This window comes from Piliocolobus tephrosceles, chromosome X (genome assembly GCF_002776525.5).
Source record: "Piliocolobus tephrosceles isolate RC106 chromosome X, ASM277652v3, whole genome shotgun sequence".
Classification (NCBI taxonomy): Eukaryota; Metazoa; Chordata; class Mammalia; order Primates; family Cercopithecidae; genus Piliocolobus; species Piliocolobus tephrosceles.
In genome coordinates this window covers 64776865-64838317 of record NC_045455.1, presented here as the reverse complement: position 1 = coordinate 64838317, position 61453 = coordinate 64776865, and the positions used below count along the sequence as shown (strand labels likewise).

The 61453-nt window shown below is 41.3% G+C and overlaps 2 protein-coding genes across 6 annotated transcripts in view; both read right to left on the bottom strand.

Moving 5' to 3' along the window:
• Positions 1 to 6952: 6952 nt before the first annotated feature.
• On the bottom strand, positions 6953 to 36590 carry THSD1 (thrombospondin type 1 domain containing 1). Of its 3 annotated transcripts, XM_023194026.2 has the most exons (5): positions 35947 to 36088; positions 32446 to 32584; positions 27088 to 28053; positions 16073 to 16231; positions 6953 to 8569 (listed from the first exon to the last, which is right to left on the bottom strand). In XM_023194026.2, exons 2-5 carry the CDS (start codon positions 32501 to 32503, stop codon positions 7191 to 7193), a joined length of 2562 nt encoding a protein of 853 aa, XP_023049794.1. In that variant the 5' UTR covers positions 32504 to 32584; positions 35947 to 36088; the 3' UTR covers positions 6953 to 7190. The 3 variants fall into 3 exon arrangements, with proteins under 3 accessions (XP_023049794.1, XP_023049796.1, XP_023049795.1); XM_023194028.2 differs by lacking the exon at positions 16073 to 16231 and having other exon boundaries at positions 35947 to 36590; XM_023194027.1 differs by lacking the exon at positions 35947 to 36088 and having other exon boundaries at positions 32446 to 33404.
• A 4275-nt stretch (positions 36591 to 40865) lies between these two features.
• Positions 40866 to 61453, bottom strand: part of VPS36 (vacuolar protein sorting 36 homolog) — a 41740-nt gene continuing 21152 nt past the window's right edge. For 2 of the 3 annotated variants that reach the window (XM_023194025.1, XM_023194022.3), the window contains exons 7-14: positions 55393 to 55425; positions 55194 to 55271; positions 54126 to 54260; positions 51889 to 51954; positions 46260 to 46324; positions 45325 to 45409; positions 44302 to 44378; positions 40866 to 44202 (exon numbers count right to left, since the gene is read on the bottom strand). In XM_023194025.1, coding sequence (XP_023049793.1) covers positions 44109 to 44202; positions 44302 to 44378; positions 45325 to 45409; positions 46260 to 46324; positions 51889 to 51954; positions 54126 to 54260; positions 55194 to 55271; positions 55393 to 55425 — 633 coding nt within the window. In that variant the 3' untranslated portion in view covers positions 40866 to 44108. The remainder of the gene's footprint in view (positions 44203 to 44301; positions 44379 to 45324; positions 45410 to 46259; positions 46325 to 51888; positions 51955 to 54125; positions 54261 to 55193; positions 55272 to 55392; positions 55426 to 61453) is intronic. The other variant, XM_023194024.3, reaches the window with a different exon arrangement.

Here is a 61453-nt window from a genome sequence, read left to right as displayed (position 1 = left end):
GCAATAATATTTTCAACAGGACTTGTGATTGGTTCAATATGTACAAGACATATCCAATACTTAACAAGCTTTTTGGCATCTGGAATATTTTTAATCAGGTCACTCAGTGTGACCAGTATATCTTCTTTTGGACATCCCTAAAAGAGCAAGAAATAATGTGTGTAATATTTTTTAGCTTACAAACTATGAACAATAATTGAGCCTACTATAGTCAAGGTCAACGATAAAGACAGCCATAAGTATAAAGCAAAAAAATGAAATATTAGGTGAGACATTTATTAGTAAAAAATGAACACTTATTTGGTCTTTATTTTATCCTCATATATATTGTGGGATTCCATTTGTTAATACTTTCTACCAAATGTTTATGAGTCAGAATAGCCTGCAGAGTTTTTTTCCTCTTAATTGTCTTTGTCAGGTTTTGATATTAAGATTAAAATGAATCTGTAATAGTTTATGTCAGAGTTATATATAATTAAATAGTAGGGCAGAAAAAATTCATAGTATCAAAAGGAAAAACTTCAACTGAGCAGAAATAAACTCTGATTCTATTCTATTAGAGAATCAGCTTTCCTGATTGTAACTTTTACTGGTGTTCAGAACCACAAGTGTTCAGAACCACAAGAAGTTAAAAGATGCTCATGAAGAGCAGAGGAAGGTTTGAAATCATACCTTGAATTCAGTTTTGCTATGGATCTTACATACTAGTGGGTGACCAAAACAAGATTAAAGAGCAGTCAGAAAACAAAGATATTATCTATTATTCAACAGAATGTTGTTCTGGAGCTGATTATTATACTCCAAAGGGTTTTGGTCTAAATGGCAAAATTCTCCAATAAATTCAAAAATATGATGATGATGTTGGCTTAGATGAATGGGATTTTGTTTCTTTTTTTTTTTTTTTTTTTTTTTGAGATGGAGTTTTGCTCTTGTTGCCCAGGCTGGAGTGCAATGGCGCGATCTCAGCTCACTGCAACCTCTGCCTCCCAGGTCAGACTGCAGCTCAGACTGCAGGCATGCACCACCACACCTGGCCAATTTTTTGTTTTGTTTTGTTTTGTTTTGAGACAGAGTCTTGCTCTGTCGCCCAGGCTGGAGTGCAGTGGTGCGATCTTGGCTCACTACAAGCTCAGCCTCCCCATACCCGGCTAATTGTATTTTTAGTAGAGACAGGATTTCACCATGTTGGCCATGCTGCTCTTGAACTCCTGACCTCAGGTGATGCACCCGCCTTGGCCTCCCAACGTGCTGGGATTATAGGCATCAACCACTGTGCCCAGCCTATATAGCCATCTAATTTAATATTGACCAAATGAAATTTCCTTTTGTACACAAACCTGATGAACAGGAATGGAGAAATTTTGTTTTTCAAATGTTCTATAATGAGCATATATTAATTTATTTTTAAGGAAAAATTATTTTTAAAGGGGTTCTGTGGTATAGAACTCAGAAAAAGCAAAATTTTAATTACAAGTAATTATACAATTATGAGCTAAATAGTAAACTTTTAAGTTCAAACATTTGAACTTTTATCAATCAATTTATAATAATAAAAAGACATGTGATGTATTTTGGCAACAGTTGAGGGAGAAACTGGCAACAGCAGTAGCAGCAGGATCGGGGGGCACCACACCCACCCACACTGGCAGCAGAGGTGGCATCCTGAGAAGAGGCAGGCAGTGAGAGACTGCCACAGCTGGAATGACCAGAGAACCATCAGCAGGGCAGGGCAGCTGTGGGCATGAACCATCTAAATCCCCAAGAAAGGGAAACAATGGTGTGGGGGAGGTTGGAGATCCAACAACACTAGGAGCAAATCCTCCCCCTAATAGCCACAATGTGACTCACCGAATATATTTCCAGGCATTAAAATAGATGATCTCTGACCCTCACCAGGATTGCTATGTTTGGTTTTTGTTTTGTCAACGTAAAAAAAAAAAAAAGAGAAAAAAAGGTTAAGAGTAGAGGAAGCCCTACAACAAAAAGCAATTGTTCCTTGCTTTTTATCTCCACAGCCTCAGTCCCACTTCCAAAGGGCAACCACTTTGACCTTTGTGGTTTTAAATTCTCCTGATGATCTTCAACTGTATGAATAGGATTAAGCTGCTATTTTGTGACATTATTGACTCTTGCAAGGACTGATTAAAAAGTCAGCTTAATTCACCTCCCTAAAACACAAGGTGCATATGATAGTTACAATTTTTAGTCCTATTGTTCACTTTAGTAACTTCAATATCCTTAAACTTTTGTTTTGAGTTCTGTTAAATACAGATGGTGCCTCTTGGCTCTCCATTTCGTGATAGGAGGAGATGTGAACTCCTATTTCTCTTGAACTCCCCACCTCTGCTTCTACCTCCAAACTTCTTATTTTTCAGAAATGAGGCCTCCCTCTGTTGCCCAGGCTGGATTACCTCTGGTGCAATCATAGCTCACTGCAGCCTTAAACCCCTCTACCTCCAAACTTTTCGAAGTTGTACTCTCCTAGATATCCATGACTGATAACATTTATATTCCCTTCAGTAACTATAATTCGTTTTCTTTTTCTTTCTTTTCTTTTCTTTTTTTTTTTTTTTTTTTTTGAGACAGAGTCTCACTCTTGGCACGCTGGAGTGCAGTGGCATGATCTCAGCTCATTGCAACCTCCGCCTCCCAGATTCAAGTGATTCTTCTGCCTCAAGCCTCCCAAGTAGCTGGGTCTACAGGCACGTGCCACCACACCCAGCTAATTTTTGTATTTTTAATAAAGACAGAGTTTCACCATGTTGGCCAGGATGGTCGCAATCTCTTGACCTTGTGATCCTCCCTCATTGGCCTCCCAATGTGCTGAGATTACAGGCGTGAGCCACTGCGCCTGGCCTAAGTCTTCTATAAGTTGGTTCTAATAGACAATAACCAGTAAGCAGCATTATGAAAATGTTGGTCCACAGCAGAGCCAAGTAGTATGCTGTGATTGATTTGCCTCTGTGTAATCACAATGTCTCAACTCTGTGCTGCTCAGTTTCTCAAAATCATGGTTACTTTGTTGTTGCTGTTGCTTTGCCTAGTACTTTGTTGTTGTTGAAAGAAATCTGTGCCATCTTACTGATTCTATTTTCTTGGAATATTTTTCTTTTCAAAGCCCATCAATGACTCAGTTAAACTTAATTCATATTTGTATTACGATTTTCTTGTAGAGTCTTTCAGAAAATAAAATTTCTAGGTGCTTTTCTTATTTTCATTTTCTTTGCCCAAAGTATATCTTCAAGTTCTTTCAACTGTATGTTCCATGAAATACCTTTGTTTCCTGGATCCCCCATTCTTGCTCAGATATGAACTGGTGGCTTAGTCACCCACAAAACTGACATTCTAGGTCACATCTGCTGCTGCCTGAATCCCATGGCTTTCTCGTGGTACTTTGCTGTTTTACTGATGGAGTATATGCTCTAATAACTCCTCAAGAAAAGTTGTCTGGCAGGTAAGCTTTCTGAGTCTTTGCATGTGTAACAATGTCTCTATTTTGCCCTCGCACATAATTTGACTGGGTGGAAGTTTCTCAAGATGAAAATCATTTTCTCCCTCAACTTCCAAGCTATTATTCCACCATTTTTAGTGCAGCTGATAATCAATCTAATGCCAGCAAGCCTTTTGTTTCTTGTAGAAGTTTGTGTTCCTCTATTTCTGGAAATCTTTTGAATAGCTGGTCACTTATTTAACAAATTTTATTGAGTTCCTACTCTATGGCAGCCACTAGGGACAGGACCTAGGGACACAATATTAAATTATTATTATTATATATATTTTTGAAACAGAGTCTCACTCTGTCGCCCAGGCTGGAATGCAGTGGCACGATCTCGGCTCACTGCAAGTTCTGCCTCCTGGGTTCACGCCATTCTTCTGCCTCAGCCTCCCAAGTAGCTGGGACTACAGGTGCCCACCAGCATGCCCAGCTGATTTTTTGTATTTTTTCAGTAGAGACGGAGTTTCACTGTGTTAGCCAGGATGGTCTTGATCTCCTGACCTCGTGATCTGCCCGCCTTGGCCTCCCAAAGTGCTGGCTAAGATTAGATTATTTCTAATGAAGTTTCCCACATGTCCACCAAAGACAATGCTTGAGGCATCTTCCTTTTTCTCAGAGGCAGAGATCAAATTAGCTTAACTTTGATATATAAAGATTTTATTCTTAGAGCTCCAGCAAACTGGGCTAGGTAGATAGAGAAAATGTTAGATGCTGGTGTCAGCTCACTGCGGTATTAATTTAGATGTGTGATTATAATGGAGAAGAACATAATTTAACAGAAAAGCTTTCTGTTCATAGTGTTTTCCTTGACTTTCCACCTTTCCCATATGTTATGGTCTGACTTTGTAGGGCACATCACTGTGAAATCAAAAACAAGCAAGCATGTACCCTTTGTCCTCAAAGCTTGGCATGCAGGCCTGTGAACTTGGAAAGAAAACAAAACTTTCTAGTATGATAAACAAAGAAAATGAAGATTAAAAAGTCTGATTTCCTCTTCCTGGCATTAGCAAATACCAGCTGTCAGAGAGCTGAGTAATCTACCCCTCCTATTCCTAAAAGGTAATTAATATTAAAACATTGTCAAAAGGAGCTATATTTTGATTTTCAATTAAAACAACACAAATGAAGTGGCAATGCAACAAATATGAGAAAAAAATTTTAAATTGCAGTATTTGCTTTTGTGATGTTTTTCCCATCTAATTTCACTCTCTCCAATGGTCCCTGAAACATCACTGGCAGGCTGACATCCTGATAAACTCTAAAAGGAAGAAAAAACAATCTAAAAGGCAGGATGGGTGTGGCAGTTAGAGAGGTCACCATGAAAAAGAAGGAAAGTGCAGCTACTCAAGGGATACAGATAAGTCATTAGGGTCAAGAGTTGAAAGGAGTACATGAGATTGCAGACTGCCCATGTGGTAACTAAAACTAATGACAGACTTCTAATAAAGGAACAAAACCTTCAGATTCTTTTGTTAGGCTCTTACTGCCAAACAAAGCAAGTTGCCAGACCAGTCCTAACATTTCATCAAACAGTAGAAAGCTTCTTTCCATTGGGAAAAACTAAGAGAGGTGTCTCTTCATACCCTCTTACAAACAAAAAGGGCCAGCTTTCTCCTGATGTTTCTGCTATTACAGAAGACTTGTAGACTGGGCGTTGCGGCTAATGCCTGTAACCCCAGCACTTTGGGAGGCCAAGGCAGGCAAATCACTTGAGGTCACGAGCTCAAGACCAGCCTGGCCAACATGGTGAAACACTGTCTCTACCAAAAATACAAAAATCAGTCGGCTGTGGTGGCAGATGCCTGTAATTTCAGCTACTCAGGGGGCTGAGGCACGAGAATTGCTTGAACCCAGAAGGCGGAGGTTGCATTGAGCCAAGATTGCGCCACTGTACTCCAGCCTGAGTGACAGAGTGAGACCCTGTCTCAAAAAAAAAAAAAAGCTTGTAAAGTTTGTGGTGGTAGAGTGGAAAGAGCATGATATTTAGAATAATGTATCCATGCATGTCCTAGCCAATCCTGTTATTCTCCCTGAACCTCAAATGTCTTGTCTAAGGCCAGATGCAGTGGTTCATGCTTGTAATCCCAGCACTCTGGGAGGCTGAGGCAGGCGGATCCCTAGGTCAGGAGTTCGAGACCAGCCTGGCCAACACAGTGAAACCCTATCTCTACTAAAAATGCAAAAATTACCTGGGCCTGGCGGCAGGCACATGTAATCCCAGCTACTTGGGAGGCTGAGGCAGGAGAATCACTTGAACCCAGGAAGTGGAGGTTGCAGTGAGCTATCATGCCACCACACTCCAGCCTGGGCAACAGAGCTAGACTATGTCTCAAAAAAAAAAAGTATTGTTTGTAAAGTGTAGAAGATTGAAAACACAAGCAAAAGGGATTCTAAATGTCTAAAAAGGCTTATTTCCTTCTTTAACTCATTATACTAATTTTAAAAGCTTGACTGGGCGTGATGGCTTACACCTGTAATCCCAGCACTTTGGGAGGCCGAGGCGGGCAGATCACGAGGTCTGGAGTTCCAGACCAGCCTGACCAATATGGTGAAACCCCATATCTACTAAAAATACAAAAATTAGCCAGGCCTGTTGGTACACACCTGTAGTCCCAGCTACTCGGAAGGCTGAGGCAGAAGAATCACTTGAACCCAGGAGGCAGAGGTTGCAGTGGGCTGAGATCGTGCCACTGTATTCCAGCCTGGGCAACAGAGCAAGACTCCATCTCAAAAAAAAAAAAAAAAAACTTAAACTGTAAAAAATTGTAAACTGTAAAAAATTGTACACTGTTCTACCTGCTTTATATATACCTAAAGTTAATTAACACATTTTCTGAACAACATGATAAAGTTATGTTTAAGAACAACATAGATGCACCAGTTCCCCTGCTGAGGTCTCTGCTGCCAGTTTGGTCCAGGAACACGTAATCACCATCCTGTTCCCAGGTAGTGGCATGGTCAGTACCTACTGCCCATTTCCTCAGAAGACAATACTTTCCTTTCCAAAATGTTTACTATTTATTTGCTCAGAACAGATAGGTCTTCATTTGACTCACTACCTGAACCACCAGCTTCTTACGTTATCTCTTTAAAGCAGAATTAATTCATATAATTTTGTGAAGTCACCTGGACTCTGAGAGTTCTTCTTGAATATCTGCGGTATCACCATTTCTAAGTAGCTCAGCAGTCTAATGGTCGTAACTAACTTAATCAGACAAATATGAAACCTGTTTGATGCTACCATTGTAGGAGTCAAATTCTTAATGTATTTATAACTTAATAAATTGCAATTCAGAGTTATGACACCAAGTTAACTTTGCTCCATCCCTTTTTAGCTGAGGTTCCAGATTTCTGCTTCAGGATGGAAACTGCCAATGCAATGTTCAGACCATGTTCTACTCAAAAGTCACATCTTATTTTTCATAGCCACATGACAGACCAACCCCCCCAATAAAATTGTTTATATTTTATTATGATTATTAGTAATAAATCCATAGAAATTGAATAATAAAGGAAAAAGCTCAAGATAAATAATTTCTTCCTTGTGAATTCAAACACATGCATACACACACATTCTCCTCTGTGTGTGTTATTTCCTCCTCACATTCTGTCCCATGGTACAAATAGTTACACAAAAGTCTACAAAACACGAGTAGCAGACCCCAGCTGTGTAAAGCTCAGGCTGATTCTCAGTCTAGATCACCAGCTTCTCCACGCTAAGTGTACTTGTGGTTTCATCCTCTTCATTTGACCCAAAATATCCTGGGAGGTCCAGCATCCTCTGCTCAGCCTCAGTGAGGCCAAATGATGTATTGTCATAGAAGGCAAATTCAGGGTGAGTGGGGAAGCTTTGACACTTGTCTTTTCTACACTGAGAAGGGCTCAGAGGACTGACCCTCTGGTAGCTATCTTTGGGGGATGTGGGAGAAGACTGCTTCCTTGAGACACTCTTGTGACTGGGGGACGGTCCCCTACGAGCTCTGTGGGGCTCTGTTCTCTCAATTCCTGCCACTAATCCTGCCTGGCGATCCCCAGGGTCTGGTTTCCTCAAGGGCTGCCCCAAAGTGTAGGATTTAGGGAGAGGATTTAATGGACCACAGGTTCCACTTGCGCCCTGGAAATGCTCCAGTTTTTCAGGAAACAGGTGGGCACCTCGACTCTGAGGCCTAAATTTGTCCTCTACCTGCTCCCCTGTCCGTGTCCTAGAGCTGTAGGCAGGGGCCTGCCGTGGAGTCAGAGTGGACATGCTCCTCTCTCGGAACGGCCGGGCCTGCCTGGCTTCATGGAAACTCGCTGTCCTCCTGAAATGGGCATTCCTGGCATGGCTCCTCTCAGATGGGCCCCCTCTGCTGCCCACGTACCTTGCCTGTGACTTGCGAATCAGAGTCTGGCTGGGGCTTATGGCACAACCGGCCTGAGTTACACTTAAATCCAGTCTGGAGGGAGGCCTTTCCCCGGCGCTGACGGCAGGCTGCTCCGGAAATGGGGATTTGATCCGGAACTTGTTTGCTGCAGCTTCTTCCGGGCTTTCCAAATCTAAGGGAGAGCTGGCAGCCGCATCAATGGCAGTGTCTGTCAGGGGACTCTGAGACACGTGATACACTTTGGTGGTTTCCGTCAGACCTTTCTTTTTCATCTCCTTTAATTGCTGCTGGGCAAGGCGGTAGCTGAACAGAGGTGGGATTATCTTCTGGGCGTTGGACTGGAAGCTCTCGCTGCCAGAGACATCGTCCTCGGGAGGCACTGGCCCGCTCCGTCTGTAGGTCAGAGGGATGCCCATGTCCCCTGGACTCCCCGTGGGCCCGTCTCCCCCATCTGAGAAGCTCCCACGCTGCTCGCTCAGCTCACAGATATTCTCCTCGTCCGAGTTCTTCCGGAAGCCGGGGGAGTGGATGGAGTTGTGTCGAGCAGGGGTGCTGCACTTGGGGGGGCGGCCGAACCTCCTCCACAGAGTGATGAGCACGGTGGCAATGATGATGAACAAGCACAAGGATATACCAGTGATAGTCACGATGTTGTTGGACTTCACTGGACCCTGGGGCTGAAGAGGAGATGGGCTGGATGGCTGGAAAGCTGCAAAACAGACAAACAAACAACAACAATAACAAACAAACAAAAAAAACCCACAAAGGAACAGATGTATTTTTACTTTTTCTTTTTCTTTTCTTTTTTTTTTTTTTTTTTTTTTTTGAGACAGAGTCTTGTTCTGTTGCCCAGGCTGGAGTGCAGTGGTGTGATCTCAGCTCATTGCAACCTCCGCTTCCCAGGCTCAAACAATTCTGCCTCAGCCTCCCAAGTAGCTGGGATTACAGGCACACGCCACCAAGCCTGGCTAATTTTTTGTATTTTTAGTAGAGCTGGGGTTTCACCATATTGGTCAGGCTGGTGTCAAACTCCTGACTTGTGATCCACCTGTCTCAGCCTCCCAAAGTGCTGGGATTACAGGTGTGAGCCACTGCGCTCGGCCCAAATACATATTTTCTAGTATTGTTTGCTCTGCACGGTTTTAAGGTCTCTGAGTCACTCACTCTAATTATCTAGCAGTTAAGGAGTGACGGAAAATAAACAAGGGCTGGGATTGCTGGTCTTACATATGGATTTCTGCTGGCAACTGAAGCCAAACAAGATCACCAAAGGGGAAACACTGCAAAAACAGAGAGCGAACGAAGCGAGGTGACTCCCATGCTCACCAGCTCCTGCTGGAATTGGCCTCTTTTTTTTTTTTTTTTTTTTTTTTTGTGAGACAGAGTCTCACTCTGTCGCCCAGGATGGAGCACAGTGGCATGATCTTGGCTCACTGAAACAACCTCCATCTCTGCGGTTCAAGCCTCCCTCAGCCTGCCTCTCCTGCCTCAAACCTCCCGAGTAGCTGGAACTACAGGTGCGTGCCACCACTCCCGGCTCATGTTTTTGTTTTCAGTAGAGACAGGGTTTCACCATGTTGGCCAGGATGGTCTCCAACTCCAGACCTCATGATCCACCCACTTCGGCCTCCCAAAGTGCTGGGATTACAGGTGTGAGCCACCACGCCCGACCAGAAATTTTCAAGGTAAAAATCAGTGTTCACTTAGGATAATGTAAATGTGGTACCTATTGTTAAATGTACCTCTGAGAGGCACATCGGAAAATACCAAGTATAAAATGTGAAATGCAAAATGATTTAGGTAGGCCACATTTAGGTACCTACATATGCATATCTTAAGGGAAATTAACTGATTAAAGTAAGACTTGGCAATATATAATACAACTCATTTCCTCCTTCTATTATCCAGAAACTGTCTTTCCAAAGTGTTAAATCCTCTGCATTCTCACTCTTCTATTTTCAACTATCCACTCCCCTTCCTACCTTCCATTGTGAGGGGTACTTTTCTTCTTTTTCTCTGGTCAAACTGGTTTGTCACACAGTCATCAAAATGTTTCATCAAAATGCAGGCACCACCTGGAGCCTCCACCTGTGCTGCCACTGAAACACCTGGAAACCTGAGACCAGCTAATGCCATCTGACCTCCCCACTCTTTCCCCTTTGGTCACCGGTCCTATGGCCTTTTTCCCATGGTTGTATCACCACCACCAGCTCTGTGCTTCATCTTCTCCACCCGTCCTCCCACTGCCCACTCTTTGTACTGTCCCCTAAGGGATTACAAATTCCTCAACATCCCTAACTGCTCCACAAAACCGCCTTCACCTCCTTGTCCCAACTGAAACCAGGCTACCCTGCAGGGCATGGTTTCCCCCAACCCTCTCAGTGGAAACTGTCACACATACTTTCTTTCTTTCTTTTTTTTTTTTTTTTTTTGAGATGGAGTCTCACTCTGCCACCCAGGCTGGAGTGCAGTGGTGCGATCTCGGCTCACTGCAAGCTCCGCCTCCCGGGTTCACGCCATTCTCCTGCCTCAGCCTCCCAAGTAGCTGGGAATATAGGCGCCTGCCACCACGGCCGGCTAATTTTTTTGTGTTTTTTGTAGAGATGGGGTTTCACCATGTTAGCCAGGATGGTCTTGATCTCCTGACCTCATGATCCGCCCACCTCAGCCTCCCAAAGTGCTGGGATTACACATACTTTCTTTATAAGTAAACAGGGCCAGAAGCAGAGTGTGCTCCCCAAGCTCATTCCTATTGCTGTTTCCAACCTGCGCTCTTTTACCTCCATAGAAAACTTCCATTCCTTTGATGCCCGTGCCATCCTTGCCAACCACCATTCTACTCCTCTCTCAACACCACCATCTTCCAACCTCCTGCTAGCCATCAGTCACTCTAGCACCTGGGTCCCAGTCTCCCTCACTATGCCAGAGCTAGGACCATCCAGGTGCCTTCAGGTCCATCCAACATATAGTAACTTCCCACCGTCGGCTCCTCTTCTAAAATCTTAAACTGCTCAACCCGCTCTCTAGCTGTGTTCACTACTTTCACTCACTCACTATTACTACATTAAAACTTCAGATTCTCCAGCCCTCCATTTTCTCCCATCTGCCAGACACTTCCTAACCTCACTTCTCCCCCTAACCAAATTACAACCATGATCCATTACTGAAACCATTTTCCTTCCAACAGCCTCAACTCTCTTGACCTCTAATACTGAGCTATACCCCTTCCCCTGCTCTGCAGCGGAAGTCTGACCCTAGACATGTGAATCTCAGACACATGAATTCCTAGCTGCTGCACTGGTAGAGAAAATAACACAACCATGTAGGTCAGTGCCCCCACACAGTCACAGCACCCAACCTCAGCTGCCCACAAATCCTTCCATGGGTCCCCTACAACACCTGCTTCCAATGTCACCACTTGCTTAAGCCCCCTATCCAATCCACTTCCTTAACACTCTTAATAGGTCACACACACACAAAATAGAAGCCATCAGGCAAGTACATGCCCAGCTTCTTCTGTGATCCTCCTCTGCCCCATAAACTTACTAGCAGCCACACCTCTATTTACCTTTTTTCTACATAATCAGTGGGAGAACTATCCTCCTATAAAAGGTGAGGCCACAAGCAAATGCTCTTTAGGCCTCCTTCATCCAGGGGCATCATCCCTCTGCAGCAATTATCTCCAGCTGCTCTTCTATGTAGCTCCTCTTCCTCAGCACACAAACATACTCAAGCTCTTCACCCCTTAGAAAGACCCTTCTCCAACCTTCTCACACTCTCAGACATACCTTGTTCCTTGTCTTCTCAGCCATGCTTACTGAAAAGAGGGGTCCGCATTTGCTTACTGCTCCTACATCACCTCTGCCTCCTGCAACCTATCCCCAAGATCCCAATTAAACAGCTCCCACCAAGGTTATGAATGACCTCCCAATAGTCAAATTCAAAGGAGTTCGTTCTGCAGCATTGGCTACCGTTATATAGCTCTTGCAACTCTCTCTCTCTCCCTTTTGGTTTCAATGAGAACATTCACTTATGTAATTTAGAGAGAAGAGCATGAATTTTAGATCCAAGGAGGGCTACAGTCCATTCCTGACTCCACTAGCTCTACTGTCTCCATTGGCTGTCCTACCACCTCCATCTCAGAACGCCCAAGACTCACCATCTTCCCCTACAACTTGTGCTTCCTCTGATATATCTGATCTTAAAGGAATGGAATCACAGTTCACACAGTTACCAGTACTAAAATCCTGGGTTTTATCCTTCATGCTCCCTCTCCATCATTTGCCACATACAGAGTCTGAATTCTCCTCTCCCTCCATCACCATTGCTGGCACTTCATTTTGCAAATAGGTTCCTGAAAAATTTTTCTTAACAGGTACATCGGCTGCCATGCCTAACCTTCTGATTTATACTCCTTGCTATAGCCAGATAGAGATACCACGAAAACACAGGTCCCAACCTTCAAGGCCCCTCAGGATACGAATCCGGTTTGCTTGGCTGGCCTCATGTCTCCCACCCCTTCCTGGCACACTATCATTCAGCCACACTAAACTACTTTCAGTTTTCCAGGTCTCTTAATGTGCCATCTTCCATGCCTTCATTCATTGCTCCCTTTGCTAAAACTCCCATTTTCACCTCCTTCACCTGGGGGACACCTCAGCTTCCAAACTTCAGCTCAAATATCACCTCCTTGGCTGGGTGTGGTGGCTTATGCCTGTAATCCCAGCACTTAGGGAGGCCAGAGTGGGTGGATCACTTGAGCCCAGGAGTTCGAGACCAGCCTGGCTAACATGGTGAAGCCTCATCTCTACTAAAAATACAAAAAATTAGCCAGGTGTGGTGGTGCGCACCTGTAGTCCCAGCTATTTGGGAGGCAGAGGCAGTAGAATCGCTTGAACCCAGGAGGCAGAGGTTGCAGTGAGTTGAGATCGTGCCACTGCACTCCAGCCTGGGCAACAGAGCGAGACTCTGCTTCAAAAAAAAAAAAAAGGATCACCTCCTCCAAGACTGGAGATGTTTTGGGCTTGGATTATCACTACTGAAAGCTTCTATAGCAAGCTATGGGTACATTTTTCATTGCAGGCCCTTAATATTGTACTGAGTATTAAGCCTGTTTATGTGCCTTTTGAGCTACTATAAGCCCCTTCAAGACAGTCATATCTTATCAATATATTCCCAACCACAGTCACAGTAACTTGCATAGTGCTCAATAAACACTAGTTTAACTGATTGATTCATTCCTTCATTATTGAAGGTCATTCAGACCTTGGCATAAGAACATTCTTTTAAAGCCAAACCAACTTCTGAACTCCTAAATAAGTGAAAACAGTTGAATGATGAAAGACTTGTTCCCTGATGTATCACTTTCTTCACCTGCAGTGGCTGCTCATGACAGTGGGTAGCAGCACTGCTATTACACACCATGAACCTCTTCACTCAACTCTTATCTTTTTACTCTGGCTGGCTTCCTTTAAAATCACAGCTAGAGAAAAGCCCAAAAGCTGCTGGCCTCGCCCATCTCTATCCCTAGCTTTTCCTCTTTCACCTGAAGTAAAGGTGATTTGTTGATGCTATGCAGCCTGTGAATGTATCTTTACATTTCCAAAGATTGAAAATAGGTTGACTAGGACAAAGAGAACACTTGGAAGACATGATCATTTTTATCCACGTAAGCAATATCTGAGGACCACTTATAGTAGAGGCAGGCGAGTCTGTAGGACTTAGCCTTCTTGCTAACTTATAATGCACAAGTTTCCAGTTCCTACTCAGTATTAAAGAATTAAGATGCCCGTTGGGCGTAGTGGCTCATGCCTGTAATCTCAGCACTTTGGGAGGCTGAGGCAGGTGGATCACCTGAGGTCGGGAGTTCGAGACCAGCCTGATCAACATGGGAGAAACCCCATCTCTACTGAAAATACAAAAATTAACCGGGCGTGGTGGCACATGCCAGAGGCTGAGGTGGGAGAATCGCTTGAACCCGGGAGGCAGAGGTTGTGGTGAGCCGTGATTGCGCCACTGCACCCCAGCCTGGGCAACAAGAGCGAAACTCCGTGTAAAAAACAACAACAAAAAAAGAATTATTAAGATGCCAGAATATGACATAATATCACATCACATTTTGGAAAAATGATTGTTAATTCCAGGTTGTTGATGCTTCTTCTAGAAAGCCAGATTGGCCTGTATATAAAGGCAAGGTATTCAAGATAGGTAGCTTAGCAAGGAGTCAAATTCAATGCCCCCACTTTCTAGCTTAATGATCTTGGACAGGCCACCCATCCTCTCTATCCCACATCTGCACTATGGAGATAAGAATATGCCTACTTTATGTGTGCAAGGTCCTTAGAAAAATGCCTGGCAGACAGTAAGCTCTCAAGAGATCTGAGCCCAGCACAATGATACCTACCTTGTGGAATTACTGTGAGCCTTAAGTGAGATAATGTATTTTAAGTGTTGTCACATAACGAATTAATGGTAATAACAATAAATAAATATTGTCACATATAAAAGAATAGTAGTCACCAGTGGCCACTGAGTTTAAATTCATCTGAGTGTTATGGAACTCAGATATGAAATGTCTGAACACATGACCCCATCCCAGAATTGAGAGGATAAGGTGTATTTGAGGGAAGCTATACACAAGGAAGATGCTGTGGAAAGTGAAGAAGACTTATAAAGAAAAGAGCAGACAGAGAAGAGAGCCTTAGAAAACAGTGTATCACTGAAGAAATAATGGATTCAGGGTAGGGCCCGTGAAAGACAGGCAGATGGAGGGCTAGGAGAAGCGGAAGCTACAATAAGAAAAAAAAAAAAAAATTAGGAGAAAGAATAATGTCCTAAAAATGCTGGAATGAAGGGAACAAGGCCTATGATACTGGCTGGAAAAATGATACAGCAAGAAGGATTTTCTAAGGCCATAGGTGGGTTCGCTGGCTGAGATGTTGCCAGGTGCCTGTGGTTTGGGCTAAAAGGTACTCAGAGATCCAAACACAGAAAAGCACATAACTCCTCTATATCCCAAAGAAACAAGGAACTAAGATGGTCTTTTAACCTGGAATTGGAGAGTACACGAAGGACAAGATAAAGTCCTTGACACAAAGACTTTATCTAAGAGTCAGGAGCGGAGCAGAGCAGAGGCTGGCCAAGTAAATGTGGATTGTCTGTCAGAGGGCGGGATGGTATGTGGAAAAAGCAAGGTCTATTCAGTATGTAACTCGTGGTAAATGAAAAGGATTTAGCTCCATAAGTTGGGGCAAACCTAAAGCCATATGAGCAACATATCTATAGACTATTTACATCAAACACTCAATGACCAGCTACTAGTATGTACCTTGAAGACACTTAGAAGATGCAGGAAAGGCCAGTCCCCGGATGACAGCAGGAAGAAATGTCCCTCTGGGGCTGGGCGCAGTGGCTCACGCCTGTAATCCCAGCCAGCTCTTTGGGAGGCAGAGGTGGGCAGATCACGAGGTCAGGAGACCAAGACCATCCTGGCTAACATGGTGAAACCCCGTCTCTACTAAACATACAAAAAAATTAGCTGGGCGTGGTGGTGGGCACCTGTAGTCCCAGCTACTTGGGAGGCTGATGTAGGAGAATGGCGTGAACCCAGGAGGCAGAGCTTGCAGTGAGCAGCTTTCGCACCACTGCACTCCAGCCTGAGTAACAAAGCGAGACTCCATCTCAAAAAAATAAAATAAAATAAAAAAATCCCTCTGGGTAGGGGCAGTAAGGAATAACTTAGGCCACTCAGGGGATAGGACAGGGAGTCTTGCCCCATTTTGACAAATAATGCTCTATGTGGTCCCCTGGCTTTTCTGGGTTGGCAGGGAGAAAAGGAAAACTGTTTTTCCACAGTTTTGGTGGAGAGAAACAGAGGGAGAAAAAACCAAAAATCTTATGAAGAAATGATCCCTTCCCCATTTTTTGCATTTTTAGAAATTATTTAATATGTCTGAATACTTAATATTTCCTTATCATTTCCTTATCTTCTACAGTGGTAAATCCCATTATCTCACTGGTAAGCTACTCTCCCAGCTATTCCCAGTCTTAGATACACTAACAAATACAGGGTTAGTACAACCAACAGCAATCACAGAGCATTAATGAGTCTACTCCTGATCTCACACTGGTAACTCTCAGGCAGGCCTGGATTCAATATTCCTTCTGATGAAGGCTCTGAGGAGAGACTCCCGAAGGAAGCAAGAATACCTACCAGCACACTCCTCCAGGGAACACAGGGAGGTCTCCAAGGACATTCCAGGGCAGCCAGGTCTGGAGGGGAAGGAAGTGAGACACACTCGGCGACGCTCTCTGATACCATCCCCACATGTGGTACTACACTGGCTCCACGGCTGCCACAGTCCCCAAGTTTCTGCAAGGATATAAGTTATGCTTTTAATGCTAGTTCATTTGAGAATCAGTATTTAACTGCACCCAAATGAAACAGCAAAACTCAAATCTCAGGTCTTGAAAAGTCTGTAAGTTGAAGTGTTCCCAGAGATGAAGAAAGCTGAAAGGCGTTGCTCCTAACTTTAAAACAAAGAAAAGCTGTATAATTTATAAAATCTTAACCTTTCCAGAACCCAAAAAAGAGCTGAGGTTGCAGGACAACTAACTATCCTGCAATATAAGGAAAGATAGGATCCTCCAAGGAAAAATGAGATGCAACTCTTGTTTACCAGGGGCAGACACCAGGCCGCATACAAGGTGGTGAGAAGAGTTCACCTAAAAATGTAATGAACTGCCAAAAGCCTAGTGGGCTAGCACAGAATATAGAACCCCTATGACTCACATACACAAGCAGAATTTATACCCACTTGCAGACTCTTCTCCACGGATCTCATCAAATACAGGAAGCACTGGGGCAGGTGCAAGACCAGACAAAGCCTCCCTTATGGTGGAGGCCCAAGGAGGGAAGGGGAAGCACTGTGGAAAAGACACAGAGCCTCACCTGTCCTCTCTCCATTTCCTCTACTGAATAAAAGCTTCAACCACTTGGGGAAAGGCCTCAAACCCTTTTATCCTAAGAGCACCAGTTGATATCAACTGCTTCTAGAGAATGGAAAAAGAAACTCCTTCACCCTTGGGGAAGAGCCAAAACTATCCTGGACCCACACTATTAGAGATCTTCTACTACTAAGGAGGGGCGGGATCATCAAGAAGGTCCCATTCCTGAAACTTAGGAACACAGCACTTGCCTAAGACTGAGGCTGAACTGGTACAAGGGAATGCCCTCCCTCTGCTCCAGGCTAGCAAGTGCCAAGTATCAAGTAACAACAGTCTACTTCTGGGGAAGAGGCATAGCAAAAGAAGAAAGCCTCTCTGATGTGCAGGTTCACACCTAAAGCTGAGGGTGGGACAGAAGCATGGAGAAAACCCCTATAGTCATGCAATGCCTTCCCTAAACACAAAATAACACTAGAAGAATTTCAAATGTGGTAAGCACTGAGGGTAGCCATAACAATGGTAAAAACCCATAGTTCAATTCTTTACTCTACTAACCCAATACCAAACTAAAGGCCTAGCAAAACAGAGGTATGACCATTTCCAGGCATAAATACTTCCATGTCTATAGTTTTTCAAACAAGGTGTCCAACTTTCAACTCAAAATTATTAGGCACAAAAAGCAAGGAAAAAAAAAGCATAAAACTATTAAGAGACAAAGTAATCAAGATAACCAGACTCAGATCTGACCCAGATATTAAAACTCTCAGAGAGAGAATTTAAAGTAGTTATGATAAATATGCCAAATACTTTAGTGGAAAAGGTGAACAAGATGCATAAACAGATGGAAAATTTCATCAGACTGTTGGAAACTAAAAAGTCAAATGGAAATATTAGAATTTTAAAATATGGTAACACAGATGAAGAAGGCTCATCAATAGACTTGACACACAGCTAAGGAAAGAAACAGTAAATGTGAATACAGGTAAATAGAAATGTCCCAAACTAAAAAACACAAAGAGGAAAAAAAGAGTAAATAAAACAATAGAAGACCTAAGTCCCATACATGTAATTGGAATACTAGCAGGAGAAGATAGAATAGGACACGATAAATACATCCAAGAACTCTCCAAAGTTAATGAAAGACCCGAAACCACATATCCAAGATGCTCAGAAAACACCAAGCAGGATAAACACAAAAAGCAAAACTGTACCCAAACTGCTGAAAACCAAAACCAAACCAAAAAGTTTGAAGGCTGTGGCTGAAGGGTAGGAGAATATACCACCAGAGAAGAATGACAATAAGAATTACAGCTGACTTCTTGACAAAATTATCCAAGCCAGAAGATAATAGAATGTCATCTCTAAAGTATTGAAAGAAAAAACTACCACCCCAGTAAAAGAATATATATATGTATTATTATATATATATATATTTCAAAAATAAAGGAGAAAGACTTTTCCAGAAAAAAAATGGAGATCATGTATTACCAGCAGTCCTTCAATACAAGAAATGTTCAAAGAAATCCTTTGGGCAGAAAGAAAATATTAACAGACAAAAATCTGCATTTATATAAAGAAATGAAGAGTGCTAGTAATAGTATATATAAAGGTAAAAATCATTTTTCTCACTTTTAAATGCTCTAAAATATCATTGATAGCATAAAACAAAATAGTAGCAATGTATTGTTTGGTTTTTGTTTTTGTTTTTGAGACAGTTTCACTCTTGTTGCCCAGGCTGAAGTGTAATGGTACGATCTTGGCTCACTGCAACCTCCGCCCCCGGGGTTCAAGCAATTCTCCTACCTCAACCTCCCGAGTAGCTGGAATTACAGGCATGCGCCACCACATCCAGCTAATTTTTGGTATTTTCAGTAGAAATGGGGTTTCTCCATGTTCGTCAGGCTGGTCTTGAACTCCCAACCTCAGGTGATCTGCCCACCTCGGCCTCCCAAAGTGCTGGGATTACAGGCATGAGACACTGTGCCTGGCTATATTAAGTGTTTAATAGCATATGTAAAGTAAAATTATAACAATGATCACACAAAGAATGGGAGGAGTGAATTGGGAGTGTATTGTTCAAAAGTCCTTATACTACATGTGAAGCAATATAATACCTAGAGGTAGACTGAGAGTAAAGATATATATTATAAACTCTAAGACAACCACTAAATACAATTTTTTTTTTTTTTTTTTTTTGAGACAGAGTCTTGCTCTGTTGCCCAGGCTGGTGTGCAATGGCGTGATCTCAGCTCACTGCAACCTCCGTCTCCCAGGTTCAAGCGATTCTCATGCCTCAGCCTCCCAAGTAGCTGGGATTACAGGTGTGCATCACGATGCCCAGCTAAGTTTTTTGTATTTTTAGTAGAGACAGGGTTTCACCATGTTGGCCAGGCTGGTCAACTCCCGATCTCAAGTGATCTGCCTGCCTCAGCCTCCCAAAGTGCTGGGATTACAGGTGTGAACTATGGCGCCCAGCCCACTAAATACACTTTTAAGGTATAAACAATAAACCAATGGTGTAGTTAAACCATTAAAATATTCAATTAACCTAAAGTAAGGCAGAAAAAAAAAAAGAGGAAAAAACAGAATGGATGTAACAAATATAAATCCAGCAAAATAGTAGATCTTAATCCAACCATATAATGATAAAACTAAACACTAAGTTAAAAGACATAGATTGTCAGATTAGATAAAAAAGCATGATCCAACTATGTTTTTTTTGAAGCCCACTTTACATATAAAGACATATGTATGTTAAAAGTAAAAAGATGGAAGATATGCCTTATGAACATTAATCAAAAGAAAACTAGAATAGCTACATTAATATCAAACAAAATAGATTGCAGAACCAGGGATATTACCAGGGATAAAGAGCAACATTATATAGTGATAAAAGGGTCAGTTCAGCAAGGAACCTCAATCCCAAATGAGGATGTACCTAACACCGGAGCTTCAAAATACACACAAAACCCTCCCAGCCATTATTGATTGATACATGTGAATTTCTCATCCAAGCAGATATGCAATCACTGCCAGACAGAATAAATGAGTAATTTCCCTATAAATAACTACTCTGGCAGGCATGGTGGCACACTCCTGTAAATTCCAGCACTCTGGGAGGCCAAGGCAAGTGGATTACTTGAGTTCAGGAGTTTGAGACCAGCCTGGGCAACACAGCAAAAACCCATCTCTACAAAAAATGCAAAAATTAACTTGGGATAGTGCCATGCACCTATAGTACCAGCTACTCAGGAGACTGAGGTAGGAGGATCACCTGAGCTGGGGGAAGCCAAGGCTTCAGTAAGCCATGATCACACCACTGCACTCCAGCCTTGGCAGCAGAGTGAGACATTGTCTTAAAAAAAAAAAATAAAATAAAAAAATAAAGAATTATTCCAAGTCCCCTGTCTATCAGTACCCATCCAACCCCAAGTTCTATCAGATCCTGCCAACACTAGGCTTCAAAATACACTCTGCATAAAACACTGTCTTCATCCTTCATGGACAGAAACTTCTAATGCAGTCAAAGGTATACAAAGCACTACAAAACATAAAACGTGTAGGGCAGAGGCATTCTCAGGTGAGCCAAGTGGTGCAATCTGGAGTGAGTAATGGAATATGAGTTCTTTAGAGCAATTAAAAGGATTTTCACAAGAGTGGGAGGGTTACAAACCAGTATCCTGGACCAACATCAACTGAGGTGTGCTAATTATGTTCCATCTAGAGGTCCAAGTGAACATAATGTTGAGCTCCTCATACAGCATAACAACGAGCTGGCTTTGTCTTCAAAGCTTCAGAGCTGTTCCCATACTAAGCCCCCTTGCTTGAAAAGCTTTCAGAATCTCCTATTAAAGTCTCTCTGAGTTATAGTATTGTGATTTATTTTGGGAAAATCTACTGGAAATCCCACTACCGTAAATTCTAAATTGAAAATTAAATCAATACGTAGTTTATCCTTCCCCATGCTCATATTTAAGACCACAAAAGGTAGACTTACACATGCTAAGAATCTTTTGTTATTCCTTCTGAACTCTTTTACTTTATATAATTTAAGTACATAAAGTCATTTGTCAAACTAAAAATAAAAATTCCACTAGTGAGGATCAGAAAAAAAATCAGTTTTGATTTTAAAAATGTATTTTTGATTAAAAAATTATATTTATTTATATATATATGTAATGGAACTCATATTCCATTACTCACTCCAAAGATTGCACCACTTGGCTCACCTGAGAATGCATCTGCCCTACACATTTTCTTTATGTTTTGTGTGCTTTGTATACCTTTGGCTGCATTAGAAGTTTTTGTCCATAAAGGATGAAGAGAGTGTTTTATGCAGAGTGTGTTTTGGTGCCTAGTGTTGGCAGGATCTGATAGATCTTGGGGTTGGATGGGGACTTAAAACAATTCTTTTTTTTTTTTTTTTTTTTTTGAGACAATGTCTCCCTGCTGCCAAGGCTGGAGTGCAGTGGTGTGATCATGGCTTACTGAAGTCTCGACTTCCCCTGTCTCAGGTGATCCTCCTACCTCAGCCTCCTGAGTAGCTGGTACTACAGGTGCATGGTACTATCCCTGGCTAATTTTTGCATTTTTTGTAGAGATGGGTTTTTGCTATGTTGCCCAGGCTGGTCTCAAACTCCTAAGCTCAAGTAATCCACTTGCCTTGGCCTCCCAGAGTACTGGGATTTATAGGAGTGCACCACCATACCTGCCAGAATTGTGTGTGTGTGTGTGTGTGTGTGTGTGTGTGTGTGTGTGTGTGTGTGTGTATTTTTAGACGACGTCTTGTTCTGTAGCCCAGGCTGGAGTGCAGTGGTGCAATCCTGGCTCACTGCAACCTCTGCTTCCTAGGTTCAAGCAATTCCCTTGCCTCAGGCTCCTGAGTAGCTGGGACTACAGGCATGTGCCACCATGCCTGGCTAATTTTTGTATTTTTGGTAGTGATGAGGTTTCACCATGTTGGCCAGGATGGTCCTCAATCTCCTGACCAAGTGATTCACCCACCTCAGCCTCTCAAAGTTCTGGGATTATAGGCATGAGCCACCACAGCCAGCCAAAAGCAAAAATGTTAATGTCAAAAAAAAAAAATCTCATTTTAAAATGCTGTGTTCTTTTTCCTTGAAAGTAAAATCATAGCATGTAGGATAACAAACAGTAAAACAGAATGAACATTTAAGCTAAGCTTTTATGTCTCAATTTCTAAATCAAATTAATCAAACAGTAAACACAGGAAATCACTCAAAACAATGAACAAATTTAAGTAGGCAAATATTTGTAAATGTCTTAAGTAACTCCTTCTGATCCCTGAGATCTCTGCTAATAACTTTGAGGAAAATACTTGGCAAAATGGGAACTCATTAGATAACTGTAGTTCATACATCAGAAATGAAGAACAAAATGACCAATACTCCAAATAGTCCCACTTCATGAATGAAAGGCTGTTTTGTTTGTCCTGTTTAGATGTCCATACATGTGCTCGCACTACATGACAAACCTGTTTGTCCAGGCTAAATGCTTTTCAGCCTATTATGGAGGGTTTTGAGTAAGCAAAATATGTCTTCAATGTGAAAAGGGAGGTTTGTTTCTACCCATAAAACTATCTGAAGGAATACAGCCTTTGAAATATTCACATCTGCAAGGCATTTGTTCAAGAAACCAAGGTAACTAAACAAATCATGATTATAAGAAAATTCTATAGACATAGGGGAGTAGCTATAAGCAGTAGGAAGAGCAGTAGCAGCTGGGACAAGCAGTTCAGATTTTCTTTGCAGAGACAAGGCTTCCTTATATTGAACAAATCATACTTATGGTTGGGCCTGTGGGCTCCCAAGTGGTTATGGGTGTTCCAAGAGATGGGTGGCACAAGATGAAACAGTAAGTTAAGGAGGAAAAAACAGAACCTTTTTTTTCCATCTAAAAGCTTTGTACTGTTTAATACATGGATTGACAGTCAATTTGCATAGAAGGCAGTCACAGAATAGTGGTCAAATTAAACTCTCAAGCTATTCTATCTGGATTTGTGTTCTGACCCTTCTATTTAAACACCATTGACCTTGGGCAAATTACTTAACCTTTCTGTGCCTCCATTTCATCACCTATAAAATTGACAATGTAATGAATTGAACTCATAAACTTGTTATGAGAACGAAATGGGTTAATATCCATAAAACAGAACAGTGTCTGGTGCAAATCACTATGTAAATATTTATCCCATTAAGTGGAATAAAGATTACAAATAGTCATTTTTGCCAAATCCATTATGTATTTGCTATCAATTGTTATTTACATATTATCCTAAGATCCTCAGACATATTTGGAAGAAGAGACAAACATAAAACACAGAGATCGAGACCATCCTGGCCAATATAGTGAAACCCTGTCTCTACTAAAAATACAAAAATTAGCCGGGCATGGTAGTGCACGCCTGTAGTCCCATCTACTTGGGAGGCTGAGGCAGGAGAATTGCTAGAACCCGGGGGGTGGAGGCTGCAGTGAGCCCAGATCGCACCACTGTACTACAGCCTGGGCGACAGAGTGAGACTCTGTCTTAAACAAACAAACAATTATTCTATTTTCAAAAGGAACTAATAAATTCAGTGTGAGTCAGTGGCTCACACAAGTCATGGTGAGTCCCTAAGTGGTACCATTCGGCAAAAAAGACACTCTTTACTGGTCAGAGATAGAAAATAAAAGGAGAACTCAGTTCAGTCATAAATTTATATACTAAAAACACAGGAAGTCACTGAGGTTCCTGTCTCAAGCATAAATTTAATTTCTCAGACCAACAGAGTCAGAGCTGGTCTGCCACACCAAGAGCCAGGGTCTCCAGGCATGTTTAGCTCTCCCAGTTACTGCCCCAGCCCTGCTGTTCTGATATGTCTCACAGTTGCTGCATGGGGCAGCCCCACAGGGAGCCCCTGACTACCCTCCACCTGGACACACAGAGAACCACTCCCATTCTGCCCTTTCCCAGCATCTTCCTGCTGCTGCTGCTGTGGGAAAAACTCCAGCCTTTAGACATGGAATGGAAGCCACCAAGGTGAACCTCCTGCCCCCATGTGACCTTAATTAAATGGCCCCAATTTCTTGATTTCCCTTGATTCATTTCTGCTAAATTCAGTGAGATTTTTTCCCCCACAAATATTTTCTTTTGAAAAGGCAAGAATATTGGGCCAGGCACGGTGGCTCATGCCTGTAATCCCAGAACTTTGGGAGGCCAAGGCAGGTGGATCACCTGAGGACAGCCAACATGGCGAAACCCCATCTCTACTAAAAATACAAAACTTAGCCAGGCGTTGTGGTGCACATCTGTAATCCCAGCTACTTGGGAGACTGTGGCAGGAGAATCACTTGAACCTGGGAGGTGGAGTTTGCAGTGAGCCAAGATTGTGCCACTGCACTCCAGTCTGGGCAACAGAGCAAGACTCTGTCTTGGGAAAAAAATATATATATATATATATCTATATTAGATGAATATTCGTTCAACCTAATTGTTTTTCTCCTAATATCTAGTTGAGACTAGCCAAATCTGAGTTCAATTTTCACTTAATAAGCATTGAGCACCTCTGAATGTGCCAGGCATACTAAGTGGGCCAAATAAAGACCATAAAAAGCTTCAGAGCAGCACGAGTCAGGTTTTGCCACCAAATGAGCTTCCCCCATCTGCTGTGCAGAAAGGATTTATAGGGGGAGAAAGACATTAAACAGGCAATGGCAGAAGTGATAAATGCCATCAAAGAAGAACGAAAAGATGCTGCCCCAGCTTACAGCAGAGGAACTGAACCTGAGGTCATGGAAGAGTAACCCAAGTGGAGACTTGGAGGATGGGTTAATGTTAACCAGGGGAAGGAGAGAGGAGGTGTCCTGGGCCCCAGTGCAGAGATGGTGACTGCGAAGATGTGGGGGCAGCCTGACCATGGAAGGTTTTATGGATTTGCATCCGCATGCCTAGTGAAATAACAGGTTTTAAGAAAGAGAATAGCCTCAGCTGACCTGAATTTTAAACAATCCCTTTGGCTGCAGTGAGAGAAGGAAGTGGACAGATGGAAACTGATTAGGAATCTGTTCTGAGCCTAGGCTAGGGGTAATGGAGATTCAACCCAAGTGGTGTCAGTGGAATTGAAGAGAAGTGGAGAGATTGAGACACTCAGGAGACAAAGCCATAGGACTCAGTAATGTAGCATTTATAGGAGGTAAAGAAGAGGAAGATTCCTGGCTTCTGGTCTGACCAGTAAGATGGTTGGTGAAGTCCTACACTGAGAAGCAGGGTTAGGGGGTACAATGATGAGTCTTAGTCCAGAAATGCTGCTTCTGAGGTGCCAGGGAGACATCTGAGGGATGCAGCGCCTGGATGCAGGGGACGAGCAGGGAAGAGACATCCACCTGGAGCCATCAGCATCAAGGCTAATCACCTGGCAAGTGTGTGAAGAGTAAATGAAAGACAACCAGCACTTAAGGGAGACAGACAGTGGAACTGGCAGGCCAAGGAGACTGTGAAGAAGCAAGCAGGGAGAGGGGAGGTGAGCAGGGCGAGTATGGTGTCACAGAATCAAGGTCAATGAAGACGCTGGCTGAAGTGCCTCTGGATTTGGAGTCCCATACCTCATAGAGAGTATTTCAGGGGAGGACTGGGGCATGGAAGCGAGTTTGCAATAGGTTGAAAAGTGAATGGGAGGCAAAAAAAAAAAAAAGAACTCTCAAGGACAGGCAAATTTTTCAAGCAGTTTTCAGGGCTATAAAAGGAAGAAGAAAGAGGGTGATGTCTGGGGAGAACATGGGGTTGGGATGGTTTGTTTTGGGAGAAGAGAAATAAGTACACTTCAAAACTGATGAGAATGAGTCTGTAAAGGAAGGACAGTTAAGGATGGGAGAGAGAGGGGATAATGACTAACAGAAGGTTCCTGAAATGAGCAGAGGGGCTGAGATCCACAGTGGAGGAAAGGAATAACACTTCTTCCATGGCGGCAGGAAAGCAGGGGAGAGGACGGGGTGGGAGGATGGGTCTGACATCTACAGGTATACAGATCTTTTGGTGGGAGGGTGGAGTTCTCACTTAAACGGCTTCCAGCTGCTCTGTATGGTAGTTGGCAAATCAACTCTGAGAGTTAATCAGTGGGCAGGGGTTAAGGTCTAAGGGGAATGGAGGAGGTGTGAAAGGACTGTTGTGTAGAACAGGAGCAAGACCTGGTCTGGGTGACATGCTGAGCAGTACGCAGGCCCTGCCAAGGGTGAAAGCATGATCCACCCATAATGGCGTCAGGCCACCATGATGTAACCTTGTCACTCAGCCTTAGCAACTTGGATGCAGTGGGTGGCTGGCAGATGGCTGGATACATGCAGAGCTGGGGTGTGTCCTGCTAGGTGTATCGAAAGGAGAGGCTAAGGAGTTTAGGATATTGGCAGGAGGGTAGTTAAAGGGATGAGCCATGGAATCTACGCTGGATAGAAAAGAAGTGCAAGGAGGGAAGTGGCCAGTGGTGGAGGAGAAAGCCAAAGGAAAGGGTCTTAAGGAGAGGAAGTGGGTAAATTTGCAAAAAGGAACACTGGGGGTTACAAAGTCAGGCTCGTGCAGTCAGGGGACACTGGGCTTACCAGGGATAAAGATAAAAAGCGAACGAGATCATTTCTGCCAAATTAAACTACTTGCTAAGACCAGACCTTCCCCCAAGAAAAGGGAAAGAAATGCAAAGAGCAGCATAGGGAATTAATGGAATTGTCATAACCCCATTTCTTCATGATTAGGTAGGGCATTACATGAAGAATACAGAATCCCAATACATTTTTAGAAATCTTGCTTTGATTTCTCACTAAAAAGGCCACATTCCTATAATGAATGACTTAGAAGAGACATGCTCAGCTAGAGGAAGACAGAAGTTGCTAATTTGGGATTTGGCTTTGAATTCCAATAATCTCTGCCATGAACTTACCATATGATTTAATAATGGGATTTTTTAAATGTAACGTAATGTTTATTCAGCACTTCCTAAATGCCAGGCACTATCCTGAGTGTTACATGTTGATTTCGTTCAATCTCCATGACTCTGAAGTATGTACTTGTATTGCCCCTGTTTTACTGATGGGGAAACGAGACGTAAAAGATGTTATAAGTAGGTTTACCAGTATTCTTACTTTTTCAGCTAAGGGTGATAATGCCAATTGGTACATTGTAAGGCATGAACCATAAAAATGATGGTACAATTCACCTAAAGTTCACCTAAATTCTAAATAATTTTGATTACATGAAGGATTTGATTTAAAATGTTAAAAAATCTCAATACAAACCTATATTTCTCTGAATCAGCATGCACTCCTTCTCCTTTGCAGAAAAATGGCTTCTGCTTGAAATGCCAAAGTCAAAGCAGTACTTATTCTTCCCCGTGTCAAACAAAGTACAGTTAAAAATTGTCCTCCTCTCTCCCAAGGGCAGGCTGTTTTCAGCCAAGTGAATGATCCTCTTCCCAGGGGATCTGGGTGCCTCCTTGAAGACAGTGACCACTCCTTGGACGAAGGTGCATGGTGGAGGAAGCACCATTACCTCTACGCCGGACACACATGTGAGTTCTGGCACCATCACCAGTTTGTATCCAAATTTCTGGGCCAGGTCAATGGGTCCTGTGGAGGTAATGACTGAGTCTCGCCCAAGCAGCTTCAGCACCACGGTGACATAGGCTTCTGGCCCCACGGGTGCACAGCCAAACTCAACCCACTGACCTTGAGCAAGTTCTGTCCTTTTGCTGGTTCTTATTTCCAGCGGCTGTCCTGAATTTCTTCTTGCCTCAGGAACACTGTTGGTGAAGATGACGTCCACTGCAATGTCGGGCTTATCCACAGGAAACGGGCACAGTGGTTGACTGGTAAATAGGCCCACTTGGAAGGTGCCTTCTGCTGCCTTGGCACTCCTATTCAAGTCAACGTGAAAGACAGGCCATTCCACCTTCAGAAAGGCACTTTTCTCCCACCAGGGGAATGGAGTGCTGTTGTCTGTTGCTTCTGGAATCATTGTGAACCAGTAGTCACCAGCCTCCTTGAAATAGAAGCACTCAAACTTGAGTGTTCCCTGGGACTGGTTGGTCAGGAGGTACTTGGCAGTTACAGTCTGATTGGTGTTGGCCTCCAACAGCAGGACAGATACATTCCTCAGTGTCCCATTAGCACCATCAAAATACTGGAAATCCACATACACAGTGTCGTTGCTTAGTGCTACATGGCCTGGCTCTCTCAAGAGGAGATATTCAGCTTCTCCAAGAACTGAAATGAAGTGGTCAGAATTGGTTTTTAAAAGGTGCATTTGAGAAAAACTATTGATGACATTGATGAAAACAGAATTAAAAAAAATTTTTTTTTTTTTTGAGACAGGGTCTTGTTCTGTCACTGAGGCTAGTATGCAGTGGCACAATCACTGCTTGCTATACTCCTAACCTCCTGGGCTCTAGCGACCTCCCACCCTGCTCTCATGAGTAGCTGGGACTACAGGCACATGCCACCACACCCAGCTAATTTTCTTTTTGTAGAGACTGGTCTCAAACTGCTGGGCTCAAGTAATCCTTCCACCTCAGACTCCCAAACTGCTGAGATTATAGACATGAGCCACTGTACCCAGCAGAAAACAGCATTTTAGACAAGAGAAGTTAGAACTGAGCCAGGGATGATGTAAAATGATACTGAGTACAGATCCTGGAAGCTGGCCATTGTGCTCTTTCCATTCTGAAGTGATTCTGTTCCTTCTTCATCTTTCATAGTTATGTTAAAATAATTAGTGGTAAATACTCTGAATTCACCACATTCAACAATGTGATATATCTGCAATGAAAATCTATACAGCTTGAATAATAATTTTTAGGATTAAAAACCCAGTAGCTTATATTGTTAATCATATTCTGGCATTTAGTTATTTGGGGAAAATGGATATACAGTGAAGAGAAAGCTTGATCTAAATGACACAATACAAATTGTTCTGGATTATTTTAAATGTAAAACCCTAAATTTACTTCAAAGTTATTATTCTCTGATATTCAAGACAAGCACTGGGGAATTTTTACCAGTAAGGGAATCAGTGTCCTCAGTTGTATGAGGCAGACATATTTAGATGGATAAGAAATGTTGACACTTTATTCTGCATGGATAACCAAAGGGATAGGGTGAACATTTATGAAATAACTAGGCTTGTCCTTGGCAATTTAATGACATTACAGCAACTTGCATTTGCCTAGCTAGGACAGATGACTACTACTTCTCAAGTATCATTCTGTTAGGATCAATCATATCTTTTAAAAAGAGACCCAGCAGAGCAGCTTAAGTGAAAAGTGCAAAGAACAGACACACAAGAACCCTTGTTTCTATTTTGAATCCTATCCAAATACATATCAAAGGAGGCAGAATTTGGCAAAGCAACAGTCAGCTGGCCCGTGGCTAGGGTAAGAAACAGTTCTAGATGTAAGGGACTGAAGTTCCCTTTAGGTTTGAAAAACAACTTGTGTAAATATGAACTTTTTTCTTATTATATATGCCTCATGAATATATATGTAAAAAGGGGCCCATGTGTTTTTTTGTTTGGGCTGGCAGTCTTTAAAATGCCCTTATATATAAGCAATAATCTAATGATTATTAGAATCAGCACATGAATATCTTGGCACACAGAAGAGTTTTTAATTAGCACAGCATTTCACCTAGTTCTCATTTGAGATGAGATGAAATGAAAGACATGAAACTTGGATGACTTGAATGCTTGATTATCACTTGTTTGAAAACCATAATCGGATAAAGTTCTTTTTTTCTCCAATTAAGCAAAAACAAGTTGTGGGATATTCCCTTTTGTTTAGAGATGACTCAAAGTTGAAGAAGGTGGCTGATTCTGGTGCAGCTTGTATAGTGGTTCAGACCCAACCTGGTACCTTTCTTGAACTGCTGGGTAAAGAGACCCCAGCACTTACCACAGCCCAGGGAAGTGCTTAAGACTGAGAACAAAGTCATACTAATTTGGATCTGAAGGGGGCAGGATGGTTCTGTGGTCCATTTAAGAATAAGAGGCATGCATACACCACTTAGTTAACTAATGAAAGTCTATTGCAGGCTGGTCCGATGGTAGCAGGTTATCAGAACTTATTAACAGTAGTGTCACCAAAGTTGGTATATGACCCCCAACTACTAAATTTGACTGGCTTTAAAAAAAAAAAAAAAAAAAGCAGTCTATTGTGTATGACAGGGATTGTCAATGAAGCAAATCAGATTCTGATTTGATGGGAGCCAGTCAATGAAAAAGACACACATGCCCCGTTGGAAATGGAGAACAAAGATGCAATTGATGGGTTCCAGCAGCAGCAGATAGGAGGTATGTACTAGAGGGAGAATTTGCTACTTTAGAACTCCTGTTAGAAAACTACAATTTGGGCTGGGTGCGGTGGCTCACACCTGTAATCCCAGCACTTTGGGAGGCCGAGACGGGTGGATCACCTGAGGTCAGGAGTTCAAGACCAGCCTGGCCAACATGGTGAAACCCTGACTCTACTAAAAACACAAAAATTAGCTGGGCATGGTGGTGGGCGCCTGTAATCTCAGCTACTCAGGAAGCTGAGGTAGGAGAATTGCTGGAACCTGGGAAGCGGAGGGTGCAGTAAGTCGAGATTGCGCCACTGCACTCCAACCCGGGCCGACAATAGCGAGACTCCATCTCAAAAAAACAAACAAACAAACAAAAAACACTACAATTTGGTTCTACCACATCCTGACTACTATAGTATACAGGTAATAGTATATTTTGATCAGTATTAAGTAGAGATAAAGGGGAGTAAAACAGATCTACGACAATATCTACTTTTTTTATTTTATCGGTGGCTTGTGCACTCAACTTCTATGCTCTTTTTTATGCTCATTCAACTTTTATTTTCATATTCCAGTAAGAAATTTTGCTCTTAACAACAAACACCCTTGTATAATTTGTTTAAATGAAGAATTTCAATGCTTTATTTATCATTATGAAACCAAGAACACATACTTTTTTGTAGAAGGCTGTCACATGTAGAGTAATCTGTGTTTTTTTTGTTTTTGTGTTTTGTGTTTTTTTTTGAGACAGACTTTTGCTCTTGTTGCCCAGGCTGGAGGAGTGCAGTGGCACGATCTCAGCTCACCACAACTTCCACCTCCCAGGTTCCAGCGATTCTCCTGCCTCAGCCTCCCAAGTAGCTGAGATTATAAGTGCGCGCCACCACGCCCAGCTAATTTTTGTATTTTTAGTAGAAACGGAGTTTCACCATGTTGGCCAGGATGGTCTCAATCTCTTGACCTTGTGATCTGCCCCCCCTCGGCCTCCCAAAGTGCTGGGATTACAGGTGTGAGCCACCGCATCCAGCCAGAGTAATCTGTTTTTAAAGAAGGGATACATTATTTTTCTTTTTTGTTTGATTTGTTTTGTTTTTGAGACAGAGTCTCACTCTGTCGCCCAGGCTAGAGAGCAGTGGCGCGATCTCGGCTCACTGCAAGCTCCGCCTCCCGGGTTCATGCCATTCCCTGCCTCAGCCTTCCAGGTAGCTGGGACTACAAGCACCCACCGCCACATCCAGCTAATTTTTTTGTATTTTTAGTAGAGGCAGGGTTTCACTGTGTTAGCCAGGATGGTCTCGATCTCCTGACGTGATCCACCCACCTCGGCCTCCCAAAGTGTTGCGATTACAGGCTTGAGCCACTGTGCCTGGCCAAATTACTTTAAAATAAATGATTCCCACATTGGCTTTCCTTAAATCTGGTGTCTTCTTGTATAAATCAACTACTTAAAAAAGAAAAGACTGAGAAAGGAAGTCTACTGAATGAAATGAACAGCAGTGCTCTGGTCCATTTAACCAACTGTGCCATTCACATTACACAAGTCAGTGTCCTCTATATCTTGGATCAAAATTTCTTCACCAAATTCAAAAACAACTTCCACTCCCATACCATCAACTGCCTAGATGTCTATGAAATATCTGGAAATCATCAAAAGAAAAGTAGTGAAGATTACATCATATTGTTGATTCTATTGGTTCAGTAGTTGTATAAAACTCTCTGAGAAATGAACTCAATTTTTAGTTGAAAAGAATGAAGAGAACAAACTTTAAGTACCTACTATCTGCTCATTCAGGGTGTTTCGCATTCTTGATATTATCATAACAACCCTGTGAAGTCAATATTATTGCTGTGATTGAAAGAGATGAAGAAACTTTTCTAAGAGCACGCAACTTTCAAGGATTGAAATTCAGATTGGTTCCAAATACACGTTAGCACCAAAACTCTGTCAAGTGAAATCTTATGTAGAACCCTAATATATACAACATCATTGATTGTGTGTATGAAGTGATTTATCACACTGAATTACAGGGAAATCAAAGAGAACTCAAGGTAACATGCTTGCCTCCAATTTTTTAAAATTTGAGAGAGTTGGTTTTTTTATTATTTTTTTAAAGAGTTAAAAATATAAAGTGAAATATGATTCATGCAGAATCACTGAAGCACGAGAGAACCCAGGGTTGCAAGGGTCACGGTTTAGAAAGCACTGCACTGTAGACCCTACCCTGCCTCCTTCATGAAGAGTCATCAACATCAATGCATTTACAAATGTCATATTTATGTTTTATTCCTACCAACAGCATTAAGTATACCCACAATACTCACCATAGTCACAGAGCACCACCAACAATAGATTTGAAAAGTCTTTCAACATTGGTTTCATTCTGATCGGCAAAATCCCAGGTCTTTAGTCTCCTCATGTCCTTTCTCACGTACAGATTGTGATTTTTTTCCTCAAAAACACCTGAAATTAGAACCTCAAAAAATGATGGCTCCATTCAATGAGATTGATAAAATAGTAATCATGAAATGACAAAACCATTCTAAACTCAAACTTCCTAAGTGATATTGAAAGGAAACTAGAGAGGACGTTAATTTTCCCTGGGGCAATGACTTATAATTATACAAGCGCCTTTCATTCCATTATAACTCACAGGTCAAGAATACGCAGGTATGCCCAACACCCACTAAGATTATCTTTGCACAACACCAAAGTCTCTTCTCTTTACAGCTCATCCTTAAGTGGAGAGTTTATCGTTATTTGCTTAATTTTATCGAAGTTAATAACCAATTTGGATACATTTTCACATTATTTATCTGCTTGGCATTTTACACTGATAAATTTACTAAATTTCTGCTAAACTTTAATTTAGCATTGTGCTATATCCTCAAATGCTCCCTGCCTGGGGTCCATAAATGGGCTAACACTTCCTTGCACAACTGGTGTGTTATCAGGATTGCTTCATTTATCGATTCCTAGGGGCTACATCCAAGCGATCAAAGCTTTTTTAAAAAAAGATACCCCAGAATACTACAATTAAATGTGAACTTCATGTGGCCCTGACTTCCCTTGTTTAGGGCAGCCTAAGGAGAAAACAGATAAATAACAATCATCTTCATCAGTCTTGAAATACTTGTTGCTGCTGGTATGCATCACGAGATCGGTGGTTCACACAGCAATCTTCCCAGTCTACCTAAGAGGGCAGGGAAGACCTTGCTGGCCTGTGGTTCACAGCTATTTGTTGGAAGAGGCACTTATTTTATTTAATTAATTAATTTATTTAGAGATGGAGTCTCGCTCTGTTGCCCAGGCTGGAGTGCAGTGGCGAGATCTCGGCTCACTGCAAGCTCCACTTCCGGGGTTCATGCCATCCTCCTGCCTCAGCCTCCCGGGCAGCTGGGACTACAGGCGCCCACCACCACGCCCAGCTAATTTTTTTTATTTTCAGTAGAGATGGGGTTTCATCGTGTTAGCCAGGATGGTCTCGATTTCCTGACCTCGTGATCCGCCCGCCTCGGCCTCCCAAAGTGCTGGGATTACAGGCGTGAGCCACCACGCCTGGCTGAAAAAGGCACTTATTTTTATATAGACTATTCAACTGTAGAATAAGATACTGGGCATTTAAGACAGTTCTTTCATACTAGAGTCTAACAAACTATGTATTAATATTAAATACAACCAAATATATATTTTCTTAATGTTGATGGTCCCCCCATTATTCACAGTTAATCTTTTTTTTTTTTTTTTAGACAGAGTCTTGCTCTGTCACCCAGCCTGGAGTACAGTGGCATGATCTTGACTCATTGCAACCTCTGCCTCCCAGGTTCAAGTGATTGTCCCACCTCAGCCTCCTGAGAAGCTGGGATTATAGGTGTGCACCACACTCTTGGCTAATTTTTGTATTTTTAGTAGAAACAGGGTTTCACCACGTTGGCCAGGCTGGTCTCAAATGTCTGACCTCATGATCTGCCCACCATGGCCTCCCAAAGTGCTGGGATTACAGGCGTGAGACACCACACCCAGCCCACAGTTAATCCTTTTAAGAAGCAAGTATATTATATTCCAAATACATGTTACATCTCTTCAGATAAGAGCACAAATTAGTGGAATTAAAAAGACTGATTGAAATAAGCCAAAATTCAATGGAAGGGAAACTGGTGTGTCCTATTAGCTTTCTTTCAGTAACAGCGGGCTGAACAAAGGACATACTGTACTTCCTGAAAGGGAAGCAGAGATTTGAAGTGTAACTATGCAGACAATTAGGGCTGCCTCCTCTTCCCCGCCACTCCTACCCCCCAAAACAAAAAGAAAAGGAAAGAAGAAGAAAATTGTTTTGGGTGGAATTAGCCACAGATTTGACCCAATTCTTTCCTTGAACATGGACTGGGAAACCTGGCCAAAGTCAGCCAGTAAGATCCTTGCAGAACGCATCATATCACTTGGGCAAGTGTGAGCACTTAATTACAATGCTTCTTTTAAGTCACTGAGACCTGGTAACCAAACTAAGGAGAAGCAAGCTCCCAAAAGTTGAACTGGCTTCTCTCAGATTTGTTTGCTTCCACCACAATAACCTTTTTATTTTTGAAGCCCCAAACCATAACTGATTTTGTGATAACACATTTTCTTTCTTATGAAAATGATCCCTAAAACATAGAATGGTGAGATAACCTATATTTAGAGCTGAATGGAAAAAGACTTATAAAACAGACCAGACTACTTGTCAATCATAATATGGAATATGATCATAACATTAGTCATAATATGTCTCTTTAATTTCTTTCTACCTTGCTTGCTTATTTTCTTTCAACATGTTGTTCCCAATACCAGACTGACTTCTTATAATGTTTGGCTTGAGAATTGTTCTAGGAAATTAAGAACTTAGGTATATTTTATACACATTTGAAAATACTTCTACATAGCATTCTTGTATGTAAACTTCATAGACAAATTCTAAATGTATCAGCTGAGAAGGTGGGGAAAAGTTGTGAATAATCTCAACGGCTAGCAGCATCACCCAACCTCAGACCCCATGTTTTTGCTGAAACCAGCTAGGACAAACGCTTCTAAATCTCCCTTCATAGCTGCAGAAAAAGAAAATGAATCACACTAATGTCCATGGGACCAATGATTCGTGAAAAAATAAAAGGGAAAACGAAGAAAAGTTATTTTGTCCCTTCTGACCAACATGCACATGCTCCTGTGTATATATAGGAATAGTATTTATTGGGAGGAAATCTCTAGTTCCAAAGCAGCTCGTGTAAACAGGCTTCATTTATATGTTCATTCGAGTCTGCTCTGCCCTGGTCCCACCGGTTGGGTGCAGCGTTCCTGGGACGCCGTGGCTCGCCCCATCTACTCAGCTTCCCAAATGCCCGCAAACCCAGTTCAAGCTTGGAAATCTACCCCTCGTGTCGTCAGCTTAAAGCCCTCCTTAATGAGGACCGTCTCTAATTTAATTTAATCCTTGTATCTCATACTTTTTGTATCTCAGAAAGGATTTCTTTTTGGAAAGAAACAGTAGCTCAAGACGCGATTTTTCAAGGTTCTGTGGCCAGTCTCAGTCACCTGGCAACATCTGAGCCAGGGCAGAGCCAGGTTCAGTTAAATTCGGGACTCCGAGGTGTGGAGACCAATACCCCTTAAAAGCGTCCCCTGGGGCCGAGGCGGGGGTGTGGAGGGGCCGCCAGCGTCCACCTGCGCCTTCAGGCTGCTGGGAGGTGGCAGGGTCCGGGGGCATTTCCCGACCCCAGCGGAGCCTCCGAGGGTCTCGCGGCACAGGAGCGCCTGCTGGGCGCGGACGCCGGGATGCGGAGGGCGCTTCTTACCTTTCCAGACCGACGGGCAGCGACCCCAGGCCGGCCGGGCGAGTGGCGAGGCGGACAGGAGGCCTCAGGGGCCGCGAGGCAGCGCTCCGAGCATCCCGCGTCCCGGACTGCGCGCCCTGACCCCGCGGCGTTCGGCTCCCACAGCCCCGCCCTGGGCCGTCCCCGACGGCGTGGGAAGGGCGGGCACCGGCAGGGCGGGGGGCACCCGGGACCGGGCGTGGTCGGCTCCCGCCCCTTCTGGGCAGCGCATCCTTTCCTGCCCGCCCCCAGCTCGCCAGCTGCTGGACAGGAAACAGGCAGGAAGCGCGCGGCCAGCCAAGGTCCTGCGGCAGGGGGTGCGGCCCCGGCAGACGCAGGTCCTCTCAACGCACACCCGCGTCCACAGCACACAGCCGGATCAGGGGTTTAACTAAGGACGAGCCAGCAATCTCCTGACACTTCACATTCAGTCACTTCTACCCTGGTGTCATTTTCTTCAGGGAGACCACAAAAATTAAGTCCTTGAAGTAGCACAGCATGAGGGCTGTAAACTTGCTTTCCCAAATGTCACTGAAGAGTTTCAGAAGAACATAGTTCAGGTAAAGTGCATCTCCATTTTCTTTCCCTGGGGTCAGAATTGGTTATTAAAAATAACTAAACATTTTTAAAACCCAACTCTGCAAGTGTTAAAAGTTCTTTTAATGGGAATGTGAATTAGTTCAGCCGCTGTGGAAAGCAGTTTGGAGATTTCTGAACTAAAAACAGAACTATCACTCAACCCAGCAATCCCATTACTGGGTGTATCCCCAAAGGAAAATAAATCATTCTGCCAAAAAGACATCTGCACTCCTATGTTTATCACAGTACTATTCACAATAGCAAAGACATGGAATCAACCTAGGTGCCCATCAACAGTGGACTGGGTAAAGAAAAAATGTGGTACATACACACCACGTAATACTAAGCAGCCATAAAAAAAGAACAAAATCACGTCATTTTTAGCAACATGGACGCAGTTGGAGGGCAGTATCCTAAGTGGAACAGAAAGCCAAAAACCGTATGTTCTCACTTATAAGTGGGAGCTTAAACAATGGGTACTCGTGGACATACAGATGGCAACAACAGACACTGGAGACTCCACGTCAAGGGAGGGAGGGAAAGGGGCAAGGGCTGAAAAACATCCTATTGGGTACTACGTTCATTATCTAGGTGGCAGGATCAATAGAAGCCCAAACCTCAGCAACATGCAATTACCCTTGTAACAAACCTGCATATGCACCCCCAAATCTAAAACTAAAATTTAATAAAAAGTTTTAAGTTTTTTGGAAAATATGAGAGGATAGATTCCACCTTAACAGCTGTGCTTGTTAAATTGAGTAAATGAGCAGTATGGTTTACGACTTGCTTTTCTTTTATGCAGAATATACCATTTGACAGCAAAACTAATATCCAGTAATGGAAATCAAAGCACAGTGGTGGCCTCTGGAGAGCGGATGACTGGAAGGAGGCATGAGGGAACTTTTAGGCGGCGACCGATATGTTCTACTGTTTGGAGTGTGAGTTACATGGATTTGCTAAGCATTTGTTAAAACCCGTTTGACTGAAGATCTGTGCATTGCAGTTTGTAAACTTTACCTCATTTAAAAAATATTTTAAAATATGTGATTTGCAGATCTTTGACTCTATCACTTCATTTTTTAAAAGGTAGCACAAGTATTTACTTATGTTACCAGAGGTATAAAATTTTCTAAGAACTTGTCTTGTCAGCCAGGTGCAGTGGCTCATGCCTGTAATCTCAACAATTTGGGAAGCCAAGGCAGGAGGATTGCGTAAGCCCGGTAGTTTTGGACCAGCCTGGGCAAAATAGTGAGGCTTCATCGCCACAATAAATAAGAAATTATTTGGGAGGCCAAGACGGGTGGATCGCTTGAGCTCAAGAGTTCAAGACCAGCCTGGGCATCGTGGTAAAACCCCGTCTCTACCAAAAATAGAATATACTAGCTGGCTGTGATGGCACGTGCCTGTGGTCCCACCTACTTGGGAGGCTTAGGCAGGAGGATCACTTGAACCCAGGTGGAGGCTTCAGTGAGCCAAGATGATGCCACTGCACAGGCTGGGTGAGACCCCATCTCAAAAAATAAAATAAAAAATTAGCCAGGTGTGGTGGCATGTACCTGTTGTCCCAGCTACTCTGGAGGCTGAGGTGGGAGAATTACTTGAGCCCAAGGTTGGGGCTACAGAGAACAGTGATCACACCACTTTACTCCAGCCTATATGACAGAGTGAGACCAACCAATCTTGTCAAATAGTTACTTCTAGCAATACTAATTAAATCCATCCAAAGTTTCAAAGAAGACTTTAAGGTGATCATCCAATTTCACTGCCAGTAGAATTATCTAGTCTAATTTCCATTCACTAATTTACACTAGGATTATTTTTCAAATACATACCACCCAGTCCCTGGCATTTTAGTTTTAAAAGCAAAAGCTCAGTGGAAAGAGCAGGCATTGGAATTATAAAAGTACAAAAACTAGCTGGTGTGGTGGTGTGCACCTGTAGTTCCAACCATCAGGAAGCTGAGGTGAGAGGATTGTTTGAGCCCGGAAGGGAGAGGTTGCAGTGAGCCGAGATTGTGCCACTGTGCGCCAGCCTGGGCAATAGAACCAGACTGTCTCAAAAAAAAAAAAAAAAAAAAATTGTATGGGAGTATAAGGAACCCAGAAGAGGATAAAACAATCTTGAAAATGAAGAGCATATTTGGAGGACTCACATTTTCCAATTTCAGAATTTACTGCAGGCTGGGTGTGCTGGTTCATGCCTGTAATCCCAGCACTTTGGGAGGCCAAGGCGGGCGGATCACTTGAGGTCAGGAGTTTGAGACCAGCCTGACCAGCAGCGAAAACCCATCTCTATCAAAAAACAACAACAACAAAAACTAGCTGGGGATGGTGGCACACACCTGTAATCCCAGCTACTCAGGAGGCTGAGGCAGAAGAATTGCTTGAACTCAGGAGGCGGAGGTTGCAGTGAGCCGAGAATGTGCCACTGCACTCCAGCCTGCATGACAGAGTGAGAGATGGTCTCAAAAAAAAAAAAAGAAAAAAGAAAAAAAAAAAAGAACTTACTGCAAAGCAGTAGTAATCAAGACAGTGTGATATTAGCAAAAACATAGATATGCAAGTTCAGAAACTCATCTATGGTCAATTGAGTTTTTAAAGAAACAAAAAACCCCATACGCAAGCATATGGTCAATTGTTTTTTGACAAAGGTGCCAAGACCATTTAATGGTCAACTAATGGTGCTGGCATAACCAAATAGCCACATGTAAAAGAATGAAGTTGGACCTCCTACTTACACTGTATACAAGTAAAAAGATACACTTTTAGATAAAGCCTAAATTCCAGCCCCGACACTGCAAACCTGGGTAGATTTCTTAATCCCTCCTTCCCTTCACTGTAGAAGGCATATAATAGTTACTGTGAAATATTATAGTGATTAAGTGAAACATACAGGAGGCAACTTTCTCTGCATTAATCTTTCAGGCACATACTTTTTCCCCAAAAAGCTACTCTTCAAGGGTGGAAATCCAGGTACAAGTGATATGCTTGGTCATATTTTAAATAACAGCTTTATTGAACTGATTGGTCAATTTTGTCTCCATTAGAATTCTTGCCAAACTGTACTGCTGTCTTTATTGGACAGTTAAGATATAGTTTAACGTTTTCTAAAAGAAGGCAATATAAAAATGAAAGGAAAAAAAGCTTTCAAACGAACAGTGGTAGGGTCAGTATTGAACTATAACTGATCTGGCTCTCAAAATACCTTCAGTTCTCTTTCTGGGTTAGTACTGAGCTAGTAATCTTGTGCAAATTGTATAAAATTTATACACTATCTCAATAACTCCGTTTATACAAATGGAGAGAGCTTTTTTTCTCTGGGTAATGCTCTGAGATGAAAGCTGTAACTGACTCATGATTTCGTATCAGGACACAAGGAAGAAGACGAATGGCCCAATTTCCACACTATAATAACAAGAACTTACATGTGTATATAACAACTACTCTAGAGTGCTTTCCACATCATGGACATGGCCCATGCCATATTTGAGTAAGACAGAGCAGATCTCACTCAGACAGGCTAAGCCTTGACAAGTCTGGTTGAGAAACCTCTTGGGAAAAGGGTAAAAGACAGAGTTGGTTTGCTAGGCAACTTATGCATGACTCAGTACTATAATTCAAAAATCACTCAATTCAGTTAATACTTTACTAGGAATCTACCATGTACAGTCACTGACCTAGGTCAGTGAGAATTCAAAAGAAATGTTACATGACAGTCTTTGAACTTAAACTTAGTTTCTCTATTTTCTTATGGTATCAAGACAATATTTAAGAGAACAAGACAAAATATAGTTAAGCATAAGGAAAAGACAGTAACTCTTATAGAGTTTAGAAATAATAGAGCTATGTATTGGAAACATTTCTAGAGCAGACAGGATTGAGCAAAATATAATTTAGATTGGTGGGGATGGACATGGGAGAGGGGAGGTGAGTGGGAAGAAGTAAAGAAGGGAGGTTTGGACAGACAAGGGAAATATCCAGGAGCAGGAAGGGGCACATCTCTGCTGTTCCCTTTTCCCAGCACCTTCCACTTACTGACAATCTCTTGGTCTTTGTGAGCCTAGTTTACCAGGTTCTTCCTTTCCCACAAAGTCTTACAAAGCCCTCTACCAGGACTAAGGGCTCCTTCTTCTGTCCTCCCCAGCATGGTACATATGCCCCTTCCATGGTACTTACTTCATTCTATCTTCAGTGAAAGTCACTTACATGTCTGTTTCCCCAACTAGGTCTCCCTTTTCTTAAGGACAGAGCTGTATCTTATTCATCTTTGTATCCCCTCCCACTACCAGTGCCCAACAAAATTGCTCACAAAAAATTGCTGTATGTTCAAAAAAATGTATTTTTCATTGAATTGAATGGGAGCTAAAGTAGGATAAAGTGGAGCCAAATTATAAATAGGAATATAGGTCGGCGTTCACTCATTCAGTAAATATTTATTGAATGCTTATTGTGTCCAGGCCCTGTTCTTGGCTCTTAAGATACATCCATGAACAAACCAGATAAAAACCTCTGCCCTTGTGCAGCTTATACTGTAGATTGTAAGGGATGGGATTAGCAATAAATTTACATAAATTCAACCATACCTACTGGAAAAAGACACATGCATGTAAATTATTAATGCTATAAGAATCTACTCTTGATATGCAGTTTGTATGTTTGTACTTAATATAAGCATAATATATTCATACCTGTGTATCACTCCACAGGAATTTAAACTGTAAGACTACAAAGAGAACTTCATTGGTAATTTAGGAGATTTTCAAGGACCATTCTGAGCATGCTCAATTTTGTCCTTAGGCACGGTCTTTAAAACCTAACCACCTTCTAAAGTTGTGACTCCACTGTACCAAAATGAAGACTCTGAGACTTTTGGGCAAAAGAACCATTTTAAGTATTTGAGCACGAGAATGATGACAAGATGAATCCACATTCTCTCAGATTAATCTGGTAACAAGGAACAAGAAAGAGTACATTCATCTGAATATACATAGTTAGGCAACAGTGGAATTCACATCAAGAATTTTTTAAAAAACCAAACCAGTTCATGACATGTCCCATTCTTTTAAGACAACGAAAACAGTAACAGCTCAATGTCATAAATATTTATAAGCAACTCTTAATTATAAAATCCAAAGGAAAAATTCTTAACATAACTGGCTTTAGTATGATTAAAGGCTTATCATTTGCATATATTTTTCAGAGTATTTAAAAAGAATGCCAAGAAAAATCATTTTTAAATTTTGTAATAATTTTACTCTATATACATTAATACCAATCATTTAACCCTGAAAACACAATCTTCACTAACACAATGTAAAAAATTTTTTTGACAGTAAATGACTGGAAATATTGCATTACCATAAAGCTACAAAGAGGTTCATGCTCCTAAGAGCAAAGTTAGGAAAACAAAAAAATAATAATTATGCCAGTGATAAGCACCAAGACAGAACTTTTTTGCACTTAGGGCCTGATTGGTTGTATTTAAACATAACTTCTACATTAGAGGACCAAAATCACACCTTATAATAATAGCCCGAAAAAAAAGATAAAAATACACAAATACATACAAAGGTCTCGAAACAGTGACGAATGCCCACTTTAAAAATAATAAAATCAATCATACTCATTTTTAAATTAATGTGGCATTTGCAAAATATATTTATATGTCACTTTTCTTCCTTCTTAAGTCATTTTATACAATTTGGATTGCTCCATTTCTTTTCATCAGTTGTCACACTAAAGTAAATAAATATGTTAAATTATGTAGGTTTGCAGTAATGAATCCAAACCATTAGCACTAGATCGAGTAGCTCCAGCAATCCTCCTTGCAACTCACTCCAACTGGTGAAACAGATTATTTATCTTTATAATTTTAAAAGTCTTAGCCAGGTGAGAGAGAGAGAGAGTGTGTGTGTTTGTGTGTACAAGTTTGCCAGAGCAGTGTGAGACAGTAAGTACCACCCAGAAAGAGGTGAGACATATAAACAAGCTTACACAATGGTCCAACTAACCCCTAAAAGACTTGGGCAGTCAGACACTGAGTTACCCTCAAAATAAACCTGAGGCTGAACAATGGGGGAACCAGAGGATCCGTCACCACAATGAAGAGTCAGTGACAGGTTTGGAAAACAAAAACTAAAGTGGGATGTCTCAGGCACAGCCTTCCTGTGACACTGGAGGACACGAAACAGCAATAGCCACTTTTCAGGCAGGGACAAGGGATTGGGATCCCCTGGGTCTGCAGCTGAGGGTCCCTGGCACTTCCCAGAGGGCACTGCAGCAGCCTCTGGCAGTCGCCCTCCACCTTACCCACTGACAATGTCTTAGGGGTTCCAGAGTGTGAACCTGGGTATCCCTCTTCCTGGTTCCAAGGGTGCTCCCAATACAATACTTTCCCTCCCGCAGGCTTGACCAAAACCATCACCACCCTTTTACTTCCAACTCAGTTTCAGAAAGGGCATCTCCTGTCCTGTGGGGTCCCTGAGTTTGAGATAATGCCAACATACTGGAGGCTGTAGAGCAATAACATGTGAAGTCAGGCAGTCACTTTAAAACTTAAGCAATCTACATGCAATATTAGCCAGTTGTTGTTATCTCAGTAACACTTCTTACCGAAGTAGTTTTTCCTCACAATTTATAGTATAAAGAACAAAGAAAAAATATTGCTGGAATATGATAGACATTTTATAGTTCAGTGTTGAAACTCCTTATGGAAAAGAAAAGGAGACATTACTTTTCCACTTTCGATCTCCTGTCTGTGGCTTTGAGGTAGAAGAACACTAAGGTTCCTGTGAAGCCATTTAAAGGCTCCCTCTGCCTTTCCACCAGCACAACAAACCCAGGGAATTCCTGAGCTGTCTACCTCCTAAATTTGTAATCATAACTCTGGGCATGTCTATACAGCTCTCTAGTTCAGTTTCAAAATCCACAGCATTTGGAAACAAAATGACACAGTTGCATTCTTTAAATGCCAGTCATGAAATCATCACTTAAAAAAACAAAGAGAAACTAGATAGAATATATATAAATATACGTGTCAAATAAAATTATTTCATTTTTAAAGGTATTTTATTTGGTATGTTGAAGACATGCCTATGACTGCTTCTAAAAGCCCCTGGGAGAAGCCTCATATAGCAAGCTGCAGTATATTGTGTCCCAACATTGTCATGTGTAATCAGTGAATTTCAGTCACATCAAAATAATCTAACCTGTCTGAACATGCAACTTCTCTTTTTATTCTCTGCAAAACTAAATTCCCTTCTTTATAAAATGATTAGATTTGAGGATCAAGTTAAAATCCACTATATTTCAAGTTAAACTCTGAGGGTTCTGCACAACTACAGCATGATTTTAAATTCATATTGGCATTCACTTTTCTGAATTTTCCTATGCATATCCTAAATAAATTTCCTGGACCATATTTAGTGAGAAATTAAAAGAGATTTACATTGCACTGTGAAGTTCTAATAAATTCTCAGTTGATCGGTGTTTATCTCTTAGCTCAATGTCATACAACCTCTACATGACGCAAGCATATGGACAAAAAGGATTTTAAATACAAAACCCTTAGCTCTGTGTCATAAATAAATTTGGGTAAAAACGCAGGCCTTCCACTGAGTCATCACGGCAAAGATGGCCCATCTTCTCTGCAAGCAGCAACCTAAAAAAAAAGAAAACAAAAAAACCCACACAATTATCTGTCCATGCAGAAACACAAACATACATGATAATGAAAGGTCCTTTAAGGTAATGTACTTACCTTTCTTTGGCTAGGAGGACAGACATTCCCACAAGCTTAGCAAACTCTTCCGATGTTAGGGATCCCTTTTCTGAAACCTAATAGAAACGCACAGCAGAAAAAAAATGTAATTAATTTAGGACACTAATTTAAACACACTCTGGGTTCTAATGGTAGGCAGAATGTATATGCAAGAAATAATTTACTGAATGTCCTACTAAAATTCAAAGAACATTCACACTATAACTAAATCTTAACTAATGCTTAATCCTACAACAGTTGAAGGACCCAGAAGAGACATACTAGAGGCTCAAATATCAAGATCAAGCTCTCCATAATGTAACAAAGTCACTGTACTAAAGCCTAAAAAGAATTATTTGATACTCTGAAAAAGAATATGTAACAAATTCTGAGTACATATTAATGCTCCAGCGAAGGGACTTTACACATAGATTTAGTTTAAAATATGTGGTAGAAATATCTGTAGTCTTGGGGTTTTCATCTAGTTGAAAATGAGAAGATAATAAATAGAAGTTATTCAAATTATACAGGCTCACCATAGAAGCTATGAAGACAGTACTATTTCAAGCATCCTAATGAGTAATACTGGCAGTTTGGCCAGTAAAATCCATCTAAACTACAGTCACTTTTTATATTTTTGAAGCAATTATTTTCATAAAATTTGTGGTGTTTTATCAAGCTGCTTATGTAGGTGTTACTGGAAGAAAAAGTTTGTGTTGTAACATCTGATAAAGTTAAAAACCTGTTCTCAACACTGAGTTTTAATAGAAAAGAAAGCACCTCACTAATTCTAATTCTCCTTACATGTAAGATGTTAAGAGTGTCAAGAAGTTTCAAAAAGCTCTTAATGTATGACTTTGGTTAATACTGATTCATTGTTAGTGATAAACCATTTTTATTTGGGTGTGTGAATGTTACTTTTCGGTAAAGTTAAATTCAAAAGGAAATCCTGTTTTTTGAGTTGCTAAGCCTTTGGGTCTTCGTAGCAAGCTCTAAAGACTGGAGAAAATTGGCTTCACATACTGTCTCCAGGGCCGAGGCCACCATTTCCTCTTCCTTGTGAGACTGAAGCTCAATTACCATGACGCCACTGTCAAACACACGGAGCCTGAAAACCACAGGTGCAAGAACAAAGCCAGGAATTATCTAGGATATCCAACTGCTGAAAAGCAGCACATCTTTTATATCTTCTTTTATGCCCAGGTATGAGGGCAGTAATAAACAAAACAACATTTAAAACATATCAAACACAAGGAACAATGGCATACCTAAACAGCTCATGAATACACAGATAATAAAATTATGAACTAGAATCTACATGCTAAATAAAATGCCTAGCTTTTCTTTTAGATGGAGTTTCGCTCTTGTTGCCCAGGCTGGAGTGCAAATGGCATGATCTTGGCTCACCGCAACCTCCGCCTCCCGGGTTCAAGCGATTCTCCCGCCTCAGCCTCCCGAGTAACTGGGATTACAGACATGCGCCACCACGCCTGGCTAATTTTGTATTTTTAGGAGAGACGGGATTTCTCCATGTTGGTCAGGTTGGTCTCGAACTCCCGACCTCAGGTGATCTGCCCGCCTCGGCCTCCCAAAGTGCTGGAATTACAGGTATGAGCCACCACACCCGGCCACCTGGCTACTTTTTTAAACCTAAGGAAAAGAATATTCACACCTGAACATCTCCAGAGACTAACACAAAATGTCTAAGGGAAGAGGGGCTAGTTATTCTGACCTCATGGGAAGAACGCACATTCTTATCTCATTCCCCCAAATCCAAAAGGGTATGACTCCTAGCCCTGTTAGGACATGCCCAGCCCTGATAAAGAGGAAATAATATAATTTCAAGAAAGCAATAATCTGGCTTGACACTAGGGATGGCAAACTTTGCTGGGCCTTCCCATCTACCCCATGCAGAATCATGGTTGCAGGCGGCAAACTTCCTGAAGAGGTCCCTTTACCTGAGAGGTAATTTCAGTGCTTCCAGCATCTTGCACGCATTCACTAAATCTTCTGGTGAGAGCAACTAATAGGGAAAAAAAAATCCAGTAATGCTATACAATGGTAATGATCACTAAAACAGAAGAGTAAATTTTAAAATTACCATTTATCAAACATTTTAGGTGATTTAATCACTACAAAGCAAACAAGATTGACAAAGGAACCAAAGACTTCTATTCATTAAACCTGTGCTACCCAGTAAAATATGCATGCCACATATATCATTGTAAATTTTATAGCAGCCACATTAAAAAAGTAAAAAGAGGCCAGGCGCGGTGGCTCACATCTGTAATCCCAGCACTTTGGGAGGCTGAGGCAGGTGGATCACAAGGTCAGGAATTCGAGACCGGCCTGGCTAACATGATGAAACCCTGTCTCTACTAAAAATACAAAAATTAGCCGGGCACGGTGGCGGGTGCCTGTAATCCCAGCTACTTGAGAGGCTGAGGCAGGTGAATTGCTTGAACCCAGGAGGTAGAGTTTGCAGTGAGCTGAGATCGCACCATGCATTCTAACCTGGGCGACAGAGCAAGACTCCATCTCAAAAAAAAAAAAAAAAAAAAAGAGTAAAAAGAAACACACGAAATTAATTTTAATGCATATATTTTATTTAGTCCAATAGATTGAACATAGAACCAATTCAACATATAATCAATACAAAAAATTATTAATGAGATATTTAACATTTCCTTATTTTGTACGAAGGCTTCTAAATCTGGTGCATTTTTACACTTGCAGCATATCTTGATTTGGATTAACTACATTTCAAGTCCCCAGTCAGCACATGATGTGGCTATCATTTTGGACAGTGCAGCCTTAACAAATCAGCATAGTGTGGTGATGACAAGCACAGCTTTCAGTCCCACAGGATGGCCCCAGAACCAGTCCAGCCTAGATCCAAATACCTGTCAAACCACTGTCTCTGCCTGTGGCCTCAAGTTATTTCATCTTTCTAAGTTTCAATTTCCTATTCTCCAAATTATCCCCTACAGTAAAAGTAGCCACGTCACTTGAGTTATTGGGAGGATAAACGAGGTAACACGTGCAGAGCGTCCAGTGGATGGTAAGTACTAACTAATGGTAGCTATGATCAGATAAAAACACAGACCAGGGGCTTAACTCATGGGACTGGGTGGGCCATTTGCATGGAGGTGACTGTCGGGGCACAAAGAATACCTAGACAGAACCTTGGAGGCCAAGGACATCTGGATGTGAAGGAGCAAGGACAGCTGAAGAATAATAGCCACTGCTGATACCCAGCCAAAGGGGCAGGGCAGCTTTCCTTCTCCATTATCTACAAGGCAACTTGTTCCAACTGAGTTGATTCAAAAGAATTAACTATTGCAGAGGAAGGGCTTCCTGAACAACTTTATTTATCACAATACAAACAGAAAATATTAGAGCTTAACAGTTTCATTCAGTCCAAATCCTTATATTAAAGGTAAGAAAACTGGCTCCCTAAATGCTGGCAAGGGTGTGGACAAAGGGGAACTCTTACACATTGTTGGTGGGAAGGTAAATTAGTACAGCCACTATGAAAAACACTATGGTGATTTCTCAAAAAACTGGAAATACAACTATCACATGATCCAGCAATCCCACTGTGGGTATATATCCAAAAGAAAGGAAAGGAGTATATCAAAGAGAAATCTGTACTCCTATGTTTATCGCAGCACTCTTCACAACAGTCAACATCATTTGCAACAACATGGACGGAACTGGAAGACACTGTTGAGTGAAGTAAGCTAGCACAGAAAGACAAATATCACATGTTCTCACTCATATGTGGGAGTTAAAAAAATTGATTTCATGCAGACAGAGAGTAGAAAAATGGCCATTAGAGGGTGGGAAGAGTAGTGGGGAAGGAGGGATAAAGAAGGTTGGTTTAATGGGTGCAAAAATACAATTAGAAGGAGTAAGAGGCCAGACGCAGTGGCCCATGCCTATAATCCCAGCACTTTGGGAGGCCAAGGTGGGTGGATCACCTGGCGTCAGGAGTTTGAGACCAGCCTGGCCAACATGGAGAAACCCCGTCTCTACTAAAACTACAAAAATTAACTAGGCGTGGTGGCGGTCGCCTGTAATTCCGAGTTACTTGGGACACTGAGGCCGGAGGATTGCTTGAACCAGGGAGGTGGAGGTTGCAGTGAGCTGAGGTTGTGCCACTGCACTCCAGGCTGGGTGACAAGAGTAAGCCTCCGTCTCAAAAAAAAAAGGGGGGGAATAAGATAATAGCATTCAGTAGTACAATAGGGCAACTATAGTTAACAATAATCTATTGTATTTCTTTTTTTTTTAATTAATTTATTTTTTGAGACGCCGTCTCGCTCTGTTGCCCAGGCTGGAGTGCAGTGGCATGATCTTGGCTCACTGCAATCTCCACCTCCCTAGTTTAAGGGAGTCTCCTGCCTCAGCCTCCTAAGTAGCTGGGATTACAGGTGCCTACCACCAAGCCCAGTTAATTTTTGTATTTTTAGTAGAGACGGGGTTTCGCCATGTTGGCCAGGATGGTCTTGAACTCCTGACCTCAGGCAATCTGCCTGCCTCAACCTCCCAAAGTGCTGGGATTACAGGTGTGAGCCACTGTGCCCAGCCCTATTTTATATTTCAAAGTAACTACAAAAGTGGAATTGGAATGTTCCTAACACAAAGAAATAATAAATACTGGAGGTGACAGACCCCTGATTTCTCTGATTTGGTCATTACACATATGCTTGTATAAAAATTTCACATGTACCCCATAAATATGTACAACTATTATGTATCCATAAAAAAGAAAAAATAAAAATGTGGGGGCTGGGCATGGCAGCTCATGCCTGTAATCCCAGCACTTTGTTTGGAAGGCCGAAGTGGGTAGATCACCTGAGGTCAGGAGTTCAAGACCAGTTTGGCCAACATGGGGAAACCCTGATTCTACTAAAAGTATGAAAATTCTCCTGATGTGGTTTACATCACACATTACATCCTGATGTGGTGACAGCACACGGCTGTAATCCCAGCAACTTGAGAAACTGAAGCACAAGAGTTGTTTGAAGCCGGGAGGCAGAGATTTCAGTGAGCCGAGGTTGTGCCACTGCACTCTACAGAGTGATACTCTGTCTCAAAAATACAAAACAGAACAAAAATTTTAAAGGTAAAAAAAAAAAATGTGGTACATACATACAATGAAATACTATTCAGCACAAAACAGAGTAAAATCCTTTCATTTGCAGCAACATGGATGAACCCGGAGGATATTATGTTAAGTGAAATAAGCTAGACATAGCAAGACAACATCACTTGATCTCACTTACACGTAGAATCTTAAAAAAGTTGATCTCATAGAAGCAGAGAGAAGAGTGGCTATCAGAGGCTGGGGAGGGTAGGTGGGAGCGGGGGATGGAGAGAGGTTGGTCAACAGATACAAAGTTACAGTTAGACAGGAAGCATGAGTTCTGCTGCTATATTACAGAGTGACTAGATAATGACAATGCAGGGTATTCTCTTTTTTTCTGTTTCTGAGTACTTTTTTTTTTTTTTTTTGAGATGGAATTTTGCTCTGTCCCCCAGGCTAGAGTGCAATGGCACAATCTCGACTCACTGTAACCTCTACCTCCCTGGTTCAAGCAATTCTCCTGCCTCAGCCTCCTGAGTAGCTGGGAGTACAGGCACATGCCACCACACCCAGATAATTTTTTTGTATTTTTAGTAGAGATGGGGTTTCACCATGTTGGCCAGACTGGTCTCGAACGCCTGACCTCAGACAATCCGCCAGCCTCAGCCTCCCAAAGTGCTGGGATTACAGGTGTGAACTACGATGCCCAGCCCCAAGTACTTTTTATTGATACATAATATCTTACATATTTATAACGTACAGGGGCTATTTTTATTAATGCACATGCTTAAAATATGTAATGATCAAGTCAGGGTATTTGGGGGTACCTATTACCTGAAGTATTTATCATGTCTATGTTTTAGGAACATTTCAAGTCCTCCCTTCTAGCTACTTTGAAATATACAATACATTGTTGCCTCCCTACTCTGCTATTGAACATTAGAATTTATTCCTTCTAACGTATGTATGTACCTATTAACCAACCTTTCTTCTTCCCCGCTCCTACCTATACACCTTTCCCAGTCTCTGATATCTATCATCTATTCTCTACTTCAGTGAGATTAGCTGTTTTAGCTCCCACATGAGTGAGAACATGCAATATTTGTCTTTCTGTGTCTGGCTTACTTCACTTAACATAAGGACTTCCAATTTCTCCATGTTGCTGCAAAGGATGTGATTTCATCCCTTATTTATGACTGAATTGTATTCCATTTGTATGTATCTGACATTTTCTTTATCCGTTCATCACTGATGGACACTTAGGTTGATTCTATCTCTGTTTTTTGAAAAATGTTTATTTTAGATTAGGGGGTACATGTGAAAGTATGCTACACAGATAAACTCGTGTCACTAGGGTTTGCTATGCAGATTATTTCATTGCCTAGGTATCAATATTAAGCCCAGTACCCAATAGTTATCTGTTTTGCTCCTCTCCCTCCCTCTAGTCTCTACCCTCAAGTACATTCCAGTGTTTATTGTTCCTTCTTTGTGTTCATAAGCTCTCATCATTTAGCTCCCACTTATAAGTGAGAATATGGGTATTTGGCTTTCTGTTCCTGCACTAGTTTGCTAAGGATAATAGCCTCCAGCTCCATCCATGTTTCCACAAAAGAATTATCTCACTCTTTTTTATGGCTGCATATGACAGACAAGAGAGGATTTTTAATGTTATTACCAGAAAGAAATGATAAATGTTTAAAGTGATGAATATCTTCATTGCCCTGTGATATGGTTTGGCTCTGTGTCCCCACCCAAATCTCATCTTGTAGCTTCCACAGTTCCCACGTATTGTTCGAGGGACCTGGTGGGAGATGATTGAATTATGGGGATCGGTCCTTCCTGTGCTGTTCTGGTGTTAGTGAATGTGTCTCATGAGATCTGATGGTTTTAAAAATAGGAGTTGCCTGCATAAGCTCTCTTTGCCTGCCACCATCCACATAAGATGTGACTTGCTCCTCCTTGCCTTCCGCCATGATTCTGAGGCCTCCCCAGCCATGTGGAACTGTGAGTCCAATTAAACCTCTTTCTTTTGTCTTTCTTCAAAAATTCTTTAAAAATTGCCCGGTCTCAGGTATGTCTTTATCAACAGCGTGAAAATGGACTAATACACCCTAATTTTATCATTATGCAATGTATACATGCACTGAAACACCATATAGTACCCCATGAATATGTACAATTATTGCGTCAATTATAAAGAAAAATAGAAAAAGTTTTGAATAGCAAAAAATAAAAATAAAAAAAGAAGAAGAAGGAAAACTGAGTCTCAGAGATGTTAAGTAAGCTACTGAAGGTCACTAAGTCACTAAGCAAATCACTATCAAAACCAAGAAAAGAATCTACCTCCTAGATCCCAGGGCAGTATTCTTTTCACTGTACCACAGTGCTTCTCAAAATAGCTTTGATATTCACAACCCTTCCTCAAATTGTATTCGGAATTTGTATTAAGAAAGTCTATATTTAGTTAAAAGAATATTTAAATTTTCTATTCTTACTTCCATTCCTCGAGCTCGGTTTACTAAGCAGTACACCTCCGTGAGTGACATTATTCCCCCTCGTTCCTGTTAAAATATGAAATTTTAAAAAAAGTATTATGTTACAATTACACCAGTTAGCATTTCTTAACAGAAATCATAATCACAGTGAAATCAGACATCATAAAAATTTTTAAGAAGTTTATAAAAAACTTTATTTATACAAAGGAGAACCTATTCAGATACCACAAAGCAGTTCAGATTCAATACTTGCATTTTAATTCATTACCACTTTAATTTTTTATTTTTATTTTTATTTTTTTGAGATGGAGTTTCTCTCTGTCACCCAGGCCAGAATGCAGTGGTGCAGTCTTGGCTCACTGCAACCTCTGCCTCTGGGTTCAAGCAATTCTCCTGCCTCAGCCTCCTGAGTAGCTGGTACTACAGGCATGTACCACCACGACTGGCTAATTTGTATTTTTAGTAGGGACAGGGTTTTTGTATCTTTTGTATTTTTAGTAGGGACAGGGTTTCACCATGTTGGCTGGGCTGGTCTCAAATTTCTGTCCTCAAATGATCTGCTCACCTTAGCCTCCCAAAGTGCTGGGATTACAGGCATGAGCCATTATGCCCGGCCTCATTACCATTTTAACATTTACTTAAATGAAAAAAGGGGCTCTACACCATGTTTCAAAAAATACATTTAAAAGTTTTAACTTACTCCAGCTAATAAATGAAAAAAGTATAGAATTAAATAAGACTATTACCATTTTGCAACCTCCAATGAAATAACAGATCTAGGTAATGACTCAATGGCTGTTAGCACCACAAAAAATTTTTTTTAAATTTAAAAAAAGACAATCGGACATTATGTATCTCTTGATGGAAGTACACAATAGCCTCTATGAAATAGTCTTGCAATAATAATTTTTAAAAACCCTAACAAACCTTTCTTATAAATACCAGTTTATAGGAAATACATAGGACAGGAAAAGCACACTCTGTAATCTAAACAACTAATTTCTTCAGGAAACACATTGTGGGGTGGGAGGTAAGAGAGGCCGGAGAAAGAACCCATGAAATTAAAAACAAACAAACAAACAAACATTTGAAACAAATCAACAAACTGCAATGAATCCTGATTGAAACAGACCAACTGTAAGGGAAAATGTGAATACTAGGCGGGCTCGGTGGCTCACACCTGTAATCCCAGCACTTTGGGAGGCCAAGGCGGGGGGGGGATCAACTGAGGTCAGGAGTTCGAGACTAGCCTGGCCAACATGGTGAAACTCCATCTCTACTAAAAATATAAAACAATTAGCTGGGCGTGGTGGTGGGCGCCTGTAATCCCAGCCTCTCAGGAGGCTGAGGCAGGAGAATTGCTTGAACCCGGGAGGCAGAGGTTGCAGTGAGCTGAGATTGTGCCACTGTGCTCCAGATTGGGCGACAAGAGTGAGACTCTATCTTAAGAAAAAAAAAAAAGAAAATGTAGCACTTTGGTAGGCTGAGGCGAGCGGATCACGAGGTCAGGAGATCGAGACCATGGTGAAACCCCATCTCTACCAAAAATACAAAAAATTAGCCGGGTACGGTGGTGGAAAAGAAAATGTGAACACTAGATATTAGATAACATTAAGAAATTATTTTAATTTTTTAGATTATGAAATGGGATTATAGTTGTATTTAAAGGAGTCTTTATCATTAGAGTTACATACTGAAATGTTTACAGATAAAGTGATGTGATGTCTGGGATTTGCTTTCATATAATTTTGAGTGGAGGCTGGTTTACAGAAGAAGCTGGATGATGGCTGAGGATTTATTATACTATTCTATTTGGCAGAGGTTTGAAATCTTTTTTAATATAAGTGCTTTAATAAACTTTTGATTCCCTGAATACTATCAGACTAGAAGATGAATCTGTATTATGGAATGATTAATAGTACTAAATAGTAAAGACTAGATGTATGGAAATATATCTATTCAGAGAAAGATCATATATTTCCTTTTTAAAAATAAGGAAAACTTCATATCAAATAGATTTAGAAAGTTATAGATGTCAAAAATGAAAATTAAAAACAAATTAGAAAATTACAAAGAATAATAAGCACAGTGAACTTATTTAATACACCTGAAAGAAAAAAAAAAAATCTCAGTTGACAATAACCACATCATGAAAGGAGTTATGCTCTTTTTAACACTTCTGATGACACACGGCTAATTCCACATAGTTTTAAAAAAAATGTAGGTTTAATTTTTACCTCTAAAGGCACCTGCAATATTCCAGCCAGCTGTTTGGCCAGTTGCATGTGGTACTGTGTGCCCGAGCCGTAGGTTTCTCTGGTAACTGGGTTAGCTATTCCCATGCTCAGCAAGTAGGATTTAAACCTGATGGTCTATAATAAAAAAGGAGAAAATGCAGAATTGTCTCTCCACCTCAATATTTGAAATTCTTCCATGACAAATTCAATTTCACTCAATAATTTCTACATATCCCCATTCCTTCTACTGTGTTTCTATGCTGTGAACTATGAGAGAGCAGATTTCCAGGAGTTCCCTGCGTACATCTAATTATTCTCCTTCCTACTTCTCTGCTGGTCTCTTATACTCTGTTTACTTCACAAGTTTGATGTGAGATTCAGAAAACGCCTCCGCTATATTTAATGCCAACCAAATAGTACAACTGAAAACTTAAGAAAATAGCTGTGATTAGATTGTAGACAAACTGAATGAAACAAACATCAAACTTAGGACAGCCACCCCTTGTACATTTCAGTATTTCTGTTTTCTACACTCGAAAAAAAGGCATTGAAATAGCCTTTAATCCTAATAGAACTAATGTAATTTTTATGGTTGACTTTTCTTTGGCACTTTCACATATCCTCAAGTCCTAAAAGAAATAAAACAGGCTGGGCGCGGTGGTTCACGCCTGTAAGCTCAGCACTCTGAGAGGCCAAGGCAGGCAGATCACGAGGTCAGGAGATCAAGACCATCCTGACTAACACAGTGAAACCCGGTCTCTACTGAAAATACAAAAAATTAGCCAGGCATGTGGCACACGCTTGTAGTCTCAGCTACTCAGGACGCTGAGGCAGGAGAATCGCTTGAACCCGGGAGGCAGAGGTTGCAGTGAGCCAAGATCACACCACTGCACTCCAGCCTGGGCAACAGAGTGAGACTCCATCTAATAAATAAATAAATAAATAATAAATAAAACATAAATAATAAATAAAACAGTATATTCAGAAAGACAATGTAAACCACAAAAACCTTACTGCATTATTTGTGTTATCTAGTTTCAAATGCCTTAAAAAAAGCAACTTATTTACCTCATCTTCTGTGATGTCACCTTGTTTGTCTTTAATTTTATTAGCAATTGATTTTGATAACTCCACCATTTCTTTAGCCTGTCAAATAAAAAGTAAAGACTGAAAAAGCAATATTGTCCCCAAAATGTCTGCTTACAAAATATATTTCAAAAACTGTATCATAATTGGTATGAATTTAATAGGCATAAATGACATATACCTTGATCATTAGTTTGCTGAGGTCTTCAAAGGCCTGAAATGAGAAATGAATTTTTGTTGAAATCCATCTAAATAATTAAAATGACTTAAAGCAATGAAGCACCCTCTATTTTTTTCCCCATAAAAATTTGAAATTTTCGGCTGGGCGCGGTGGCTCGCACCTGTAATCCCAGCACTCTGGGAGGCCAAGACGGGCAGACCACGAGGTCAGGAGATCAAGACCATCCTGGCAAACACGGTGAAACCCCGTCTCTACAAATATATTAAAAAAAAAATCAGCCGGGCATGGTGGCAGGCGCCTGTAGTCCCAACTACTCGGGAGGGTGAGGTAGGAGAACGGTGTGAACCGGGAGGCGGAGCTTGCAGTGAGCTGAGATCGTGCCACTGCACTCCAGCCTGGGACAGAGCAAGACTCCGTCTCAAAAAGATAAAAAATAAAAATAAATAAATAAAAATTTGAAATTTTTTTGCAAATATCAATTTGTTAATAAATATTTATATAAATAATAAATCTACCTTATTCTAAAATTGCATTTTAGCTAAAAAACCATACATTTTCCAAACAAACTGCAAAAGAACTTCACATTTTCAAAGAGAAAATAATTATTATTGATTAAATAAGCAAAAGGTGATATAAACAGTTCAGAAAATATTATTTACTGTTATTTGAGAAAAGTAAGAAATTCTGTCACTGTCACTGGTTTTTTTCTAAAATCATTTTCTAATAGGAAGTCAAGAATCAAAAGCACTACAAAGCATTCCTGGTTGAAAATGGCAATACACAGCTGCAGGAATAGTTATCTGGGCACAATCATTTTGGCTTTAATACAGGTGTGACTTAACTGAAACAGTAAGTCTCAGGCTCCGATTATCAAACCCATTATGCTTATAGATATGGTGGATATCACAAAAGAAAAACATTCAAATACCATCTAAATGTATCTACATAGAATCAACTGTTTAATTTGCTACAGCAAAAAACTACTTCGAAGGCCTCTTTGAATTTAAATATATTTATAATAAATTATTTCAAGTTACTGAAAATATACTCCCAGTGCAGAATATCTTATCTAATTGATGCATACAGATGTTATTTTTTAAAACCAGTTAAGCAGCTTGTCATTAACTGAAATATCAGTCCTTATGGTGGTCTGAAACATAATAGTGGATCTGACCAGCTTATGCCCATCTGCAGGAAAGCCTCCCCCATCTGCAAAAGGATTTTGCTAAAAGAATAGTGTGTTGCGTATTCTTATGGCCAACTCACCAAGGTTAATACTGAAAACAAAGGGGAATGTGCACACACCTAACAGGAATTTCCTTAGATAAACAAAAGGCTTAAACACTGGATTCTTATCAGCTAGAGCCAGCAGATGCAGGAAACCCTTTGTGAGAAACTCTGGGCACCAGCTCTGAAACTAAGTCAATTCTAACATTTAAATAGAGGGCAAATCACACACCAACCTAGTTTTCAAAAATAAAACACACATTTTGCACACTTAGGTTTTTACTTTTAATATATAAGATATTAATAGATTTTTTTTATCTGTGTAAAGAAAACTAGTAAAGATAACACATTTAAATTGTATATGGTAAATCACTGTATTTATTATTATTATGTTGTTATAGAAAAAATATGCTAAGTTGAGAGTCCACAAAGAATACATAAATAAGCCCTGTAAACTTACACATAGGCAATAAAAAAAAGTAAATATTTTAGTGCCTCAGAAGAAGGGTCTATAAATATTTTAAGTGATTATAAAACAGAGAAAAGATTCCTCACTTGTATTTCTATAATTATTATAAAATTTGGAATTAGTCAACTATCAAAAAATGAGTAAAGAAACTACCTACAATAAAAATTAAAGCAAAAGAGATGCACACATCCATTCTATAATTGCATCTGCCAGTTTATGGAACCTTGTATCCCTCTACCACACCTATAGTCAAATTTCCACTCCAAATTTGAGAAAAACAGCACCTGTTTTAAAACCAGGAGTACCCCCTTAAGCTGACTTACAACATGATTTCTTACTTACTTTTAGTTATCACTTTGGCTATTAGCGTCAGTAACTCAGTATATTCTTGATTTTTTATTTCAGTATTCTTGAATGTGCCTTGCAGATTCCATTCCCTTTTCCTGGGTTCTTCTTATCCATGCTGGTCATCTGCTAGAGCCTATTCATCTTTCAGCCTTTGAATTCCATATTCCTGCTGCTAACAAGCCCTCCGTGACCTCAACAGAAGTTAGGGATCATGTTATACGTCCCTGCTGCATCCTATATGTTCTCCTTGCAAGGTGTTTCTCCCACCATGGATAATGCCTCTTTGCCTGCCTGTGTCTGTGCATCACCACAGTATCCCCAGCCTCTGATAGAAGGCCTAGCACAAAGTAGGGAGGAATATCTGCTGAATAAATTAATGATCTGCATGGTTAATGATCTGCTGAATAAATTAATGATCTGCATGGTTAATGATCTGCTGAATAAATTAATGATCTGTATGGTGGAGCACAATGCTTATGTAGAATCTTTTGAACTATGCGACTCCAAGAAAATTAGACTGAAACAAAATAATTTACTTGATAAATTAAGAAAAACATTATTTTCAACACAACATTTAGTATGGCAGTATTCAGAAAGAAAAATACAAATAATGCAAAATCAGCCCACTGTTCCATGCCATCGCCAAAAGTGTCAACACAAAGAGGATGACAACAGACACTGCTGTAAGAGGATGGTGACAGCACCTTCTAGGTGGCAAAGAGAGTGGTGATGTGGTGCACTGTCACCACCAGCAAACTGCCTGCAAATCAGGAGACGTGGGTTCTCATCTGCCTCGTTCCAAATCTAGTCACTCACTCTGAGACAATTTCTTCTCTGAATAATAAGAACCCTTCTAATGCTAAAATGTTGAAATTTTATGAATCTTCTCAGAATAGATGATTCTGAAAAGAAGGTGGCTATGGCAGCACAGTTTTTGAATCTCTCCAAATCACAACATGAAAACAGGGCAACTAGATTTTAAAACCAAAAACCCCATAGGTAACATATACTATAATACTAAGTGTAAGATACTAGCAAAAACCCCTCAAGATACAAGCGGGTAGGGCAAACCACTAAGAGCCACAAGACCTGCAGGATGCCAGGATCTAGGCAGGAGAAAAAAAAGAAAAGCAACAATGTAACCCACAGACCTGAGAAAGCAAGAGCCCCAAGAGAGTCAATAGGGATTCACTAGAAAGTAAAGCAGGCCAATTTGAGGACAGTGCCTAAAATTGGGAGGATTGTGCCTACTTCAATTACGGGAGGGTCCACTATTAACCTTTTATATCAAAATAAGCTAAAAGATGTTAAGAAGATGATACAAGCTATGAAGGATCAATATAAATCAGAAATAGGTGACAGGAAAGAATTAAAAATAAAAGGAAAAAAATCATTTCAGAAATAAAGGTTACACTAGACAGACATGAGTGAATAAACAAACAGATAAAACCTTCAAAGGTGAAAAAGAGGAAAACTTTCTAAATGAAAAAGAAATGAGGAAAGAAATGAAAAGCATTAGAGTCACCAATAGTGAAGACAGGCAGTGAAACTGCAACATACAGCTAATAGGAGTCCCAGAAGAAAAAAAATCAAAGCAATTATTGAGAATTATAGGCCAGGCACAGTGGCTCATGCCTGTAATCCCAGCACTTTGGGAGGCCCAGACGGGCGGATCACGAGGTCAGGAGATCGAGATCATCCTGGCTAACATGGTGAAACCCCGTCTCTACTAATAAATACAAAAAAAAACTAGCCGGGCGAGGTGGCAGACGCCTGTAGTCCCAGCTACTCGGGAGGCTGAGGCAGGAGAATGGCGTAAACCCGGGAGGCGGAGCTTGCAGTGAGCCGAAATCCGGCCACTGCACTCAAGCCTGGGCGACAGAGCGAGACTCCATCTCAAAAAAAAAATACAAAAAATTAGCTGGGTATGGTGGCACGCGCCTGTAGTCCCAGCTACTTGGGAGGCTGAGGCAGGAGAATTGCTTGAACCCGAGAGGCAGAGGTTGTAGTGAGCCAAGATTGCGCCACTGTACTTCAGCGTGGGCAACAGAGTGAGACTCCATCTCAAAAAAAAAAAACAAAAAAAGAAAGTTATAATACAGAAAACTTTCCCTGAAATTAAAAAATTCCTGAAACTATTTACTGAAAAAGCACAGCATGTAACTAAGAATAACAACTCAGAATGACTAATAGACACATTCTAGTAAAATTACTGGGCTTTAAAGTAAAATTTTAAAATCCTTTGCCCATCTAGGAAAGATAGCAACTGTCTTTTAAAGGGAAAAAATTAAATTATCATCACTTTTTGATAGCAACACTTCATGCCAGACCAAAAAAAAAAAAAGAATAATATAATGAAGACACTCAGAGAAAGAAAGTGTGAGCTGAGGATTTTAAATCCAACAAAACTGACCTTCATGTATAAGGAAGACAAACATGGCAGATACAGGGAATATTCTTCCTGTGATTATTTCCTAAAAAATCTATTACAGAATGAGCTTCAGACAACCAAAGCGACCACAGAGAGCTCAGCATTGAGGACTGGTGGTACTAAACATGGAGGTACTTTTAATAAAACTAAGAGTCAATGAGAGCTGGAGCTGAGGGGAGAGTGTATGCAGTGGCTGCATGCTCAGATGGTGTAAATACAGTGTGCCTATTTTTCAAATGTACGAAGAATGGGGAAAACACATATACATTTTTTTTTAACTGTTTTAGTAATTATCTGGTAGTGTCATCTTAAATTTGAATAGAAGAGATAAGTATGCTCTTGTTAGGCATTTTATATTAACAACAACAAAATTCTAGCTCTGTCCATTGAAAAAGCCTAGAAACTGGCCGGGCGCGGTGGCTCAAGCCTGTAATCCCAGCACTTTGGGAGGCCGAGACGGGCGGATCACGAAGTCAGGAGATCCAGACCATCCTGGCTAACACGGTGAAACCCCGTCTCTACTAAAAAATACAAAAATCTAGCCGGGTGAGGTGGCGGGTGCCTGTAGTCCCAGCTACTCGGGAGGCTGAGGCAGGAGAATGGCGTAAACCCGGGAGGCAGAGTTTGCAGTGAGCTGAGATCCGGCCACTGCACTCTAGCCTGGGCGACAGAGCGAGACTCCGTCTCAAAAAAAAAAAAAAAAAGGAAAAAGCCTAGAAACAAAGATCAACCCAATAGTGATGAATATTACTAGCAAGCAGATTGTAGTTCTGAAATATCATTTCCCACTAAAAGAAAACAGAGCGGGCTGCACACGGTGGCTCACACCTGTAATCCCAGCACTTTGGGAGGCCGAGGCAGGCGGTTCAGGAGGTCAGGAGTTCAAGACCAGCCTGATCAACATGGTGAAACCCCATCTCTACTAAAAATACAAAAATTAGCTGGGCGCAGTGGTGCGCACCTGTAATCCCAGCTACTCGGGAGGCTGACGCAGGAGAATTGCTTGAACCCAGGAAGCGGAGGTTGCAGTGAGCCAAGATAGTGCCACTGCATTCCAGCCTAAGCAACAGAGTAAGACTCTGTCTCAAAAAGAAAAAAAAAGGAAGAAACCAGAGTTTCTCAGATAAATGGTTGATTCTGGATCTGAGGCAGGAAATGTACAAGATGGTCCTGGAGCTTTGTCACACCAGATAGTGAAGAAGCTGGCAAAGTTCACCTAGTCACAACAAAAGTACTCAGAGGGCCAACTTGAAGCAGCTCCCACTGGCCAAAGATGGGATAATTTGAGCTTCAAATAGGATAATAATTACAACTGATTGAAATCCACCAAATATGCTAAACTTCACGAATTCCTAATGACATGTTAACAAAAAAAACCTAATTAGTCAGCTGGGCACAGTGGCTCACGCCTATAATCCCAGTACTCTGGGAGGCCAAGGCAGGCGGATCACGAGGTCAGGAGATCAAGACCAACCTGGCTAACATGGTGAAACCCCGTCTCTACTAAAAATACAAAAAATTAGCCAGGCATGGTGGCAGGCACCTGTAGTCCCAGCTACTTGGGAGGCTGAGGCAGGAGAATGGTG

Excerpts from the sequence above, each read along its gene's own strand:
- THSD1 (XM_023194026.2), bottom strand. The coding sequence starts at position 32,503 with ATGAAACCAATGTTGAAAGACTTTTCAAATCTATTGTTGGTGGTGCTC. Across the intron at positions 28,054-32,445 it reads GGTGGTGCTCTGTGACTATG|TTCTTGGAGAAGCTGAATAT; the intron begins GTGAGTATTGTG and ends ACTTCATTTCAG. Across the intron at positions 8,570-16,072 it reads TTCCCTGGAGGAGTGTGCTG|CTTTCCAGCCATCCAGCCCA; the intron begins GTAGGTATTCTT and ends TCTGTTTTGCAG.